This window comes from Aegilops tauschii, chromosome 3 (assembly GCF_002575655.3).
Source record: "Aegilops tauschii subsp. strangulata cultivar AL8/78 chromosome 3, Aet v6.0, whole genome shotgun sequence".
In the NCBI taxonomy this organism is placed as follows: domain Eukaryota; kingdom Viridiplantae; phylum Streptophyta; class Magnoliopsida; order Poales; family Poaceae; genus Aegilops; species Aegilops tauschii.
Genome location: NC_053037.3, coordinates 493,973,540 through 494,044,618, shown reverse-complemented (window position 1 = coordinate 494,044,618; position 71,079 = coordinate 493,973,540). Strand labels below are relative to the sequence as shown.

The 71,079-nt window shown below is 46.7% G+C and overlaps 6 protein-coding genes across 7 annotated transcripts; 3 read left to right on the top strand and 3 right to left on the bottom strand.

The window, feature by feature from the left end:
• Positions 1 to 16,732: 16,732 nt before the first annotated feature.
• Positions 16,733 to 18,555, bottom strand: LOC109750415 (uncharacterized). The gene has a single exon (XM_020309375.4). The coding sequence runs from the start codon at positions 17,390 to 17,392 to the stop codon at positions 16,979 to 16,981; it is 414 nt and encodes a 137-aa protein (XP_020164964.1). The 5' UTR covers positions 17,393 to 18,555; the 3' UTR covers positions 16,733 to 16,978.
• Positions 18,556 to 22,038: 3,483 nt separating this feature from the next.
• LOC109750394 (tubby-like F-box protein 3) lies at positions 22,039 to 25,514 on the bottom strand. Of its 2 annotated transcripts, none has more exons than XM_020309357.4 (6): positions 25,192 to 25,514; positions 24,228 to 24,293; positions 23,736 to 24,142; positions 23,523 to 23,610; positions 23,091 to 23,223; positions 22,039 to 23,002 (listed from the first exon to the last, which is right to left on the bottom strand). In XM_020309357.4, exons 3-6 carry the CDS (start codon positions 24,099 to 24,101, stop codon positions 22,240 to 22,242), a joined length of 1,350 nt encoding a protein of 449 aa, XP_020164946.1. In that variant the 5' UTR covers positions 24,102 to 24,142; positions 24,228 to 24,293; positions 25,192 to 25,514; the 3' UTR covers positions 22,039 to 22,239. The 2 variants fall into 2 exon arrangements, with proteins under 2 accessions (XP_020164946.1, XP_045090985.1); XM_045235050.2 differs by having other exon boundaries at positions 24,228 to 24,310; positions 25,192 to 25,427.
• An 8,222-nt stretch (positions 25,515 to 33,736) lies between these two features.
• Positions 33,737 to 35,727, top strand: LOC109750384 (sm-like protein LSM3A). The gene is made up of 3 exons (XM_020309351.4): positions 33,737 to 34,005; positions 34,816 to 34,911; positions 35,418 to 35,727. The coding sequence occupies exons 1-3, from the start codon at positions 33,886 to 33,888 to the stop codon at positions 35,496 to 35,498; spliced, it is 297 nt and encodes a 98-aa protein (XP_020164940.1). The 5' UTR covers positions 33,737 to 33,885; the 3' UTR covers positions 35,499 to 35,727.
• A 279-nt stretch (positions 35,728 to 36,006) lies between these two features.
• On the top strand, positions 36,007 to 36,917 carry LOC109750405 (protein BOLA2). The gene is made up of 3 exons (XM_020309364.4): positions 36,007 to 36,292; positions 36,401 to 36,423; positions 36,502 to 36,917. Exons 1-3 carry the CDS (start codon positions 36,230 to 36,232, stop codon positions 36,695 to 36,697), a joined length of 282 nt encoding a protein of 93 aa, XP_020164953.1. The 5' UTR covers positions 36,007 to 36,229; the 3' UTR covers positions 36,698 to 36,917.
• An 835-nt stretch (positions 36,918 to 37,752) lies between these two features.
• On the bottom strand, positions 37,753 to 40,226 carry LOC109750376 (uncharacterized). Its single transcript, XM_020309343.4, has 2 exons — positions 38,978 to 40,226; positions 37,753 to 37,981 (listed from the first exon to the last, which is right to left on the bottom strand). The coding sequence occupies exon 1, from the start codon at positions 40,131 to 40,133 to the stop codon at positions 39,270 to 39,272; it is 864 nt and encodes a 287-aa protein (XP_020164932.1). The 5' UTR covers positions 40,134 to 40,226; the 3' UTR covers positions 37,753 to 37,981; positions 38,978 to 39,269.
• A 1,573-nt stretch (positions 40,227 to 41,799) lies between these two features.
• Positions 41,800 to 44,351, top strand: LOC109750365 (protein FAR1-RELATED SEQUENCE 5-like). Its single transcript, XM_020309334.1, has 2 exons — positions 41,800 to 41,872; positions 42,769 to 44,351. Exons 1-2 carry the CDS (start codon positions 41,800 to 41,802, stop codon positions 44,349 to 44,351), a joined length of 1,656 nt encoding a protein of 551 aa, XP_020164923.1.
• The last annotated feature ends 26,728 nt before the right edge of the window (positions 44,352 to 71,079 follow it).

The following is a 71,079-nucleotide window of genomic DNA, read 5'->3' as shown; positions in this document are numbered from 1 at the left end:
TGTCAATGACACTATCATCTGGAAGATTAACTCCCAGTTGAATCAAGTGATTGTTATACCCAGACATTTTGAGTATATGTTCACTGACAGAACTATTCTCCTCCATCTTGCAGCTGTAGAACTTATTGGAGACTTCATATCTCTCAATCCGGGCATTTGCTTGGAATATTAACTTCAACTCCTGAAACATCCATATGCTCCATGACGTTCAAAACGTCGTTGAAGTCCCGGTTCTAAGCCGTAAAGCATGGCACACTGAACTATCGAGTATTCATCAGCTTTGCTCTACCAGACATTCTTAACACCGTCAGTTGCATCTGCAGCAGGCCTGGCACCCAGCGGTGCTTCCAGGACGTAATTCTTCTATGCAGCAATGAGGATAATCCTCAAGTTACGAACCCAGTCCGTGTATTTGCTACCATCATCTTTCAACTTTTCTTTCTCAAGGAACGCATTAAAATTCAACGGAACAACAGCACGGGCCATCTATCTACAACAACATAGACAAGCAAAATACTATCAAGTACTAAGTTCATGATAAATTTAAGTTCAATTTAATCATATTACTTAAGAACTCCCACTTAGATAGACATCCCTTTAACCATCTAAGTGATCACGTGATCCAAATCAACTAAGCCATGTCCGATCATCACGTGAGATGGAGTAGTTTTCAATGGTGAACATCACTATGTTGATCATATCTACTATATGATTCACGCTTGACCTTTCGGTCTCAGTGTTCCGAGGCCATATCTGCATATGCTAGGCTCGTCAAGTTTAACCCGAGTATTCTGCGTGTGCAAAACTGGCTTGCACCCGTTGTAGATGAACTTAGAGCTTATCACACCCGATCATCACGTGGTGTCTCGGCACGACGAACTTTGGTAACGGTGCATACTCAGGGAGAACACTTTTATCTTGAAATTTAATGAGAGATCATCTTATAATGCTACCGTCAAACAAAGCAAAATAAGATGCATAAAGGATAAACATCACATGCAATCAATATAAGTGATATGATATGGCCATCATCATCTTGTGCTTGTGATCTCCATCTCCGAAGCACCGTCATGATCACCATCGTCACCGGCGCGACACCTTGATCACCATCGTAGCATCGTTGTCGTCTCGCCAACTATTGCTTCTACGACTATCGCTACCGCTTAGTGATAAAGTAAAGCAATTACAGGGCGATTGCATTGCATACAATAAAGCGACAACCATATGGCTCCTGCCAGTTGCCGATAACTCGGTTACAAAACATGATCATCTCATACAATAAAATATAGCATCATGCCTTGACCATATCACATCACAACATGCCCTGCAAAAACAAGTTAGATGTCCTCTACTTTGTTGTTGCAAATTTTACGTGGCTGCTACGGGCTGAGCAAGAACCGTTCTTACCTACGCATCAAAACCACAACGATAGTTCGTCAAGTTAGTGCTATTTTAACCTTCTCAAGGACCGGGCGTAGCCACACTCGGTTCAACTAAAGGTGGAGAAATAGACACCCGCCAGCCACCTGTGTGCAAAGCACGTCGGTAGAACCAGTCTCGCGTAAGCGTACGTGTAATGTCGGTTCGGGCCGCTTCATCCAACAATAACGCCGAACCAAAGTATGACATACTGGTAAGCAGTATGACTTGTATCGCCCACAACTCACTTGTCTTCTACTCGTGCATATAACATCTACGCATAAACCTGGCTCGGATGCCACTGTTGGGGAACGTAGTAATTTCAAAAAAATTCCTACGCACACGCAAGATCATGGTGATGCATAGCAACGAGAGGGGAGAGTGTTGTCCATGTACCCTCGTAGACCGAAAGCGGAAGCGTTAACACAACGCGATTGATGTAGTCGTACGTCTTCATGATCCGACCGATCCAAGTACCGAACGTACGGCACCTCCGAGTTCAGCACACGTTCAGCTCGATGACGTCCCGCGAACTCCGATCCAGCAGAGCTTCACGGGAGAGTTCTATCAGCACGACGGCGTGATGACGGTGATGATGTTGCTACCGACGCAGGGCTTCGCCTAAGCACTGCTACGATATGACCGAGGTGGAATATGGTGGAGGGGGGCACCGCACAGGGCTAAGAGATCAAGAGATCAATTGTTGTGTCTAGAGGTGCCCCCTGCCCCCGTATATAAAGGAGCAAGGGGGGAGGCGGCCGGCCAGGAGGAGGGCGCGTCAAGGGGGGAGTCCTACTCCCACCGGGAGTAGGACTCCTCCTTTTCCTTGTTGGAGTAGGAGAGGGAAGGAAGGGAGAGAGGAGGAGAAGGAAAAAGGGGGGCGCCCCCCCTCCTTGTCCAATTCGGACTAGAGGGGGAGGGGGCGCGCGACTGCCCTGGCCGCCCCTCCTCTTGTCCCACTAAGTCCCATGAGGCCCAATTAACTCCCGGGGGGTTCCGGTAACCCCCCGGTACTCCGGTAAATGTCCGAAACCTCCCAGAACCTTTCCGGTGTCTGAACATAGTCGTCCAATATATCGATCTTTATGTCTCGACCATTTCGAGACTCCTCGTCATGTCTGTGATCATATCCGGGACTCTGAACTACCTTTGGTACATCAAAACACAAAAACCCATAATACCGATCGTCACCAAACTTTAAGCGTGCAGACCCTACGGGTTCGAGAACTATGTAGACATGACCGAGACACGTCTCCGATCAATAACCAATACGGAACCTGGATGCTCATATTGGCTCCCACATATTCTACGAATATCTTTATCGGTCAAACCGCATAACAACATACGTTGTTCCCTTTGTCATCGGTATGTTACTTGCCCGAGATTCGATCGTCGGTATCTCAATACCTAGTTCTATCTCGTTACCAGCAAGTCTCTTTACTCATTATGTAATGTATCATCCCGCAACTAACTCATTAGTCACATTGCTTGCAAGGCTTATAGTGATGTGCATTACCGAGAGGGCCCAGAGATACCTCTCTGACAATCGGAGTGACAAATCTTAATCTCGAAATACGCCAACTCAACAAGTACCTTCGGAGACACCTGTAGAGCACCTTTATAATCACCCAGTTACGTTGTGACGTTTGGTAGCACACAAAGTGTTCCTCCGGTAAACGGGGGTTGCATAATCTCATAGTCATAGGAACATGTATAAGTCATGAAGAAAGCAATAGCAACATACTAGACGATCAAGTGCTAAGCTAACGGGATGGGTCAAGTCAATCACATCATTCTCCTAATGATGTGATCCTATTAATCAAATGACAACTCATGTCTATGGCTAGGAAACTCAACCATCTTTGATCAATGAGCTAGTCAAGTAGAGGCATACTAGTGACACTATGTTTGTCTATGTATTCACACATGTATTATGTTTCCGGTTAATACAATTCTAGCATGAATAATAAACATTTATCATGATATAAGGAAATAAATAATAACTTTATTATTGCCTCTAGGGCATATTTCCTTCACTTGAAGGTTGTCAAACCTAGATTGAAGTCTCTGAAGATTTTCAGTCAAGGTTCTAGTGCGATCCATTTCTTCACCCAACATATCATCACTTTTGTCTAGCATGTTTTGAAGCTTTTCAAAAGCCTTTTGTTGTTTCACAGCAATCTTAGCAAGTTTAGAATAGCTGGGCTTTAGGTTTTCATCAGATTCATCCTCACTTGATTCAGAGGAGGTATATTTGAGTACCTTGGCACCCTTTGCCATGAAGCAATAGGTGGGAGCGTAGTCATCATTGCCTTCATCAGCCTTGTTGTGAAGCCATTTTCTTCAGAGTTGAAGATGGATTTGCTAACGAATGCAGTAGCGAGAGCTAGGCTCGCCATACCGGACTCGGACTCCTCAGATGCCTCCTCTTCCTCATGTTCCTCAGATTCAACCTTAGAGTCCATTTCTTTGCCAATGAATGCCCGAGCCTTCTTGGAGCTGCTCTTCTTGTGCGATGAAGACTTTGAGGATTTTGATGATGAAGACTTTGAAGATTTCTTCTTCTTCGCATCATCAGAACTGTAATCCTTGTATTTCTTCTTCTTTGATTCCTTTTCCCACTGAGGACAATCTTGAATGTAGTGACCTGGTTTCTTGCATTTGTGGCATAGCCTCTTCTTATAGTCACTGGATGAGGAATCATTGCTTCTTGAGGATTTTCCAAAACGACCACGTCTAGAGAACTTCTGGAATTTCTTCATGAGCAGTGCTAGCTCCCGGCTCAGTTCTTCAGGATCGCCAAGGCTACTACCAGAATCTTCACCTTCAGATTTTGAGACAGCCTTGGCCTTCAGGGCACGTGATCTGCCATAGCTCGAACCATAGAGATCTCTCTTCTCAGCAAGCTGGAACTCATGAGTGTTTAGCCTCTCGAGGATATCAGCGGGATCAAGTGACTTGTAATCTCCACATTTTTGTATCATCAGTGCCAGAGTATAAAATGAGGAATCAAGCGATCTCAGCAATTTCTTCACCACTTCATGGTCAGTGATGTCAGTGGCACCAAGTGCTTGAAGCTCATTTGAGATGTCAGTGAGGCGATCGAAGGTTTGTTGAACATTTTCATTGTCGAGTCTTTTGAACCGGTTGAAGAGATTGCGAAGAGCGTCAACTCAAGAGTCACGTTGAGTTGAGACTCCTTCATTCACTTTGGACAGCCTATCCCAGATAAGCTTAGCAGTTTCCAAAGCACTCACTCTTCCATACTGCCCTTTGCTCAGGTGGCCACATATGATGTTCTTCGCTTGAGAATCGAGTTGTTTGAATCTCTTCACATCAGCAGCATTCACAGAAGGTGTGACAGAGGGAACACCATTTTCCACAACATACCAGAGATCGTTATCAATTGCCTCAAGATGCATTCGCATCTTATTCTTCCAGTAGGGGTAGTCCGTCCCATCGAAGGTAGGACACCCAGCAGAGACCTTGATCATACCTGCGGTCGACATAACAAAAACTCCAGGCGGTTAAACCAAAATCACACAGAACAAGGGAGTACCTTGCTCTGATACCAATTGAAAGTGCGTTATATCGACTAGAGGGGGTGAATAGGCGATTTTTATGAATTCTTCACTGAGGAATTTCAGGGTGAGGAAATTTCTAAGCGAAGAACTACTTGCAGTGGAATAAGTACTCAGATGTAAACATAACGAAACATAAGCATGGTCATCATGATGAAATGAAGACAAGCACAGAGTACAGAAAGCGTAAACACAGGATAGCACAGGATAAAGACAAACAGACTGAAGAAATTGAGCTGGGGAAATTGAGAAAGTCTTCAGTCAAAGTCTTCACACAGATATGTACAAGCACACAACACAGTTATGAGAAAATGAAAGAGTTAAGGAAATAGAACCAGTAAGCTTGGTGAAGACAATGATTTGGTAGACCAGTTCCAACTGCTGTCTTAGTTGTACGTCTGGTTGGAGCGGCTAGGTATTTAAACCTGAGGACACACAGTCCTCACCGTATTCTCCTTGAGTTAAGGTCACACAGACCTCGCCCAATCACTCGTGGTAAGTCTTCAGGTGACTTCCAAACCTTCACAAACTCGGTCACTCGGTGATCCACAATTTCCTTTTGGATGCTCTAGACCATGACGCCTAACCGTCTGGAAGAAGCACAGTCTTCAAAGGTAACAAGCGTCGGATCCACGCAGGATCAATCTCTTCAGTGATGCTCAATCACTTTGGGTTTGTAGGTGTTTGGGTTTGGGTTTTCCTCACTTGATGATTTTCGCTCAAAGTCCTCGGAGGATGGGATGCTCTCAAATGACAAGTGTCAGTTTCTCTCGGAGCAGCCAACCAGCTAGTGGTTGTAGGGGGCGGCTATTTATAGTCTAGGGAGCAGCCAGACATGATAAGACATAAATGCCCTTCAATGATATGACCGTTAGGTGGGTAGATATTTTGGGACAGCTGGCGCGTAGCACAGCAACGGTCGGAATTTTAGGCTCAAATTCCTCAGGGCTATCATGTTCCTCACTGTGTAGGCAATCCACACTGACGAATTCCTAACTTCTCAGTCAGAACAAATTCCTCAGCGACCAGAAGAACTTCGTCTCTGTCACTGAAGAAATTGACTGAACTGTATGAGATTTCCAATGGCTTCACTCAAAGGGATTGGTAGGTGTAGGATTTTGAGTTGAGCATCACATGAAATTTTTTCCTTAGTATTTCCTTGACCCCCTTTAATAGTACGGTGTTTCCTATGACTCAAGAAAGAGAAAATGAAACTACAAAAACAAGTCTTCACGCTTCATATTCCTCGAATGAATACCAAGTCTTCAAGGTCACACCAATTTCTTCACTATCACAATCTTCAGAAAGTCTTCAGGTGAAGGACTTCACATTTAGGGGTCGACTTTCTCTGTAAATATCAAACTCCTCATAGACTTATAGACCTGTGTACACTCATAAACTCATTAGTTCCTTAACCTATAAGTCTTCAATACACCAAAATCACTAAGGGGCACTAGATGCACTTACAACCATTAGTGCATTGGTCTGTCGCTGTGTCCCGTGCTTACCGCACGCCTCGCCGCTATCATCGGGTCGAGCCTCTGCTGTCCTGGTCGAGTCTCCTGGGTAGCTAGCCCACACTGCCTCAACCCCCACTGCAGAGAACCACTAATCATCATCGACCGATACCGAGTATCACGTCTCCATCAGACCATTGGGCCCCAGTTTGATCCACGTGTCTCTCGCTATCCCGCTGAAATAGGCTTCGACTCTCTATCGACTTACTAGCCCCTCCATCAGCATAGAGTGAAATCTTCCATCTGACTCCAGCTCCACCTTCAACATGACTCCATGTAGCTAGCCACGCTACTCCGCGCCCTGCCGACTTCAAGCTCTTTTATGCAGCGTCTTGAATCAACCCCGTGCCATAGTCTTGTCGAAGCCGCACAAGCCCTCAGGCCTGCACCACGTGTTTCCACACCCCAGAAGTCGGCCACCATCAGCATCACGCTCCTATGTCGTCGTCGGTGAAATCACCGCCGTCTTCTGCTTTGACCAACATTCATGTCAGTCCATCAGACAATCCAGTCCGACCCAGCCGACCTTGTCCGACTGCAACCATGCTCCACCCTGTGTCGTGTCCGCTCGCATATCTGTGCATTGCCTTGACGCCCTGTGTATGCATGATCCCTGTCACGACATGCTCCAGACTTCTTCAAGCCTTGTACGCACATCGTCATCCCCGTCGCACACATCCATCTTCATCGACTTGCATCATGTCAATCATTAATGGACTTGCGACCGCGCCTTTGTTTTCCATAGTATGCACTGCAGCCATCCTGTACATACATGAACATGTACCGAGCGAACGAAGAGCCAATCGAAGAATTCCTTTAGTAGCCTTCTCGTGCACAAGATAGAAAAGGTTTCAGGCATCCTTGCTCACGCGCAGCACAGACTTCTCCATCCCTGCTCTTTCTCTCGCTCCAGATCGAAAGCTACACACACACGGGACCTGACGCCTTTTTCCTTTAACAAATCTCACGTCTTTGCATATGCGTACGAGCTTCCAATGCCAAAGCATCATTAGACCACAATACAATCGATCAGCGCCATGGTGCGCGTCTCCACCTGGGGCCTTCCTGCTCCATGGGCCGCCGCTGCAAGCCAACCCCGCCTGGGCCAGCCTCTGCCCTCGGCCTGCTGTTGTGCTCCGCCTGCAGGGCCTGTCCACCAGCGCCGCTGGGTCGTGGCCCACCTGGCGCTACACGCCCAGGCCACTGAGACACGTTACACCGCCGCATCGAACATCCTGTCTACTCGTCTAGTGATTCCTGCTGACGCACGCACCGATCCAATCTGCACAATGTCGCCGCCTCTTGATCGATCAACTTCCCGACGCCACTTTCCCTGCTACGGATCTGCTCGTAACGCAAGCCACCCGTCGTGCCTTCTGATCGCTTCTTAGGCCGCGTTCGGCAGTCTGCCAACTCCTTCAAATTTTAGAATCTGCGGAGCAGCTGTTTGCTGGCTCCAAGGATTTTAACGAGTGTCGCTCGTGTCGCCCTCCCCGCGGGTGACCCGAGCGAAACCCTAGCCAGCAAGCGCCATCGGGCAAAGCCCGCGCGGCGTCGGTGGTGGCGGGGCCTCCTTTTTTCCCCTCTCGTGAGGTCAGGGCAGCGCGGGGGCGCTCGGCCTTGGGGAGGCGTGAGGGCGCGGCGCGCATGGCGAGCAGGCGCAGGGAGCGTGGCTAGCAACCGCCGGTGGGCGCGCGGCGCGCGGCGGGCAACCGCCTGTGGGCGCGGGGAGTGCGGCGAGCAGGCGCCGTTGGGCGCGGGGAGTGCGGCGAGCAGGCGCCGTTGGGCGCGACGACTGCGGCGCGCGGTGGGCGGTGCGCGCAGAGGGCGTGTCGTGCTGGTGCGGGCGCGGGGGGCGCGGCGTGCCGGTTGCAGGGTGGCGCGGATCTGGCGCGGCCGCCGGCGTGCGAGGTGGAGGGGAGCGCAGCGGGGTGGCGCGGATCTGATGCGGCCGCCGGCGCGCGCGGTGGAGGAGGCGCGCTGCAGGGTGACGCGGATCTGACACGGGCGCGGGATGAACGCGGCCGGCGCCCCCAGCGAGGATCTGCTTGGTGGTGGCGCCGGTGCGTGAGGAGGGTTGGCGAGACGGCGGTGAGGGGCTCCAAGCCCGATCTGAGTTTGGGAGGTCCTGCGCCCAGATCTCGATGGCCGGTGGCGCCTGGTTTGGGGAGGCAGGAGCGGTGGCCCGGTGGATGCTGGTGGGTTCCCCCTTGCAAGCGTGTGCATGTCCAGCTCCTGGAGCAGGGACGCCTTCCAGCCTGTTGGTGCTAGAGGAAGCTCGGGCAGACCAGATCCAGCATGGAGGTCTGGTCCTTGCGCGCGGCGGCGCAAGCACGTTAAATTTTGGCTTGGTTTTTGCTCTGTTTCGGCGTGCGGCGGTGCGGGCCGGTCAACTATGGTTCTACATCGGTCTTTCCTATGCGTTGCGGTGCGAATTCTCGCCCAGATCTGCGCACGGAGCCGGAGGATGGCCGGAGTTGATTTGGTTCGCCCAGGTCCTGCGAGCGGCGGTGCGGACCGGTCAGGTTGGCGTGTGCTCGCCTAGGTTCTGCGTGCGGCGGCGACTATCCCGTGTCTGGTGGTGTGCTTGGCCTTGTTCTGCCCGGTGGTGCTGGGTTGGTCTCGGATTCTGGATGGTTGGCGGAAGGCTTGGCTCCGGATGAAAATCCTGCATCGACCTCGTCGGTGCCGACGGTAACGGCATTTATGGATGTCGTGTTCTTCCTTGGAAGTGCCGCCGTGGAGCTCATTGCTCTTCTCGCCTCATGGCTGAGGTCTCCGGGTGAAAACCTAAGAACTGGCGGAGCCAGATCGGATGACGGTGGTGTCCTCGATACCACTTCCTTCTTGGAGGCGTTATCTTGGAGGCCTCGACGATGGATTCCGATGGTGTGCGTGGTTGCTGGCGGATCTTCGGTTTGTGTTGGTGTCGGCGGGTGTCCATTTCTTTCTTTTCTTTCAGCACCAGCCCTTTTGCTGTGCTTTCCTCCTTTGGAGGTGTTCTTGTTACTCCCCTTCTGATCAATGAATTTGGCAAGCTTTGCCAACATTTAAAAAAAAACTACCGCTTCGGGAGCGGAGCCATGGAGCCGAGGGAAACCGAATGTGGCCTTAGATTGAAACAAACCGACAGCTCTGCATTCTCGATCTCCTTGTTGCAACTCGCCGACCCTACGGTCACGATCCTTTCTCGCAAAATTTCTTCGGTTGTCTCCTTCCTCTGGATCAACATCAACTGCCTCAATCTTGAACCTTGCTCATGATACCACTTGTTAAAATAAATCCGAGACCACCGTCGATCTACCGAGGACCAAGCAATCACACAAGCACGACACCGAGATTTGTTAACGAGGTTCACCGATATGGCTACATCCCCGTCGCCTGACTACGGGCGCTACTCCCCATGATACCGCTATAATACCGCACCCCGGCCGCCCGGGCGCCGGCACATGCCTCCGGCACCCCCGCGTGCCTGTGTTGTTATGTTGGCATAGGTTACATCGTATGTCTACCTCCGATATATATGAGAGGCTTAGGACACAACTCCTACCCTGTCTACAGACAGTCCAAAACCAAGTCCAACGGTAACCTACCTTGTACAATAATATTCGATACAACTCTAACAAGACTGAGCCGGGATATCATCTTGAGATTTTACGAAATCACCATAGGCACCTCGTAGTCGACGGGAACGTCTCCTCTCACTGAACGTGCATCGCCGGAAATTCTGAAAAAAATCCAGAATAAATGTGAGCACCAGGACTTGAGGAAGATCCATTCTCGGCTTCCTCTTGAGTAAGCTCGTTGGGTCACCAGAATTGGTGGTTGAATCGATCCCTTTTTCGCTCTCTTTGTGTTGTCGAGGTAGAGCGCATTTTATTAGAAATTTATTGTGCATCACGACCATCTTATTAGCATTATATTTATCTAATGTTAATATGAAAAATGATGATAATTGCAACCCTTGCCTTTTATTAGGGCAAAACCCCTAATACTTGATCAATGAACCCAAATGGTGGTCTCAACCCTAAGATTTTGGGCACGAAATTCCTATGTATGTATATGGACTCACCCCAGAAATTACATGGGTTTAGAATGGTTTAAATCTCAAACCCTAATGGAAAAATATTTAATAAATTGAATAGATTTCTTATCAATTTAAATTGAGGGATTTCACTTGGTGGGTTCTCTTAAAAACTCATATTTAGCCCACCAATATTGTTAGGGAGTTACAGCAATTATTCAACGATTTTTGGAATCAACCATAACACACTTATAGTTCACACTCATTTAATAATTTAAATCGATTTATTTCTATTATATATATATATATATATAATTCCAAAAATATTGAATATTTCCGTTGGGCTTTGTCATGGACCAGAGAGTCTACATAAATTTAATACTTTTTGAAGGATATTTGATAACCCCAATTATTCATTAACCATGAGTTGTCATTTTGTAACAAGAATAAAATAATAATAACCGGTTCACAATTATTGGGCCAGCCCACGGGCCGCTCCTCGTCGGTCATACCCAGCCGCTCGGTCGGCCTTGTCTCCACCATCCGCACTTCAGACCATCGTCTCCACCCCTGGCGATGTCGAGAGTAACTAGTTAACGAGAACTCCTTCGGGAGCCTCGCAACGATCAGCGCCACTTGGCGCGCAGCCATTCGCCACGTGTCGCGCTCTGGATGCTCCCTCCGGATTTTGTTTTTCTATTTTTCCGCACGCGTTTTCGGCTTTTTAACGGGTTTTTTCCGGGGGTTTTCGACGTTTTGGTTTTCCCCCGGTCTTCCTTAGCTTTACGATGAAAAAAATCGGGGAAAAAAATTTGCGCGAAAAAATGCATTTTCTTTTTTTTCCCTTTCGCGGAAGTCATGGTTTTTCTTCCGCGAGAGGCACAGTTGTGCTTTAGCGAGAGTCGCGGCCGTGCCTTTCGGAAACGATAAAAACGCGTTTTCTGTTTTTTTTTTCGCGAGAGTCATGGTTTTGCTTTCGCGAGAGGCACGGTTGTGCTTTCGCGAGAGTCACGGCCGTGCCTCTCGGAAAGGGAAAACAAAACGTGTGTTTTTTTTTCCTTTCGCGAGAGTCACGGTTTTGCTTCCGCGAGAGGCACGGTTGTGCTTTCGCGAGAGTCACGGCCGTGCCTCTCGGAAAAGGGAAAAAATACGCGTTTTCTGTTTTTTTTTCTTTCACGAGAGGAGCGGTTGTGCTTCCGCGAGAGTCGCGGCCGTGCCTCTCGGAAACGAAAAAACGTGTTTTCTGTTTTTTTTTCCTTCCACGAGAGTCACGGTTTTGCTTCCACGAGAGGCACAGTTGTGATTTCGCGAGAGGCACGGGCGTGCCTCTTTCGGAAAGGAAAAAAACCATGCTCTCGGTTTGGTTTTTCGTCCGGTTTTTTCATAAAAAAAGTTTGTCAAAACCTATCAACATGGGATTTAGTTTTGAAGATCTCGACGCGAAGAATTCAATGGTGAAAACGGTTCGAGATTTGGACGCACGGTTTAAGATATAAAACGTTTTGAATAAACGGATCTACGAAAAAAGGGAAAACTCTCAGGTTGCGACAAGTGGCACGTTGCATGTGCGCCACTTGTCGCGACCTGGGAAGGTGAAGTGTTCTTTACAACGAGTACTCCTTAATTAGTGATTTCGCCACCAACCACCTAGCCACCACCATCGACAGGTGAGCCGAATGGGCCATTTCCATGTGGGTGTCGACCCCTTAATTAATTAGGCCTAATAACCTCCTGTTAACTAACCCCTACCGACCCTTGGGCCCCATTGCTAACAACCCTACTAATTTAACCCAATCACCCTAGGATATAATGCCTATATGAAATCATATCATGTATAATCATAATCAAAAACTCTACAATTTAATCAATACACAACTGTAATTTGTTCGCAACATCTACGCTATGTTTGATGGAGAGATGCCATTAGTGAAGTTATGGGTCCCAGTCCATTCCTTTCAACCTCGATCAACCATTTTATTTCTTCTTCATAAACTGAACCATTTCTCTAAATTGTGGCAACCTGGGCTAGGATGCATGACATGGGCCCCACGGGTGGCCTATCGGCTAGGCTCTGGTCCCTCTGGCTCCATCTCGCTCCAAAACTTTCGAAGATGTGTTTCTGGAATTTTTTGTCCCTAAAAGCGGTGATTTTTTTAAAGAAAGTGTAAAAACATGAAAAGCGGTAACTAACACTGGCCACTAGATCTATACGTTAGTCCAATAAAATTGATAAAAAATTGGTGCCAACATTATGCAATAATGATATTAAAAGTAACATGAAAAAAGCAAAAATCATTGATTCGCCGTAGACTTATCAACACTGTAATGAACTCATGATCCTCTGCCCAAGCAGAATCTTCTCATCACGAGAGCAGCTAACTTAGCCTTCTTGTTGTGCATGTACATCTTCCCCTTGTTGATATGTTGAATCTGATGCCTCCTGATGGACTTGCACATCTTGAACAAGTTGTTGTAGTTAGTAGTTACACACAAACATGTTCTTTTCCTTCTTGTTCATTGCAGGAACATCCATGGATTGTGCATTGGGATTGATGTGATGTTAGAAGTCATCCTCAACATATGCGGCACTATCCCCTAGCCTCGGATTGCGCCCCAAGCACACAAGGTTTTCATGCTTGGTTACACTTAGGAAGGTTGGCATGGTATCTAGCAATAGTAGCAGCCGGTGCAACAAACTCGGTCAAGGCCTTGATAAAACGAGCATACATACATGACCTCTTCTCCATACACACTGCCAACTCTCCGCAAACATGAAGTCCATTTCATCCACCTTCTTCCTCTACTGAGCATAGACAAATAGATCAATGGTGGTGCTTCTACTAGTGGAGCTAAAGACCCCGTGTGCACGAGGCTCCGTGCACACAGTACAAACCTCGTGCACAAGGGATGTTTAGAGGCTCGAGAAGCCACTTTAGGGGAGGGCTCCCAAGTGACCAAAAAAATTCGAGCTTCTAAAGAGGTAATCAGAAGGACCTTGCGAGGAGGGAGCACATGCCGAAAATATATCCAATACCATATGGGAAGGCCAAAGAGGAAATCTTGAAAGGGTAAAAGCATGTCTTAGATAGAAACATGGGCTTGGGACAGATACATACTAAATCAGATTGTAGAAATCGTATACACTCGTATTTGTAGGAAGAAACCAAAAAAACAAATGATGAGTGCAACCTCCTCGCACGAGTAGGATGGTGGCCGAAGGCAGCATGTTGAGTAATTAGGTTTGGCATTGCATAGAAAAGAACCTTGGGCTCAAGACCAATACTAATCTTTAAGCACATGTGTCACGATAAGTGACTTACGTGAAAGATATAATTCAATTATGCACTACTAGGTATATAATAGATCGAATTGAGCTACCCCCCCCCCCCACACACACACACACATGATGGCTCGAGAATTTGTGATTATTTCCAAGTGATTCTTATTTGGTTTCCACCGGATTCATGCCACTTCCCGGTTATTTCTAACGCTAATCCTTCAAAAGAGAAGAAACCCCGTTTTTCTATTGTTTGGCAAGAAATATCATTTATGGAAGGAAAGCAAGGGGATTGCTACAAATCAAGTCAAACAGAGCAACTTCCACGTGGAAAGCCAAGCCACCAGGTGCAGCAGAGCAAAATATGGCCTTCCATGCGAGCACACCCGCGTATGAGGTGCCCGCAGCTCCACCACGTCTATACAAGACACTTTTGTGAAGGGACGGGAGGGAGGAGAGGACCCTAGCCACCGCCACCACAGCCATAACAGAGAAGGGAGAGATCCGGAGAATCATCGGAGACCTTCTTAGTTTTGGTCCTTTCATCTCCCTAACCATATCATCCTTCACTATTGTAAGAGGAACTCCAAGTTGTAAACTCTATTCCTACTCATCTGGAGATCAAGACTACTTGGATCATTCATTTCATTGTGGATCTTTTGTGTGTTATTGATATGATCTTCGTTGGTTTATTCTCCGAGATGATTGGTTATTCCCTTATGATGTGTGAATATTCCCCCCTAGGCATGGGAGATGTAGATGAGTGGTAAGATTCATTTGTACCTAATCTATATGTTGTCATTTGTATTTTTAGTATTATGATCTGTCTAGTAAGTTGTTATACTCTGGTGAACTCTATGCATGTTGTCTAATTTAAGGGCCTAGGCAACATGATCTCAAAGAACCACATAGGTAACACATATTGTTTAAGAAATATTCGACCTATGACGTGACAGGTGGAGACATATATGAGAACCAAAGACAATATGAGATAATGGTGATCCATCAAAATTAATGCTTAGTTCTGGTCCAAAGATCTTAGTTGTGGAGACAACCACTCTGTGGCAACGACAAAGCAGAACCAATAGAATGTAATGTAACCCCGCGAGGAGGAGTTCCATGATCTTAGGGTGATCCACCTACAGAACAAACAAATCAAATACTATGAACACAATACAAGGTAACTTGTATTCACTGGCACACTTGATGTATACCATGAACTGAATTCTCTCCGCGCCTAACTTTTCCATTGCAAAAAAACACAACTCTATTTTCAGGTCTATTTATGTTATTTACTTCCAAATGTTCTTATTATTCTCACTACAAGCTTATAACTCTTGTCACTGGTTTATTTGTCCAAAAGGACAGTAACAATATTTGCAGAATCACAAGCAGTTGCTTCACATAAGAATTATGACACCTTGTGATAGAAGCGCAAATATAAATACTCTTCTCTGCTCTTCGTTGGGACGATAACTAATTGGAATACTTCCATGAAAGTGCTAACCACCCTATGTGTCTTGCAGGCCATCAACACACACGCGCGCGCGCACACGCTACTTATGTGCCTACGTCAGAACAAGATACTAGTTGAGTTCATGTGTGTATAGAAGATTAACAACCCATGTTAACCGATTCGATGATATTTAGCTCATGCCTTAACTCACTGAGCCTTGCTCATCAAACAGCTTGGTGAAAACATTGGCAAATCGCTTCTTCACGCCAACATGAAATATCACAATGTCTTCACGTGAAACATGACCCCGTAGAAAATGATAACGAATATTAATATGTTTGATTCAACTATGTTGCACAAGGTTGGCGGAGATCTTGATTGCACTTCAGCGAGGATGCTGCTTCGATGGTGGAGGCCATGAGTCGTGGGTGTTGACCGAGAGGATGGAGGAGAGTGACGCTGCCACCACTCTGTTCGGTGAACCGACGCTCGGCCATGGTTGTCGTTCAACTGCACCTCAGCCAGATGCATCGATCCTTTCATGTGGGAAGATAGGTCGTGGCCTTCCTAAGCCGATACTGGATGGGACGGAGCTAGGAGAAGCTAGGAGTGTCTCGATATGATCCAAAGGAAGAAGTGTCATGAGCTTAGAGCATTGGTTAATAGTAGAGCCAAGTAATGGCTATACCTTGTTGACATATCATCTATATTCAACCTAATAGCCAATATGTATGGTAGTTGGATACAAAGAAGTACTACTTTATTAGTAAATGACCCATCTTACACTCTCACAATGTTTCCTGGAGTCCGTGTTAGAGCCGGCTCTTATTCTACAACTTGCTTTCATTCCCTATCATCCTCACTCTCATTCAACTCAGTGAAAATATAGTATTTTGGTCCTTATAGCTTGCTTACATCACTTTATCATACTTGCTCTAAGGAAAGCAGTAGGATGATTCGGTTGGCCACGTGGCGGCTGACGACATCGGGTATGCACGGATGTGGGTTTGGAGATGGTATGCGTGATTAAAGTTATGAGCAAAGTAAAGATGAATGGATAGAGCATCAACGAGAGTATCATAAGCATTGGCATCTAAGTGAAAAATATGACGTGACACTGCAATTAATAATGTGAAAGATGATTGTGATATCGTATCATAATACAACAGACAAGAAAAATATATTAAAAACTAAATCGTAAGTACAACTTTATATTATAATTCTACAAATGATAAAATAATAATAATATGATAATAGTGTATATACTACGACATTGGGGAGTTCTTATCATAGATTAGTATTATGCACATAATTAAATAGTACCAGACACATAATACTAGTTCATGATACTTCTCACGGTGAAAGGTGGTAGAATATCACCACACCATCAATGGTAGACAAATAATTAAGTTTACAAAGCGATTGAGACTGCTCCGTATGTATATAGTTACGCTGCAATTGAAGCATCCATAGTAGGAGTAAATCATTATTATTGAACATGTACATATCTGGTGTCTATGCACGAACAATTGAATCAAAGAATCTTACTCAACCGAAAGAGATAATCAAGCCAAGCATGGGAAAACAAATCAAATAAATTTTTAATATTATAAGATGGGAGGAAGAAAGGAAGAAGCTGAATAACTCTACGTGGTCACACGCAACCGACCGGTCAAGGAGTACTCTTGTAAGTTACCAAAGCTTTCACGGTGGCAGCTCGGCCGAGGGAGGGTCGCTCCTGGCGCCGCCGAGGCCAGACTTGGACCGGACGGCGGCCGACTTCGGCGTGGCGCCGTCGCCGGACTTGCGAGGGGAGGACCTCGGCGAGCCGAAGCTGAGCTGGCGCGCGTAGCCCACGACGGCCCTGGCCCACTTCCTGATCTGCCCTTTGAGCTTCCCGGCGTCGACGTCCTTGAGCGGGCCCGGACCGATGCTGATCTCCAGCCCCGAGAAGCACCGGCTGTACCGCCGCTGATCGGCCGCCTTCTTCCCACCGCTCTCCTTCCGCTGCATCACGGCGACGTCGCCGCCGCTGTTGTCTCCTCCCTCTACTTCTTCGGCGGCCTTCTCCGCGTCGTGCCGCGACGTCGACGGCGACGGCTTCTTGCCTACCGACATCGACGCTGCTGAATTATCAACAGGTAGGGCTGCGATGGAAACTGCAGCTTGGTCTCTCGCTTGGCGTCCATCTGAGGTAGGTGGTATATATGTATGTGGTAGCGCGTCATGCGTGCGGGCCGAGGAGAAGTGCCAGGTCGTCGTTGCTCGCTGCCGGTGACGTGCGAGGTTGCTTCTAGCGCCGCTCCGCCGCGTTCTGATTTGTACACGTACCGACGTACGTACGCTTAATATTCCCTGGGGTTGAACGATCAACGGCGGCACAAGGAATGGGGATGGACACCATCCTGTCCCTTTTTTCTCTAGAACTACTCGAATGAGTACAAGAGATGGGTGCTGGTAGGAGGGGATTTTAACCTGCTGCGAGGAGCTAGGGATAAATCCGATCTGGTGCCAGATTCACGTGGACGAACAATGAACTCGCCCTAAGGCGCGGAAGAAGCCACAGAGCAGCGGTCCCTTTTGTAATCTGCGGCTAGGGTTTTTGCCTCCCGGCGGCGGCGCTGCCGATCTGCCACGTCTCCTGTGGCCTTAGTGTCATGGGTGAGCGTGAATCCCGGTCCTTGTCATGGGAGGGATCTATTTTTATGTGCTTATCAAGTTTTGTTGGAGTCTGTGTCCTGCTCGGGAAGACGAGGCGGTGGCGGTTTCTTGAAGATGGAATAAGGTTGCGTCTAGGGCGTGTGGAGGTGTGTCTTCGCCGGATCTCATAGGATTTGGTCGGTGGTTGTCTTTTGTGGATCCGCTCGGATCCGGGCTTTGTTCATGTGTCTTCAAGTTGGATCCTTCTGATCTAAACTTCTCTTCATCGGCAGCGGTTGCTATTCTGGTGTGTTGGTCCTATGGGGTCTTAGCACGACGACTTCCCGACTGTCTACTATAAAAAGTTGTGCCCGGCTCTGGCGAGGGAGGGCGATGACGGCGGCGCGCCTTCGGCTTGCTTCGGTGCTTATGGTCGTCGCTAGGTGGTCTATGAATCTGAATATAATTTTTATTATTTCTTGTGTTCGTTGTACTGCCATGATTGAAAATGAATAGATCGAAAGTTTCCCACAAAAAAACTTGCCCTAAGCGGCGATTTCAATAACAAAAAAAAACTCGCCCTGACCGAGCACAACTATGTCTCGCTAACAGCCAGACATGTGAGCCCTGTAGGAACCACAGGCCTTCAGCTTTTATTTTCACATCTATATTCTGAAATATTTTAAATATATCTATTATAAAATTCACTTTGCATACTCAAATTGAAAAATGTTAATCGTGCATTTAGAAAAATATTAAATGTGTATAGAAAAATGTTTCTAATGTATATGAAAATTGTACAATATGTATGATGAAAATTAAACATCAAAACATTTATATGAAAAAATGTTAATCATGTATTTAAAAATCTAAAAGGTGTATAAAAATGTTATTGATATATACAAATAATGTACAATGTGTGTGGAAAAATAGAAATAAAAACATATATATGAAAAAGGTAAATTATGTATTTAGAAAATATTAAACATGTATAAAAATATTCCTGATGTATACACACAAATTACAATGCGTATGGAAAAAATTAGACACAAAAATTATATGCTTTAAAAAATACTAATCATGTATTTTAAAATGTTAAACATGTATATCAAAAGTGTTCCTGATGTATACAAAAAATGTAGAATGTGTATGCGAAAAATAGATATTAAAAAGTATATGTTTGAAAAATGTAATTATACTTGAAACATGTTAAAACTGTACACAAAAAATGTTCCTAGGGTATACAAAAAGGTAGAATGTTTATGCGAAAGAATAGAAATAAAAGAATGTTAAAATTTTATTTGAGAAATTTTAAACATCTACACAAAAAATGTTTCAGATGTATGCGGAAAATTTAGAATGTGTATGAAAAAAATTGACATCAAAAATATATTTTTCGAAAAGAAATGTTAATCGTGTATTTCAAAAAATGTTCAACGGGTACACAAAGTTTTTTCAGATGTATGCCAAAAATGTTTCATGTATTTGAATAAATATTAAACATTTATAAAAAATCTTGTTCTATACGGAAAGAGAAAGAAAATAAACAATAAAACCGAAAATGAAATAATGAGAAACAAAGAAAACCAAAAAAGAACCAAAGAAAACGGAAAACCAAAGATAATGAGTGCAAAAAATGGAAAATAGTGAAGCGGAGAAAGAAATAAAGAGAAACAATCAAACCCAAGAAAGGAATCTGAAGAAAAAAAGAAAGAAAAGAAAAGAAACCTGTGAAAACCAAGAAAAAACCAATGAAAATTGATAAATAGAGAAAATTGGAGAAAGCAAAAAAAATAGAGGAAACTAATAAATCGAATAAAACAAATATGAAAGTAAAAAAAGAAGAGACTGAAGACAATGAATTGAGCGAGCGAAGGAACGATACAAAATGGGTTGCCCCTGTACTATTCCGCGCAGGCAAAGCTTTAGGCGAGGGGAGCATATAGCTCGCCATAAGCAAGATATAGCCCCCGCAGCCCCAAGACCCCAACTAGAAGTGTGCTCGATTGCGTGTTTGTATTCTGCGACTTGGAGGCCAAGTTTCCAACCTCGCGATCAACGGTCATTGGCTTGGTTCTAATCAATACCCCGATCTGGTAGTCATGGTGGACTCCGGCGAGCTTTCCCAAAGGCAAAATCCTTGGTTCTTCTTCGAGAACCAATGGTTTCCGGGCCATGGTTGCAGCCCGGTGGCTTGAGGCGTATGGTCGCCCCTCACGCCGGTCCAGCCCGTTGTGCGATGCTTTGGATCAGTGGCAGCACTGCATAGGGCGCCTCTGGGACAGGACTCCCTATATGATGCTTTGTGCGTCAAGATGTTGGGCATTTGCACAGAGGCGATGATTACAACCTAATTTCAGAATTTTTTGTTTTGTTTTGGACGTTTTTAAAAGGAGAATGTTTTTCTTTAATTTTATTTTTTTTACTAAGTAATTACCAATCATTATTCAAAATCCTGATTATTTTCTACTTTCCAGCATTTTTCGTAATTGCAAACAATTTTTGAAATTTTCAAACATTTTACAAAAAACTACAAATGAATTATAAATATCTGAAACATTTTAACAATTTTCTGAACATTTTTTGAGCAATTCAAAGAAATTTTGGAATTTACAAACATTATAAGAAAAGGAAAAACAAAAACGCTATATAAAAACTATAAAAAAGAAAAGCTATAGACAGAAATCGACCAGGAAGCTTCCAAAAAGTTCCCAAAACCGGAATTCCTCTTGTAGTGTAGCTACCTAACTACAAATGAATGTTTTGAATGAATAAAGAACCATGTTCTGCTAAAAAAGTCTTTAATTCTTTAAAAAATCATTTATATGCTAAAAAGCAAGTCCTTTAGAACCTCTTGAAATTATTTATAGACCACTCTCCCTGGATTGAAACACAAATAGGAAACCAAAACAGAGTACAGTTCAGTAAAGCTAAGCAAACCAGCACCGGGCACCGGCCCTTCCGGTCCTACCAGTAGATCTCGCTGCCATCCTTATCCGTTCGAGCACGAAACAGTTATCTGAAAACTACATCCCCATCACAACACCACATCTCCACCGCAGTATCAAAGCACAAGCGACACGGAACACGCGGATGCCCAAGTCAAAGGCCTTGCTTCACCCATCGTGCAACACTGCAACCGATCGATCGATTACTGAACGCATAACTGGTGCCAAGTACCCACATCAGCCATTCTCGAAAGCAATGTCGCTGTTGCGCATGCCGCCGTGCGTGCCTCCCCGTCCTCGCACACGCCGTCACCGTCGCCGTCGCTTCTCCTGTCGTCCTCCTGGTCCAGGATTCCAAACGTACGCGAAACCACGCCACGGCACCGGCACCAGCACATCCCTCTTGCGCGCGCTCGTGGAGCACTACTCGCGGGCGAGCCAGAAAGGCGACGCGTCGAGGTGCTACGCGCCGCGGCGTCTGTGTGCGTTCCAGTTCGAAGAAACAGCGACACACCTCTCGCCGGAGTAGGTCCCTGTCTGCTCGCCCTTCCACCCTTTCGATCTTTTCCCCTTTATCCTGCCTCCTCAACGAGCTCCCCCACTGATTGATGAAAGAAACCCGAACCCAATTAAAAGATGTTGGCATGGCATGCACACTCACTCAAGGAGACGGGAAAAGGCAGGCAGCCCCCCATGTGAGACGATGCCGTTGCCCCCGTCGGGCGCGCAGCGCGGCAGGCACTGTTTTGTCCTGTGTGACCAGCGCGCCATCGGAAGGGGCGTCGACATCCCGCAGGCAATGATTAACCCGCACTTGCATAGCATAGCACAGCTCAGGCGTGGTCACCGGCCCTCCGTCTCCGTGACTGACCATGGCCACTAATAAAAGCGGCACGCCATGCCGAGCCTTCCTCTCCTTCCGCCTCGGGGCCGGCGAGAGCGACAGGACTCGCACAATTCGGGCGACGCCGGGGGCGCAGAACGGGAGCCCCACGCCAGCTTTTGTTTCCTGCATTGTTTCGGAAAGCGCACAGGACAGTTGGTCAATGGTACGTAACTTTCTTCTTATTATTGTGTGGCACTGCCAGGGCATGTTACATTGCACCATGGATGATGGATCGGTGGATGCCTGCGTGGACGGGTGCACGTCGTATCATGGAAGAGAGAGGGCAGGCAGGCCAAGAATCACATGCTTTTCATGTATGATACGTCCGGTTCAAATTACTACAGCAGCAAGCACAATTACAAGCAGGAAAAACACGACGGCGAAACGCGAACACGATCTACAACAACCTAAGGAACCAGGGCGCCGTCGTCGGATCATCTGCGCCGGCGCCCCCTTCTTCTTCGCTTTCGCTTCGGTCTTGGTGTCACGAATTATTCACAGGCCAGTTTCGTGTCGAAGCTACTGAGGCAGATGGCGAACGCCTGGAACGCCGACAGAGGGTAGCGGTAGTCCATGGTGAACATGTCCCTCGCGACCTTCCCAAACTGCAGGATGACCTTCTCCGGGTCGACCGGGCCGGGCTGCGAGGGCGTCGGGGCGCCCGCCGGCGGCGGGTTCGACGCGGCGGTGAGCTGGAAGTTCTTCACCGAGGCGATGGTCACGCGGCCGCGGAAGTTGAGGCACCAGCACTGCAGCTGCTCGTGCCACCTCGGGGGCTTGTTGCGGAGCACCAGCGGCCGCTCCTTGACCTCGCCCTCGCCGTCGCCGTCCGTCATCCCGCCGCCGCTGATCTCGGAGAAGCGCGCGCTGTTGAAGTCCATGGACTGGTCCATGATGGACCTGGAGAAGGTGGCGCTGCTGCGGAACGACTGGGAGAAGGACGTGATGCTGCGGAACGAGTCCCCCAGGGCTCGAGGCACGATCTGCTCCGGCTGGCCGGGGACGACGCCGCCGGGCTCGACCGAGGAGGCCGGTATGGAGTGCATGATGCAGCGCATCCGCCTAGGCCCTCTCGTGCCAAGAACATTCAGCTCGTATGTCACCTGGGCTATGTTGTAACTGACGGCAGGCACCTTCGGAGAGACCCTTGTTGAGTTGAACCTTCTGCTGCTCCTTCCAACAGGTGGGACTACGGCCCCGTTGTACGGGGGCTGCGTGTCGTAGATTAAAAACTTTGTGCCGAGGAAGTTTGACCTGGAAAAATGGTAAGCTTGGTGTCACACTCCCAAACAAGCAGAATGTCAAAAGTTTTTCTTCCATAAACCTAGTAAGTATTAATTACCTCAGCTTTCCAATGTAGGTTCTGTTCGATCTTGAGGTGTTGGCAGAGTCCATTGAGATGGCATACTCTGTGCAAGATGTCTTGCGGTTCCGTTTAGCAGATAAGAGGAACTTGCCAGTTTCTGCAGTAACAACTGCTCAAAAGAAAAAGATTCAGCACATTTGATTAAGTGGGAGGAGATAATTCAGGCATTTGATCACTTCATACAGAAAAACATTTCCCATGTTCAGAAGTCAGAACCAGAAAGGTTTGCATGAAACGAGGCAGATCAGTCGATTAAAGCACTCAAACATTATGAAATATTTGAGACTGGTTATGTTTTCATCCTCCAGACCTCGACTATATCTCAGTGAGATAATAAACCACCATACACAGAAAAAAAATGTACAACTGATGAGCATTGCTAGTACAAATGAGGGAAGCATGACATACCATTGGTAAGGCACAGGTAGAGCTGATAGGTGGATTTTGATTTGTTCCTCTTTATAAAACATTGAATCATTCCATCTCGAGGACCAGGCTGTCAAAACAACAAAAGTTGTAGCGTATGAAGCACAAGGAAAGATGTCCACTGCTCACGGTTTTAGTATAATAGTAGTAGGTACTTTCAGCAAAGGATGTCGGTATCTCTTTTTTTCCCTTTACCTGCTTTAGAGAGACTCGGAACGTAAGCTTCCCAGAGAACTCAGGGCTCAGCACAATCTCTTTGCACATTTCCCTCCATGTCTTACAAACAGCCGCGAAGCAGACGACATGCTTCCTGGATGGCCAGGTACTCTCATCAGCCTCCAGTCTCCTTATGATATCTTGGAGGAGCTCAGGAGGAAGACTTGCCCACCGGCTCTCTTGAATTACAGGAGCTGGATCGAGGAAGTCATCCAGTGAGCTCTGAGCCTTCCCCTTGTGGTGCCCAGTAAGACCGTAAAGGCTTGCGATTGTCACATCAAAGCTCCGTCTCGACAAGCTACCGAAACCATCCCTAACATCACGAGCTATGCTACGAAACGACATCTAAGCCAGCCAATGCCAGATAGTAAGGCATACGATACTGCCTGCAATTGGAAATAAACAAGGTTACCAACAATCTTTTAGCTGCTCCAGTTGATAGAATCATAGAACAATGAACAAGTAGATTACCGCGCCTCCTCGGAAAGATTAGACCGCCAGAAAGCGCATGACTGAAGCAGCCGCTACGAGCTGTCCCTGTGAGAACAAAAAATCTCCATAAGCAAACAAGGCAGGATTAGTAACACTGACGGATTTGATTGAGATAGGCTCACAGTGACTGTGTAACAACTAGGTAGGCCTAACTAGCAATCAAAGAGGAACCCCTGAACCCACAAATTGCTCATGGCGCAAGAACACACTTTTTGGCTACATACATATAAACCAGACGTCACTGTAAGCGCAAGACAGCTGGAAGTTTCGGAAAACTGCCTAAAAATGCATGCACAGTGCTGAGAAATGACAGTTTGGCTACCGGAGGGCACGTCACATGTTTTTTGTGTGAGAGTTAACTTCCCGTGGAAGCTGTGGGGGAACGTAGCACCAAGAAATGAAGATGAAATGAAACCATCCCAATTAGTTGCCGCCAATTTCTATTGCATTTTGAAGATGAAATGAAATATTGTGCCTTGCAGAACCAAACCATAGCCCTCTCTTCGTTTTCTCTTCACGCTAATACTAATACATAAACTAGCATACTAGCAAGTTTAATACTAGGATGTACGTATCGTATAGCATATTATACTGTAGAAAGATAACATAATAAACAAGCCCAGTTTTGAAAAATATAGAAGTACAACTGGTTCCTCTGCTCAACCCCTGCAATGTAAGAAAAACAAATAAATTCTGAGGGAGACGGCCCAAAAGTCCACGCTCTTCCGCGAGAATTCGCCCCGGAGAACGCGCGCATCTACGGAACCAGAGAGGGTACGATCTACCGATCCGGCGACCCCGAGGGCCACGCCATCGCCGCGCCGCCACTCACGGAACACACTCAGAACACAACCCGCACAAAAACAGAACCCCACAAAACCCACGGAAACCAGGCAAAATCGACCCAGAGCCGCCCGGGGGGGAAGGGAGGACCGGAGCTCACATCGCATTCAGCCGAGCCGGCGCCGCCACAGCTCCCGGACGCACAGGACGGGCACGCGCCAGGGCCAGGCCAGGCCACTCCCGCTGGACGGTTCCGGGTTAGCCTCTGCGAGCTCCGAGCGCCGGCTACCTCTCCTCCTCGCGTGCTCTCTCGGCTGCGCCGCGTGCGCGCTGTGTGAAGAAGGCGAGGGGAGATGGGAGAGGGAGAGAGATGAATGAATGAGGAAAGGAGCGGGGCGGGGCGGGGCGCTGGGCTCCGGTTTGTTTATCCGGTGTGGCGGTGGTGGGGTGGGTCGAGCGAGTTGACCGCGCCTTTTCCGTTCCGTCGGGGGGCCGTCCCCGTCCCTGCTATGCTATTCTAACGGCGTCGGGTCGGGCCCGGTGAGCTAGGTGGCTAGCTGCCTTGCCTTGCCCCGGCGTCCACGGCACCAAAAGCGGAGGGGAGGGCATGCGGCGTGCAGGTGAGGGTGGTGTCTGGTGCGGTGTGTGCGTGCAGCGTGCACCGCCGAGCCGGCGCCACCAGAAACGGGACGGTATCCACTGCGTGACCAACTTTTTCTTTACAGACACCGAGCACCGTACAGGCACGCGCCGAGCTCGTGGGCTTGAAACGTGCAGCGTTCACTGGATCAACGGGTTTAGCTTACGTGTTAAATCATTTCATGATACAACTTTATCTTATATATCGAGAAAAGGCCATGCCCCTAAGTGTTCAGACGGTAGATCTGCGAGCCCGGTAGCGTCCACCTGCACCCACAACCTAGCCCCCACCTCGACCGTGTCGAGGAGGCTGGCAATGTTTGGGCGTGCGCCTTTGAAGATGTCCGCATTGTGATGCTTCCAGATTCATCGATCACGGCGTCAACATGGTCATCGTGTACGCGCCTTTGCGCGTAGCGGTAGGGGCAGAGTGGGTGGCCTTGCGCCACCAATCCCCGCGAACCCAACTCCACGGACATGGGGCCTCGTATCAAACGCGCGCGCTTTTTTTTGGGGGGGGGGGGGGGGGGCATCAACTGAATAGGTGGTCCACCGACTCATCCTCCTAGTCACACATTGCACACCGCGGAGGGGTGAGGGAGACAACGCATGGCAAGTCTCTTCGTCATCCAACATGTGTCATGGCAAGCGAGCCAAACGAATTTCAAGCGTGGGTGCCAAGTCTTCCATGAAGCCCAAACCCCAAAGAGGGTATGGTGTCGTAGCATGACTTGGAGGAGTGCATGCCACTTCAATTTCAAGACAGAACATCCCACAAGTCGGAGTGTTGCACAAGACGAATGATCCACTAGACCTAGATGCACTACCACGACGGGGTTTAAGTGTGACCACGGGTGTACATGATCCACCGCCTATCAGTGATAGCCTCGCGAATGGTACGGCGCTTCTGAATATGCCTCGAGACTAGGAGAAGTAGCTCAGGCGTGGTCTCAGAGATCGACCTACCCTCGATCCATCGGTCCTCCCAGAAGAGGGTAGAGGTTCCGTCACCTACCATCATCTTGGTGGAAGCAGTGAACTCCTCACACTCATCTCCAGAGAACTGCTTAGTGAGGTCCTGCCAAGGGCACAATGGGTCACTCTACATCCTCTCAAGCCACCAAACCTCGAGACGCATCGCAGTTTTCACGAGGTTGGGGTGGCACGCCAAGCTTGAGAGGGTGCTAAACCCTCGACCAGTCGACATGGCAATGGTCGCCCCAAGTATGCGCTCTACCCGTCTAGAGTTGTGGCGATGGTCGCCCAAAGTAGGTGCTCCGACCATCTGGAGGAACCCTCAAAGGATATTATCAATTTGCTTCATGGCCCATTTCTTGACACACATGACCACCAACGTGGGACGAACAACTTGACCACAGGCAACCTTGATCACCATGGACGCCTTCCAAGTAGGAAGTCGGTCTAGGATCCGATTGACGAGGAACTAGAGGGCCTCGCGGGACGACTTCCATGCGGTGAGGAGGATTCCAAGGTATTTGATTGGGAAGAAAACGAGGTGGCAGCCCATAAGCATTGTCATCTCAAGAGCAACCAATGGGAGTCACCAATCACTTAGCAATACCTGGCGAATAATGCAATGAGGTCATGGATTGCATGTATCCATCCTATCTGGATGGCAAAATAGGACAACATCATCCGTGTAAAGCGAGACACTGTCCTTGCAAGTCCATGGGGTCAGGCGCTACAACACCTTGAGCTTGCTTGCCTAAGCCAAAAAAATGTTTTACATGTCGATTACCAACACAAAAGAACATGGGGATTGGCGGGTCGCCTTGCCTGAGGCCCTTGATACCACGCCATCGAGGCCCGGTCCCCATTCAACAACACTCATGTGCTGCTCGTCGAAAGTAGGATGGCGACCCAATGTGGAAACGCAAGCTGAACCCTACCAAACCGGAGCACCTTGAAAAGGTGCGCCAGCCACGACCTGCATGATGTCCAGCTTAAGCATCAAGTGGGATTCATTGGATATGTGAAGGTACCTAGCCGTCTGCGGCATCATCATGAAGTTATCATGGATGCGGCGCTTCTTTGTGAACACGTGTTGGTTCAACCCCACAAGGATCCCGACCTCGACGCCACTCTTGGGCTTTGGCCGCTAGTTTATCGAAGATGTGGATCATGCAACTTTCATACAGATCTATTTATATAGGTTTACAAAAATACATCCATATGTACATGTGTTTTTTTTCATTCTTGACTTTAGAAATTGATTTTTGTTTTTTCAGGTTCCAAAGCATCGTTCCCGGAATGACGGACCAATGTAATTCATGGGTACCATAAAAGAGCTCCCGACTATAAATGAATTTTTGATTTACATTTGTTGTGTCCTTAAAAGAACTTTGCCTATAGATAAGTGCATGCAACACATTCATTATGATGTAGCAAATTTTCCTAAATAACGCACCACCGTCATTCTGGAAAAAACATGCCCATGGAGGTAGACTTTACAAAACATTACATGAAGGTGAAACTTCTGGATGGGTAGAGTGGCGAACCAAGAGGACATTATCACAGGTCAGATCATGGAAGTATGGGACCGTATGGTACGTACTTGTTTTCTTTTCCCTTTTTGGGCCAACCATACCATAGGGTACCCTGACACTAAAAACCGGCGCTCACACTAACCAAGTGCGGTCTTGGGTCAATCGATTGCCCCGTACCCTACCATTATCCTATCCCAGCAGGAGTACCACGACACTCAATGGCAGTGCTTTGACCGAAGCAGTACTACCAGTCGTGGAATGCAGAATGAACGGTGGATAGCAGATTCTGATTTGTAATTATTTCGAAACCATGCCTATGAGATTCTACCCGTAATTATTTCCAAACTACGTCTCGCTGATTCTATCTGTAATCATTTCGAAACCATGCCTACCAGATTCTTGCTTTCTAGGTTCACTCTTTTATAAAATATAAAAAAAGGGCAGCTCGGAGCCGCGTGTGGAACTCAAACGTGAAGCTATTTTTTTTTCTTAAACGTGGTATAGACGCAAGCGCTCATATACACGGGCATACATTCATCCATATGAATACACACAGTTTCCTGTGAGCATCTTCGAAAGACTGATGCAGAGATCACGGCGTTGCGAGCGTTTCACCAACCAACCAAGATCGCGTTGTACACACACGCCTCGTTAGCCAAGATCGCATCGGGAGCGAAGAGGAGACGGTGAAAACGTCTGAGGCTCTCAGCTGACCCTGCCGTCTGGATCACGTGCGCTCACGCTCCGTTCTCCAGCCGGCGAGGTCATCATCAGTTAAAATGCCTGGCGTGCAGAGGCGAAGCACGGACAAAGCGCTGCAAAAGCGTAAAAGAGGCCGCTTCAATCAAGCAGGGTAGAAAAAAAAGGCTTTCAAAAGAAGAAGTGATCGGTAAATTTAAACAGAAAAGAAGAGAAAAACTTTTGGCTTTCCAGCCAGTGACAGAACGAGCGAGAGAGACGCACTGTAACAAATATTCTGAACCTCGTAACGGCGACAGACAGGAAGCAGGTGCCTAGCCGCCTGACGGAGCATTGCCTGGGAGCGGCTAGGTAGCTAGACCGGTAGCTACTAGGGTGGTCGCGCGCGCCGGTCGGTGCGGCCAGGCGCTCCCGTGCCGTCAGTTAATCCGGCGGGAGCACGGGCTCCGTCGCCGTCGCCGTCGAGGTCGCCGTCACGGCCACCGGGAAGGTTCCGGCGACGTCACCGCGGGCCAGGTCGACCGGCCAGCCCGGCCATGCTTGTCCCTACGCGGGCACGCGCGGGATTCGTTTCATTTCAATTTTGTTCCCCAAATCCGTTCATTCCGTTTGGTAGCCTGGCTGCGTGAACGATCACGGATTACACTACTCCGGAAGCAGTACCGAACGCATTTATTCCATCAGCCAACCCCCAATCAGCTTTCCTTAATTAATCTCACATTCTCGCTCGTGGTTTCTCTCATTATTAGCGGCAGCACCACTATACTTTATCAGGCTCGGCTGCCGCAACGGAGCACGGGCAGGCTATAATGGAAGCCAAAGAACTGGTGATGAGTTCCTGTCAGTGACCCGAAATGATTACATAAACAAGGCCGGATCACGGCTGAGCGCTCGAGCTCCTCCTGATATAAACGTACTAGTACTACGTGTCTGTGTTTTGATATGAATTGGGAGGAATAATGGCGTGGGGCGTGGCCTAGGCTCTGCTTGCGCAGCAGCTAGCATTTGGCGGCAAACGGATTAAGCACCAGCAAGGACACACGTGATATCATTAGCGTTATCATCCCCAACCACTACACCATCTAAAACATTTTCTCTGCCGTCTGCCTACGTACTACTACTACGTGACTAGCTAGCTATTATGCACGAATCATGCGTGATCTAACCGCTGGCGCAGGCGATGAAACTGTGGCGCTACTACTCCCGCATAATAGTCCACGCCCTCGCCCGTCAGCGACTAGAGATCGACGAGAAAATGTCAGAAACCACTCGACGTCTACTTGCTTTAATCGTCATAGACCCCTCTAGCGAAAACGGCCGCTTGGTTTTGAACGGGCATATGGTTTGCTCGATCTCGACCGGCTCCGCCGTCATAGTTAACTTTACCTCGTCGCGTCAAATCTCGCCGTTCGTCAGTCAGAGCGAAAGAAAGACGCGTTGGTCTCATCCTGCCTGCTCTGCTAGCCGTTTCTTTGCGCCACTCCTCTGCCTCTGCAGCGATACGTTCGTCCGTTCGTGTCGAGACGCGACAGGCAGATTTGACGCAACGGGCGCTACTGGCCACCATCTTTCCGCCCCGTTCAACGGCGGCATCGAGTGCTAACCAAAACGTCGGCATGCACCACCAAGGCGAGAGAGCCGAGAAAAAGCTAGAAACTTTCGGGTGAGAAGACGAGAGGAACGGGTCGTCTTCTGGAGGAAACGCAGGGAAATTTAATGGAGTGGATTGTCAACGGGCAGGGGCAAATTACATCATGTAGGAGTATATCTGTATATATCTGTCGCTTGTCGATGAGGTGCTGCGGCCAACTGCTCCGGCTGAGGACGTCTGTGGCTTCTGGCCGTCCAGTGATCGTCTGATTGCTTATAAAAAGGCCGTGTGGATGTGATCGCGGTGGATGGATCGTCAACATGGCTTTGGCTATTCCGTCTATTCGAGACGTTACATGCGCGCATAAAACAACTCCGGTGGACAGCGGCAGTTCGATTTCATTTCACTTTTGAAGGGTCTGGAAGCAAGGGCTACGAGACACGAGGGAAGCGACACGGAGAGGGGGACAAAGAGGGTGGCAAAATGGAGCAAAGATCAGCCTGACAGGTTGTTTTCTTCTGTGCGAGATAGAGAACTAGGACACCTCAAGAACAGATCGATTATCATATTTATTAGCAATTTGAATGGCCGACGGTGAAGAGAAGGACGTGTGTAATCGGTGATATGGTTTTCTTTGTTTTGTTGTTGGAGCGGGTGGTGATATGAACTTGAAAAGACTTTAGACAAATATTCTTGGTGCAACATGTGTTTGATTGTAATTTTCCACCAAATTGCCCATGTCTACATGATAAATCATGATCGAGAACTTATATAAAATACTTCCTCCAGCCTGAATTACTAGTCGCTCAAACGTCTAGATATATCCGCTTGAGTGGCAAGAAATTCTAGACAATGGAGAGGTAGATGATAAGCTTTAAATAATAGATTTCGCAAAAGATTGTCCACATGAGAAAATATAAAATTTACATATAGTGCATTGCACTTTAAAATTAAAAACCACCCGATGTCACTAGCTCACCGCTAAGTGTGCAAATGCCCCGGACAAGGCGAGTATGGATGACACGATAAGACCTTGTACAATACAAGGTCCTTAGGGAGGTGCTAAGTAAACTAACCAAGTTTTTCTTAAACATCAGTGCTTACCCATACAGGAGGGGTGCCTGATTAAGCGTCAATCCTCTACAAGTAAGCACCAATGCTTCAAGAAAAACTAGTTTATTCTTCAAGCATCTTCATTAGCACATTGCCTTGTATAAGGCCCAATTGTTTGGGTTACTAAACAACTTGAGTTTATTGATTAATGAAATAAATATATATGAAATTAGAAAAGAAAAACATGACCATGACGAGAACAAAATAGCCACGTATGCATACCCCTTCGCTCGCCTCCTGCGAACGATTATCATATTTGGCAATTTGAATGGTCGACGGCGAAGAAAAAGACGTGTGTAATTGGTAATATGATTTTGTTGTTGTTGGAGTGGGTGGTGATATGAACTTGGAAATAATTGAAACAAATATTCTTGGTACAAGACGTATTCGATCGTCATTTTTCACCAAATTGCCCAAGTCAAAGTATACATGATGTGTCATGATCATGATCTTATAGAAAAACTAAATAAATCATAAGCCTTATATAATAGATTTTGCGCCAAATTGTCCAAGGAAGAAAATATAAAATTCACATGTTATGCATTGCACTTTAAAATTACCCGATGTCGAGTGTATGCCTGTGTATGTGAGCATCTGCGATTGTATTGTGTTTAATTTTTTTTACCCAATGTCACTAGCTCAACGCTAAGTGTGCATGTGGCTTGGACAAGGGCACAAGACGAGTATGGATGGCACCATTTTTTCCATGTTACACAATTTGACTTTGTTTATTAATACAATAAATATATGTGAATTTAGAAGAAAAATAAAATCACCACTAAAAGAACAAAATAGCCTAGAGGCCTTCACTGGGATATATAATCCTAGATTGGGCTAGTCTAAAGCCATAGCCAAGGATTGGTGAGCAGAGTAGAAAATTTTTCTTGCTCGACTGCCCATTGTACCTCGTTGAGAGGCACATGAGTCACTCTAGCTCGGCCCACTCTCGTTGTTGATGGCGTTGCCAGCTAATGTAGAGCAGGTGGGATGAGCGCGGGACCCCCTACACATGGTAGGTCTATGTTAAGGGTGGCCTTAGAGGCAACTGGAGAGATGTCGACCCGGAGTAGGTCGTTAACACACGTGTGTTACATTAAGTGGTTTTGCTAGTTCGATAAGGTCTTGTGCCGCCCTGATCTGGAGATGGTTCTTTTGGTCAGTCGAGACTCTTCATGCCATTAGGGCGGTGGAGAAATAAGAGGGAGTTGGAGTTTATAGGTGGATTGAAGCTCGCCATCAAGTGTGCTTGTGGTGGAGTTACAACACATGTGGCAACGGTTGATTGTGGGCCTCAACTGCTCGGCCTTTGATTCTTTTGACCAAAGGGCGACCGTTCTTCCACCTCCGGAGAGGTGATGCACTATGTTCGATGTCGATGAATTCTTCTTAGTGCTTGGTGCGCTATGGATGGAGCTGTGGCGGTCCTTGTGTGTGTGTGTGGGGGGGGGGGCTGATTTGGATATGCGTTTTCATTTATCTGTTTGGGGTCTTCCTTGTAAAGTTAGGGGCTAGTTTTTCTCGTTTCTTTTGGGCCATGTTGTAAACTGCTCTATAACACCACTCTATTTTAAATGCAGTTTATGGGTCCTTGGGGACCCTTTTCTCGTTTAAAAAATTTGTGGAGCTCAATTTTTACGACAAAAAGTGTGGAGCTCCTATTATACGCCTCGTGCCAATGTTTCCCCTATAACACCCACATGGTTGCAACACCGTTGGCCCAATAAACTTGATAAAGTTTCTTATTTAATACTTCATAGATTCTAAAAAGCAAAAAAAAAATTTAAAACCACTTAAAAATAAAACTCATGGAAAAGGTGTTCCTGTGTCTCGATAAAAATGTTTATGTATGCAAAAAAATCCATCTCATGTTTTAAAAAGTTCAATAATAAATCAATGTTCACATGTTTTAAAATAAATATTTTTAATAAAAACATGGGTTGGGGGGGGTCTATGTTCATTTTTTTCATGTGAAACAAAGAAGACAGAAAACAAAAAAGTGAAGCGGAAGAAAAAAGAAAACAAAACGGCCCAGACCCAGAATGGGCCCATGCTGGAGCTGGAGACGTCCAATCTGGGCTTCAAAAATCCCACTGGGCTCGTAAACACGTCCCCGGGTGATGATATTTGCGTCGTGGCCCTGGAAGGCCCGGCAAACCAGAGATCCAGCAGGCCAGCACGGCATCCAATCCACCACCCAAAACCGCGAGCATTCATCTCCGGTGCCGACGCTTACCGCGGCTTGGCGAGTTCGATTGGGTAGGCGGAAGCTAGGGTTTAGTTCCGCGGAGCGACAGGGGCGGAGGCGATGGCGTCGGCCGACGAGGAGATCGCGGTGAAGGAGCCGCTGGATCTGATTAGGCTCAGCCTCGACGAGCGCATCTACGTCAAGCTCCGGTCCGACCGCGAGCTCCGCGGCAAGCTCCATGTAAGCGCTCGGGATCCCCTTTCGATTGTCTGCTGTAGTCTGTGCCCTGTCCGTGGTTGGATGGATGTGTAACAAATTCTTGGTTAATATTGGCCTGCGACGATTTTGTATGCCCGGTGAGATGGGAGGAGCTTTTTGGCTTCCAATTTCGTCGATTATTTTGGTTGGCTAGGTTGTATCCCACCTTTTCCACTTAAATGTGCTCGCTGTGCTTCGTACCGAAGCGACCAGGACTATATGTGTTCATCTTCAATGCGGTCTAGGAGGTTAATGTGTGAATGTGCAGTAATAGAAAAACACCTTGCTTGCGATTCGACAAAGATAAGGAAGCATCTCAATAACATTAAACTTTGAGGCTACTTAACAGGTTCGTTGGTAGTATTGGATGAATTTCTGGTGTATGTGCTTATAAGCATGAGTTGGCAACTTGATATGTTCTTTAATCTACTAGTTTACATGGAGAAAATTACCGATAAATCTCAATGTTATGATGCGCTTTTTCAATTGCGTGCCGTGCTGTAATGACTTGTTTTCAGTCTGCACTACAATTATTATCACGCTTGCATCCACATTCTAATCATGTGAATTGTGGAGGTCCATATTATTGATAAACCACAATGGCATGATGTGCTTTTTTATCAATTGTGTGCTGCGCTGCAATGGCTTGTTTTTAGTCTGCACTGCAATTAATGTCACACTTTTATTCACTGTCTACTCATGTGGATTGCGGAGGTCCATATATATATCATAACATGTTAATCATGCTGGGATGGTAGTCGCTGAGGCCTGAGATGTTTTCCTTGTACACAGGCATATGATCAGCACTTGAACATGATCCTTGGAGATGTTGAGGAGATTGTAACAACTGTTGAGATCGACGATGAAACATATGAGGAAATTGTGCGAGTAAGTTCTTTGACTTATGCTTTTATTAATGTCGATGTATACTTTGTCAACCAACAATTTTGGAGGTAATGCTGTGATTGTTTCCAACACAGTTGCCCATTGATGAATCATGGTAATTGTCGCATGCTAATGGAATTTTTTTATTACCTTGTTCAGCGTGTGTGCGTGTTTTGATAATGTGTGGAGTCCGTTGGGCAGTGAGGGGTGGGTGCCTAACGCACGCTAAAACATCCTTTCACACATTTTTCTCATGGATTGCCAGTATGTCATGGATGTCTGGCATTCTTATCCATTGATCATCATAAGAGGACAGACCTATTTGAATCATTTATAATTGTGGGAGCTTTATGATTCTGATCTAGTGTGATGTATTTTTAACATTAGGTTCTGCAAGAACATAATGACTTGTTTCTGGAGAAATCTAATTCTACAAGAAAAGCTTATCTGCGAAATGCATCATGATGATGTTGATATACTAACCCTTGCAAACATTGAACCTTTTGCAGACAACCAGGCGTACCATCCCCTTCCTATTTGTCCGAGGTGATGGTGTCATATTGGTCTCTCCGCCTCTGCGAACGGCGTGAGCCATGAAGTTTGATGGGGGGATCCTGCTGATTGTGGACTATGAGTAGTGTGCGTTTGCCCAGCAGATGACATGGATTGTCTGTCATCTGCTGCAGTATCACTGTTGGACTGTAGGGTTTTAGCCAGTCATGGTACAATTGTGTAACAACAACTCCATGTGTTTGAATTCACATGACTGTGGTGCCAGTTTCTTCTACTCCATGTCAAACTAATATCGTTCTGGGTTAATGTGTGGTCTTGTGCAATCAGGAGTGCTCTGAATCCTATTCCCGGCAACCGAAAGTGCGCTTGTGTGATGGTGTATGAGTACATTATGTTTGGAACAAAATATGTAATTGGTGCAGAGGTTTGTAAAATCCACTGCACTGCGCCTGGCATGGTGTTGCCAGAAGCCTGAATGCTCGAGCGTAGTTATCCATCTCTACAGCATTTTTGAAATAATATATCTGTTGTTCCGTGAAATTCCCCTCCCATAGAAAAGCACCAAATATTCGATTCCTAGACCACTACGACTTGAGGAAGAACATCGTGACGGGCAAATTCGTGACTCCGAGACCACAGCATCGGAAATATTCTCCTGGGCAAGTGCCAAGTGGGATAAATTGATAGGAGGAAGCCGCACAGGCAAGTTGAAAGTCGCCGTCCTGTTTGCCTTGGCAGAACAGACAGAGAGACCGAGAAGAGAGGGCGAAGAGGGGAGCAGGAGGAGGCAATCGCGAACAGACCAACCATGGGCGTGACCAAGGAGGACGTGGAGGCCGCCGTCGCCGCCGCGCTCAGCCCTACCCACCTCGTAAGCCTCCCTCCCCTCTCTCTCCAAACCCCCTCCGCAAGTCCGTCCATGGCCGGTCTCCACCTTAAACCCTAACCTAACCTAACCTGTGTGTTCCTGCGATTTCAGGTGGTCACCGATACATCCGGCGGGTAAGCAGCCTGAAATCTGTGTAACTTTTTTGCCCTGTAAGCTTGTTTGATTGATTGATGGGATTGGTTGGTGCAAAGGTGCGGCGCGAGCTACGAGATCGAGGTGGTGTCGGACAAGTTCGAGGGGAAGCGGCTGCTGGAGCGCCACCGGATGGTCAACACCGCGCTGGCGCCGCTCATGGCCGAGATCCACGCCGTCTCCATCAAGGCGCTCACCCCCGCGCAGGCCCAGCCCAAGTCGGAGCCGGCCGCCGCCGACAAGGCGCAGGCCTGACTCGCTCTTTAGGATTCACTAGTACTGAATTCACACATGCGCCGCTGGATGTCGGGAGCTCGCATCATACAGTACTCTCTGCTTGAATGAATAATGTAGCAACTAGCAAGATGCGTCTGCGGAATCGAGACTTTGCAGTGGCGCTATGCCTGGCTGATAAGACTTTGCTGCATTTTGTCTATGTGATTGTGATTGTGATGATTCAGTGCTTCTGCTCTAACTGTGTTGGCCTGAGATTGTGTGGCGACATGTTCCCGAGTTTCTGTCATATGTGCGGTTTGCAGTTTAGTTTCTTCTTTGGTCGATTTGCTTCTGTTGAATGCGATGGCTTTCATTGCTGCAAATTGGTTTGTTTCTCTTTGCTGTCTGACATACTAGCTGTTATTTAGGTTTTTTTTACAGTTGATACACACTGTTTTCTCAGCCTATAAGTGTCTGAGATTTGTGCTATCGGTTAGATTGACATAATTCCAAGGCATCTGAAATCAAGTTAGTCTGTTTCAGCCATGGAACTTTGAATAGCATGACATGCGTGGTTTACTGGTACGGCGGCCGGGACCAGCGTGGTCGCACTGGAAGGGTTATAGGGAGAACATTCCTTCTCTAGAATTTCAGCAATTTCAATATAGGAATTGCCATCCAAAAACATAGGAATTGCCCTCTAAAATCCCTACTTATACGAAGGAATTGCCTATAAAAAACAAGCCCTTACAGGGCTTTCGATTGGATTTTGCAAAACAAAGCTCATGACACAATTTAACTGGTGCACAAAACACCGCAAGCCCCGTTGCAGAACTCGAATTCATGGTGGTAGAAGCCCAGGATCTCAGCTGACTGCTGCCATCGCTCACCGCCACGCTGCACAGGGCGCATATGGCCAGACCAAACGAGCCAACTGGTGTTCAGCAAAGGGCATATCGTCAGCTATGCCCATGGCAGCAGCCAGATGCAACAATACAAAATTTTCTTGCTCTATGCCACCGCAAGAGGATATTTCAACATGAATATGGCTCAAACCGAAATTTGGCATCGAACTGGAAGGGGTTCCAACCCAATGAAAACAGAAAAATCATTACTCAATACTGCTGAATGGATCCAGGCATTTCAGAGTGTTCAGTTGACGATTACATGTAGGATTGCTGAAAATAGTACCAGAGCATTACATAGTTTCTACAAGTCAAGCAAGTTGACAACTATGATCGACGGTCATAGTCACTCCTGCAAGAGTCAGCATTCCATGTTGCAGTATACCAGTAAGCTACTTCTGCTTCAAACTACTGATACCTGTGCACAAAGGACGGAGCAGCTCACGCGTTAAATCAACAGTATTAACTTCAGATTTATGAAACTTGTAAAATTTTAAACCACATCATTTCAGCATCGGTAGGTAAACTATTATTAGAAAATGTGAAATGAGCACGAAAGAGCAAGGTAAATATTAACAGATTTTTTTTATCCAACAGCCCCACTACAGTCTGCAGGTAAATATGAACACATGATCTACCTGAAATACAAAACAATAATTTAAGCTTTAATGTACTAGTCAAGTTATAAATTGGCCATATTATGCTTCAGCCTAAGTTTTCAGTGTATCTGTTGTAAATTTCAAACCTGGCCCATGCTATAAGATCAGCAATGTGGCAATATACACATTGACACTACCAATCTACCGTCTAATAATCTTTTCTTGTATTATCGCTGACTGAAACTCCCCAGTACAGGCATCACCATTTTATACTATACATTAGGCATTAATTAGTTTACTAAATCTGATGGCAGCCACGAAATTAAAGGCCACACAAAAAATAACATTTCTAGTGTCAAAGTGTATCGATCTGTCAAACAAGGAATTATAGAGTTTAAATGTAAATGCTAGCTTAGCAAGTAAGAAAGGCCTCAAGCCGGTATATTATCTTACTAGCCTCTCCCTTAAAAAGTCCGATATGACCTGATGGTAAGTATTGTACACAAGTACAGGACAAGAAAACTAAAACATCAAAGAAAATCAAGCATATGAAATTGCAGCGTCCAGCTAACAACAAAAATACTATCCCATCTCCTACAAAATGCCTTGTTTCCTGACTCGGCAATTCACATGTAGCATTATAAAAGAACAACAGTACACTACCATCGTAGTTTCGCAGAGAGCTAATGCTCAAGTCACTAACATAGAAAAGAACATGACTAATAAGTTCATTGAGAGATTTTGAACACTTCAGAAGTACAGTAAAGTTATTCCATCAACCATATATGGAAAATAAATTGAATTCCAACAGTTACCTTCATCATAGAAACTTGTGAAAGGATAATAGGTGTACACATGATTCCTTTTAAAAAGCTCCTTGGGCTGCATTGACTCAAGCTGAACGATGAAGAGAGATGAGTGCACCCATAAAAATAATGCATGAACATCCTCGGCATAACGCACTATATGTGACCTGTTCGTCTCAATCTTAAACCCCAACCCGTAGCTTCTGCAGTTCAATGGATTTCCTCAACACCCATACGGCAACACCATAACAATTGGCCTTCCTATCCCACATTCGGAAACAGGGTTGGTGGTAGCAGCAGATTACTGGCAGTGGGGGCACGACAAAGCAGAGAAGCCAACACCGCCATCGTCTGCCTGGATGATCCAAGCACTGTCATCCGAACGAACACCAGGTGGCCTTTTGATCACAGCTAGCGTCTGTCTATCCATATCAAACTCAAGTATGTTGTTACTCATCAGAAGCAACCAGCGAAGGGTCTTACCAACAAGTGTGCTGCGATTACCAACAGCAATACCCATAGATGCAAGCGTTGTTGAGAGGAGATCACTCCATACGCCAGTCTCCGATGCGTAAACACTCACGAAGACGACGGTTTCATCGCCGTGCTCGCAGCTGTCCACCACGACCACTTTAAAAGGGCTCGAGTGGCAGGCACCATGCGCGTGGCCCTGCTCGCCGGCAGCGCAGAGCACCGCCGCAGTGTGCATGTCGTCAAACGCCGGCGGAGGTGACAAGAGGGAGCGGTCGCCAGTCAAGGGGTCCCACACAATGACCTGACGCATCTCGCTGTTGATGAGGAGCACGCGTCCGTGGCGGCAGTCGACCAACGTCCATGGCTCGCGACCGTGGTGCTGTAGTTGTAGGGGGAAGTGGTCGGGAGGGATGCGGTAGGGCAGGTCCAGGGTGGATCTGAACGAGAGTCTCCCGTCTTCATACGAGAAGTCCCCGAGGAGGGGAGGCTTCCGGTGGTGGACGCGGAAGCGGCGGAGGAACTTGGGGTCGGTGGCGATGTGTCGCCAGCGCTTGGCGACGAGGGAGGCGCGCAGGAGGTAGGGCGGCTGTGGGGGTAGGCGGAGGAGGATCTCGCGCAGTAGGTCGTCGTCTTCCAGCGGATGCTCCGCCGCCGGCGACGGCGAAGAGGGTTGGCGGCGGCGGCGGCCCATGTTCACCGTCTACGGATTGGGTTGGGGTCTCGGAGAGTGGAGACGGGCTGTGGGGGGAGTGTGGAATGTGTGATTTAGAAAAAAGGACGACGATAACTGCCACGCGTGTGGCATTTAGGGGTTGTGCCGCATGTCTTGTGTGACATGGAGACAACCGGCGTTCGGGCGCACGCAGCCACAGCCCGCATGTCCGGTGTGTGGCACAATCGTCCACACATCCGGGCGATCGACCGCGATGCCTGCACAACCTAACCCGCCCGTCGTCCCGGCCTTCCTTCGAACCCCAGTGCGACCTGCCGCCGTCGTCTCCTGCCTCTCGATCCCTTACCTCCATCGTCTTCCTTCTCTAGTTGCCATGGCAACCAGGCCAGATCTCTAGCGCCACCCCACCCCCACCCCCCCCCCCCCACCGCCCCCTCACTCTCTAGTTGCGACGACGAGCTAACAGGTCGATCTTCGATCTCCTCCTCTTTCTCATCCTTCTTCTGTCCCAAAATAATTGCAATTCTAGATTGCCTATGAAGATGGCGACTAGATCCACACTGGCATGGCAAACACACCACGGATTTGTGTTTATTCCCCTTTGCCCACCAACATACGCAAGATCTGCCATGTTCTATCCTAGATTTGAACTAAGCTTCTGGGTTGGGTTGTTGCGAGTAGTTGCTCTAGAAGGTTGTGTAGGATTCACTAAATCAGGGGGAGTAAGGAGTAATTTGGGTGGTGCGTAGGGGATCCGGCTTGCCTGCTCCCTCCCCATGCTCCCATCTGTGCTCCCACTTCATCCTACGAATGTCTTTTTCCCTTCTTCCTTTCTAATCTAATCATCTCCCCCCTGATTTTAAGGGGGTGGGGCCGGGCCTTATTTTGTTCCAATCAAATCAAGCCACGTACGCGGGAGCACGGATGGGCGCACGCGCGGGGAGCAGGCAAGTCTCGTCCGTGCGTAGGGAGGGAGAAAATTAATTGCCACCCATATCTGACGTTAGTTGCCACATATCTGTGCCGTTAGCTGCCACCATGTTATGTTGTTACTTGCCATCATATTATGTTGGCTGTTGCCATCGGTAAAAAATGATAGTTGGCATCCAGATTTTAGAAAAAGAGAATGAATGTGCATGTCCTACTTGCCATGATGTATTGGTTGTCTATGCAAGAAATGTGGTAAGATTGCCGTGTTTTCTTGTATGTGCAAACAGCAAGAATGCATTTTCGAATATTCATGCGTTCTTGTTCATGCAGTGACTGAAAACACAGTGGGAGAAAAAGCAGAAAAATGAATCATGAAGACGACACTGGTCCTTGGTTTTCTCAAAGGCCGGAAGTGCCCCCTTGGGATGCAGCAGAGTACAATCAACTCATTTCCGCAGGGCCGTTGCTGCCACTCCTAGAGCAGTACGCGAACATCGGTACGATGCATGATAAAAAAGGGACAGTTGCCATGTTTGTGACGAGGAAAATGGCATTCTACTTATGTCCTACAATGTTATTTTTCGCACGTTCTTATGACACAACCACACACATAGGGATACCATGGCAAGTTCAAACACAGGGCGCTAACGCTGATAGATGTACGGGAGACCAACTTCAAGTAGCCAATGTGGCAAATCAGGTAACGCATACGAAAGAAGCATACTGATGTGGCCATGAAATTAAACTTGCAAGGATGGCAAAGACTTACGAGTTTTATGGAAAAGCGCAGGACCATCATGCAACACGTGGCAACAAGCGGCAACCAGGTACCTGCCATCAACGTCATACACATGTGAGTCGTATGAAGTGATTTTGTGGACAACGAATCAGAAAAAGGAACATAGGTGACATTGGTGTTTACGTGGTGTCATGACAAAACGCAGTTGCCGTGTCTGGTCAACTGCAGTTGCCATGTCTAATCAACTGCAGTTGCCATGTCTAATCAACTGTGATTGCAATGTCTAAACAACTGTGGATGCCAAGTGTGAACAAATCTGTTTGCCATGGTTGAACCACTACATGTGCCATATTGTACAAACTACAATTGCCATGCATTGACCAACTACTAATGATCGCAGGTTGTTATGGTGGAACCACATCGGCAAACGTATCGTGGCAAGCTTCACCATTGCAGGCCATCGCTATTGCAGATAGAGCACAACAAATTTGAATGACAGACCAACTTCGGTTAGCACATGCGGCACAACAAGGTAAAAATATGTGAACCAACAAACAATAGTGCATTTGCTCTTGTGGGAAAGCATGGGGGGAAAGTGGATTTGTCACGGTGGTGGCGGCAAACAACAAAAATGCTACCAAGTGGACACATGCAAATAGTCATCTATTGTCTTCAGGATTTGTCAATTACCGTCTGCGTGCGTACAACATTCGTGATTGACTCCATTTGCCTCGTGGGCTCGTACCTAGAATGCAAGTTTTGATGCTAAAGATGCTGGTTGCCATGTCTTGGCAACAGTAGCTGCCATGTTTGTTGAACTGTAGCTGCCATGGCTGAAAAACTGCGTTGCCATGCATGGCCAGATGCAGATGCCATGGCTTGCTGTATGAATGATATCATGCCAAATCAGATGCAGTTGCTATATTCCATTACGATAAACCTTCCATTAAAGCAATGCTTACACACGTACCTGTTTTTTTGCAGGACCTTCAACTACAATCAACAGCGGCGCGGGGACATCTACTGCGGGAACCTCTGAGCACACGGAAGGAGCGTTCCACCAGCAAGTCAACAATACTGCCACAAACAATGCAGAATCAGTGTCGGAACTGGCAATCGTTCCAGCAATGATGACAAGCACACCTTTGCACACCAGCACAAGCAACACTCAAGCAGATGAAACAACCGCTGATACTGAAGTGAATGATGAAACTGATGACGAAGCACAAGGGGATGAAGAAGATGGGCAATCAGAAATCATGATACCTCAACCACCATATGTTGGGCAGAGATTTGGTTCGTTTGAAGATGCCAAGGAATTCTACCAGAGATATGCAATATTCCATGGGTTTGCGGTGAACACCGAATACCATAGGAAAAAAACTAACGAGTACAGCAGAGGTGAGATAAGGTGCTACAAGGCACGAAAGAACAAGAAGAGTAAAGGTGTTGCGCCTGTCGTGCCGGAACGAAAGAGAGGTATCATTGTCAAGACGGAATGCCCTGTCCGGTGTAAGCTAAACACAGATGGAGCACGGTGGGTGGTCACCGAATATTTCGACGAACACAACCACGAACTCATAAAGAAGTTTGACCTGGTAAAATTTCTGAGCGCCCACAAAGGATTCAGCCCCCTCGAGAAGAAATTCGTAAAATTGCTACATGATTGTAATGTCGGTCCATCAAGAATGGTCCAAATACTGTCCCTGATCCACAGCGGAGATGGTAGACTGAGTAGCATGCCTTACATACCAGCAGACGTCACAAACCTAAAGGCAAAGTACCGTAGAGAGAGCAGGTTGGCTGATATAGAAGACACGATAGCCTGCTTCGAAGAGAAAGCAAAAACAGATACTGATTTCTTCTACTGGATAAGATTGGACGATGAGGACCGTGTCAGAAACATGTATTGGGTGGATGGTGCTGCAAGAAGAGCCTACACACATTTCCGTGACTGCATTTCGTTCGACGCGACATATCTCACTAATATGTACAAGATGCCCCGCGCTCCATTCATAGGAATAAATAACCACAATCAGTCATTGCAGTTCGGTTGCCGACTCGTTCGGAACGAAGATACGGATGGTTACACTTGGCTGTTCAAAACCCTCTTAGAGTGCATGGGTGGACTTGCTCCAATGAACATAATAACAGACCAGGGTTTTAGCATGCGTGCAAGCATAGAGGAGGTCTTTCCGTTGGCAGCGCACAGGCACTGCAGGTGGCATATTATTAAGAAGGCTGAAGAGACACTAGGACCATTCTTTGCAGACCGTCCAGAGCTACACAAGGCATTCGAGTTGTGCGTGGACCACAGCTTGACGGTGGAGGAGTTTGAACGGAGCTGGACGGCTATGATTGAAACATACCAAGTCCAAGACAACGAGACACTTACTAGCCTGTGGGAGAAGCGAATGTACTGGGTGCCGGCCTACTTCGTGCAGTGCTTCTTCCCATTTCTGCAGACTACTCAGCGCAGCGAGGGGTTCAATGCTGTTTTGAAGCGGTACGTGAGCCCTGGCAACTCATTGCTGCAGTTTGCCAAGCAATACACAGCTTTGCAATAGAAAAATACTGGGATCTGAGCTACATCAAGAAGCAAACACCATGCTCAAGCAGCCTAAATTGCTAACATATTTACCGATGGAGAGGCAGATGAGCAAGATATATACCAATAAGATTTTTAACAAGTGGATTATCTTACCGTCTTATTTGCACAAGCATAAAGATAGTAGGTGCCATATAGAATGCAATGCAGTTGCCAACTTTATGACATGCTGATCTATTGAAAATAGCCACTGAGTACATTGTAAGCATGATATGTAGTTGCCATGTGAAATCAATTATAGTTGCCATGTGTGTTAAACTGTAGTTGCCATGTGTAATGAACTGTAGCAACCATGTGAAATGATATGTAATTGTCGTGTGAGACAAATATGCATTTGCCATGTTTTATGAACTGCATTTGCCATGTTAAATAAACTGCATTTGCCATGTTAAATGTTATGCAGTTGCCATGTCAAATATTATGCAGTTGCCCTGTGGAAACAAACAACCCAAGAAAAATGTGGGAAAAATAAGGATTTTCATGCCATCATTGATTTTAGATACGTTTGCTATGTTACGACCTACCTCAACATAAGGTGCTACAAACATCATATAAGAGTTTAACAAAGCACAAAAACATGCAGATTCCAGGAAGAAATAAAGCGTGCCAGCATGTACACAACTTACCAGGTGGACGGACATACGGTCAAGGTGTGTTCTCTCTTGGGCATGTCCAATTCAGAACCTGAAGACCCGGACAAGGGAAGGAACTACTTTGTGAAGGCCTCGATAAACGAAGGCGAATACTACTGCCAATGCTGCAAATTCGAACGAGACGGGATTGTGTGCTGTCACTGTTGGGGAACGTAGTAATTTCAAAAAAATTCCTACGCACACGCAAGATCATGGTGATGCATAGCAATGAGAGGGGAGAGTGTTGTATACGTACCCTCATAGACCATAAGCGGAAGCGTTATGACAACGCGGTTGATGTAGTCGTACGTCTTCACGATCGACCGATCCTAGTACCGAAAGTATGGCACCTCCGCGATCTGCACACGTTCAGCTCGGTGACGTCCCACGAACTCACGATCCAACAGAGTGTTGAGGGAGAGTTTCGTCAGCACGACGGCTTGATGACGGTGATGATGAAGCTACCGGCGCAGGGCTTCGCCTAAGCACTACAATGATATGACCGAGGTGGATTATGGTGGAGGGGGGCACCGCACACGGCTAAGAGATCAATGATCAACTTGTGTATCCATGGGGTGCCCCCTTCCCCCGTATATAAAGGAGTGGAGGAGAGGGAGGGCCGGCCCTCTACTATGGCGTGCCCTGGGGAGTCCTACTCCCACTGGGAGTAGGATTCCCCCCTTCCAAGTAGTAGGAGTAGGAGAGAAGGAAGGGGAGGAGAGAGGGAAGGAAGGGGGGGCACCCAATTCGGATTGGGCTAGGGGGGCACGCCATCCACCTTTTCCCTTCCTCTCCTCTATTCCACTAAGGCCCAATAACGCCCATATACTCCCCGGGGGGTTCCGGTAACCTCCCGGTACTCCGGTAAATGCCCGAACTCATCCGAAACCATTACGATGTCCAAACATAGGCTTCCAATATATCGATCTTTACGTCTCCACCATTTCGAGACTCCTCGTCATGTCCGTGATCATATCCGGAACTCCGAACTACCTTCGATACATCAAAACACATATACTCATAATACCGATAGTCACCGAACGTTAAGCGTGCGGACCCTACGGGTTCGAGAACTATGTAGACATGACCGAGACATGTCTCCGGTCAATAACCAATAGCGGAACCTGGATGTTCATATTGGCCCCCACATATTCTACAAAGATCTTTATCGGTCAAACCGCATAACAACATACGTTGTTCCCTTTATCATCGGCATGTTACTTGCCCGAGATTCGATCGTCGGTATCTCAATACCTAGTTCAATCTCGTTACCGGCAAGTCTCTTTACTCGTTCCGTAATGCATCATCCCGCAACTAACTCATTAGTCACATTGCTTGCAAGGCTTATAGTGATGTGCATTACCGAGAGGGCCCAGAGATACCTCTCCGACAATCAGAGTGACAAATCCTAATCTCGATCTATGCCAACTCAACAAACACCATCGGAGACACCTGTAGAGCACCTTTATAATCACCCAGTTACATTGTGACGTTTGGTAGCACACAAAGTGTTCCTCCGGTATTCGGGGGTTGCATAATCTCATAGTCATAGGAGCATGCATGTCATGAAGAAAGCAATAGCAACATACTAAACGATCAAGTGCTAAGCTAACGGAATGGGTCAAGTCAATCACATCATTCTCTAATGATGTGATTGAAGGAAATATGCCCTAGAGGAAATAATAAAGTTATTATTTATTTCCTCATATCATGATAAATGTTTATTATTCATGCTAGAATTGTATTAACCGGAAACATAATACACGTGTGAATACATAGACAAACATAGTGTCACTAGTATGCCTCTACTTGACTAGCTCGTTGATCAAAGATGGTTGAGTTTCCTAGCCATAGACATGAGTTGTCATTTGATTAACGGGATCACATCATTAGGAGAATGATGTGATTGACTTGACCCATTCCGTTAGCTTAGCACTTGATTGTTTAGTTTACTGCTATTGCTTTCTTCATGACTTATACATGTTCCTATGACTATGAGATTATGCAACTCCCGATTACCGGTGGAACACTTTGTGTGCTACCAAACGTCACAATGTAATTGGGTGATTATAAAGGTGCTCTACAGGTGTCTCCGATGGTACTTGTTGAGTTGGTATAGATCGAGATTAGGATTTGTCACTCCGATTATCGGAGAGGTATCTCTGGGCCCTCTCGGTAATGCACATCACTATAAGCCTTGCAAGCAATGTGACTAATGAGTTAGTTGCAGGATGATGCATTACGGAACGAGTAAAGAGACTTGCCGGTAACGAGATTGAGCTAGGTATTGAGATACCGACGATCGAATCTCGGGCAAGTAACATACCCATGACAAAGGGAACAACGTATGTTGTTATGCGGTTTGACCGATAAAGATCTTCGTAGAATATGTAGGAACCAATATGAGCATCCAGGTTCCGCTAGTTATTGACCGGAGATGTGTCTCGGTCATGTCTACATAGTTCTCGAACCCGTAGGGTCCGCACGCTTAAAGTTTGTGACGATCAATATTATGAGTTTTTGTGTTTTGATGTACCGAAGGTAGTTCGGAGTCCCGGATGTGATCACGGACATGACGAGGAGTCTCGAAATGGTCGAGACGTAAAGATCGATATATTGGACGACTATGTTCGGACACCGGAAGTGTTTCGGGAGGTTTCGAACATTTACCGGAGTACCGGGTGTTACCGGAACCCCCGGGGAGTATATTGGGCCTAATGGGCCTTAGTGGAGAAGAGGAGGGGCGGCCAGGGCAGGCCGCGCGCCCCCTCTCCCTCTAGTCCGAATTGGACAAGGAGGGGGGGCGGTGCCCCCCTTTCCTTCCCCTCTCTCTCCTCCTCCCCCCTTCTCCTACTCCTAGTAGGAAAGGAGGAGTCCTACTCCCGGTGGGAGTAGGACTCCCCCCTTGGCGCGCCCTCCTCCTGGCCGGCCGCCTCCCCCCTAGCTCCTTTATATACGGGGACAGGGGGCACCCCATAGACACAACAATTGATCTGTTGATCTCTTAGCCGTGTGCGGTGCCCCCCTCCACCATAATCCACCTCGGTCATATCGTAGCGGTGCTTAGGCGAAGCCCTGCGTCGGTAGCTTCATCAACATCGTCACCACGCTGTCGTGCTGACGAAACTCTCCTTCGAGCTCTACTGGATCATGAGTTCGCAGGACGTCACCGAGCTGAACGTGTGCTGAACGCGGAGGTGCCGTACGTTCGGGGCTGAGGTCGGTCGATCGTGAAGACATACGACTACATCAACCGCGTTGTTATAACGCTTCCGCTTAACGGTCTACGAGGGTACGTGGACTACACTCTCCCATCTCGTTGCTATGCATCACCATGATCTTGCGTGTGCGTAGGAATTTTTTTGAAATTACTACGTTCCCCAACAGTGGCATCAGAGCCAGGTTATTGCGTAGATGTTATATGCATGAGTAGAACACAAGTGAGTTGTGGGCGATACAAGTCATACTGCTTACAAGCATGTCATACTTTGGTTCGGCGGTATTGTGGGATGAAGCGGCCCAGACCGACATTACGCGTACGCTTACGCGAGACTGGTTCTACCGACGTGCTTTGCACACAGGTGGCTGGCGGGTGTCGGTTTCTCCAACTTTAGTTGAACCGAGTGTGACTACGCCCGGTCCTTGAGAAGGTTAAAACAACACTAACTTGATGAACTATCGTTGTGGTTTTGATGCGTAGGTAAGAACGGTTCTTGCTCAGCCCGTAGCAGCCACGTAAAACTTGCAACAACAAAGTAGAGGACGTCTAACTTGTTTTTGGAGGGCATGTTGTGATGTGATATGGTCAAGACATGATGCTATATTTTATTGTATGAGATGATCATGTTTTGTAACGGAGTTATCGGCAACTGGCAGGAGCCATATGGTTGTCGCTTTAGTGTATGCAATGCAATCGCCCTGTAATTGCTTTACTTTATCACTAAGCGGTAGCGATAGTCGTAGAAGTAATAGTTGGCAAGACGACAACGATGCTACGATGGAGATCAAGGTGTCGCGCCGGTGACGATGGTGATCATGACGGTGCTTTGGAGATGGAGATCAAAGGCACAAGATGATGATGGCCATATCATATCACTTATATTGATTGCATGTGATGTTTATCCTTTATGCATCTTATTCTGCTTTGTTTGACGGTACCATTATAAGATGATCTCTCACTAAATTTCAAGGTAAAAGTGTTCTCCCTGAGTATGCACCGTTGCCAAAGTTCGTCGTGCCGAGACACCACGTGATGATCGGGTGTGATAAGCTCAACGTTCATCTACAACGGGTGTAAGACAGTTTTGCACACGCAGAATACTCGGGGTTAAACTTGGCGAGCCTAGCATATGCAGATATGGCCTCGGAACACTGAGACCGAAAGGTCGAGCGTGAATCATATAGTAGATATGATCAACATAGTGATGTTCACCATTGAAAACTACTCCATTTCACGTGATGATCGGTTATGGTTTAGTTGATATGGATCACGTGATCACTTAGATGATTAGAGGGATGTCTATCTAAGTGGGAGTTCTTAAGTAATATGATTAATTGAACTTAAATTTATCATGAACTTAGTACCTGATAGTATTTTGCTTGTCTATGTTGTTGTAGATAGATGGCCCGTGCTGTTGTTCCGTTGAATTTTAATGCGTTTCTTGAGAAAGCAAAGTTGAAAGATGATGGTAGAAATTACATGGACTAGGTCCGTAACTTGAGTATTATCCTCATTGCTGCACAGAAGAATTACGTCCTGGAAGCACCGCTGGGTGCCAGGCCTGCTGCAGATGCAACTGACGACGTTAAGAACGTCTGGCAGAGCAAAGCTGATGACTACTCGATAGTTAAGTGTGCCATGCTTTACGGCTTAGAATCGGGACTTCAACGGCGTTTTGAACGTCATGTAGCATATGAGATGTTCCAGGAGTTGAATTTAATATTTCAATCAAATGCCCGGATTGAGAGATATGAAGTCTCCAATAAGTTCTACAACTGCAAGATGAAGGAGAATAGTTCTGTTAGTGAACATATACTCAAAATGTCTGGGTATAACAATCACTTGATTCAACTGGGAGTTAATCTTCCGGATGATAGTGTCATTGATAGAATTCTTCAATCACTGCCACCAAGCTACAAGAGCTTCGTGATGAACTATAATATGCAAGGGATGGATAATACAATTCCCGAGCTCTTCGCAATGCTAAAGGCTGCAGAGGTAGAAATCAAGAAAGAGAATCAAGTGTTGATGGTCAACAAGACCACCAGTTTCAAGAAAAAGGGTAAAGGGAATAAGAAGGGGAACTTAAAAAAGAACGGCAAACAAGTTGCTGCTCAGGAGAAGAAGCCCAAGTTTGGACCTAAGCCTGAGACTGAGTGCTTCTACTGCAAACAGACTGGTCACTGGAAGCGGAACTGCCCCAAGTATTTGGCGGATAAGAAGGATATCAAGGTGAACAAAGGTATATGTGATATACATGGTATTGATGTGTACCTTACTAGAGCTCGCAGTAGCACCTGGTATTTGATACTGGTTCTATTGCTAATATTTGCAACTCGAAACACGGACTACGGATTAAGCGAAGACTGGCTAAGGACGAGGTGACGATGCGCGTGGGAAATGGTTCCAAAGTCGATGTGATCGCCGTCAGCACACTACCTCTACATCTACCTTCGGGATTAGTTTTAGACCTGAATAATTGTTATTTGGTGCCAGCGTTAAGCATGAACATTATATCTGGATCTTGTTTGATGCGAGACGGTTATTCATTTAAATCTGTGAATAATGGTTGTTCTATTTATATGAGTAATATCTTTTACGGTCACGCACCCTTGAAGAGTGGTCTATTTGTAATGAATCTCGATAGTAGTGATACACATATTCATAATGTTGAAGCCAAAAGATGCAGAGTTGATAATGATAGTGCAACTTATTTGTGGCACTGCCGTTTGGGTCATATTGGTGTAAAGCGCATGAAGAAACTCCATACTGATGGACTTGTGGAATCACTTGATTATGAATCACTTGGTACTTGCGAACCATGCCTCATGGGCAAGATGACTAAAACGCCGTTCTCCGGAACAATGGAGCGAGCAACGGATTTGTTGGAAATCATACATACTGATGTATGTGGTCCAATGAATATTGACGCTCGCGGCGGGTATCGTTATTTTCTCACCTTCACAGATGATTTGAGCAGATATGGGTATATCTACTTAATGAAACATAAGTCTGAAACATTTGAAAAGTTCAAAGAATTTCAGAGTGAAGTGGAAAATCATCGTAACAAGAAAATAAAGTTTCTACGATCTGATCATGGAGGAGAATATTTGAGTTACGAGTTTGGTCTACATTTGAAACAATGCGGAATAGTTTCCCAACTCACGCCACCCGGAACACCACAGCGTAATGGTGTGTCCGAATGTCGTAATCGTACTTTACTAGATATGGTGCGATCTATGATGTCTCTTACTAATGTACCGCTATCGTTTTGGGGTTATGCTTTAGAGACGGCTACATTCACGTTAAATAGGGCACCATCGAAATCCGTTGAGACGACGCCTTATGAACTGTGGTTTGGCAAGAAACCAAAGTTGTCGTTTCTTAAAGTTTGGGGCTGCGATGCTTATGTGAAAAAACTTCAACCTGATAAGCTCGAACCCAAATCGGAGAAATGTGTCTTCATAGGATACCCAAAGGAAACTGTTGGGTACACCTTCTATCATAGATCCGAAGGCAAGACATTCGTTGCTAAGAATGGATCCTTTCTAGAGAAGGAGTTTCTCTCGAAAGAAGTGAGTGGGAGGAAAGTAGAACTTGATGAGGTAACTGTACCTGCTCCCTTATTGGAAAGTAGTTCATCACAGAAACCGGTTCCTGTGACACCTACACCAATTAGTGAGGAAGCTAATGACGTTGATCATGAAACTTCAGATCAAGTTACTACCGAACCTCGTAGGTCAACCAGAGTAAGATCCGCACCAGAGTGGTACGGTAATCCTATTCTGGAGGTCATGTTACTTGACCAAGGCGAACCTACGAACTATGAAGAAGCGATGGTGAGCCCAGATTCCGCAAAATGGCTTGAGGCCATGAAATCTGAGATGGGATCCATGTATGAGAACAAAGTGTGGACTTTGGTTGACTTGCCCGATGATCGGCAAGCCATAGAGAATAAATGGATCTTCAAGAAGAAGACTGACGCTGACGGTAATGTTACTGTCTACAAAGCTCGACTTGTTGCGAAAGGTTTTCGACAAGTTCAAGGAGTTGACTACGATGAGACTTTCTCACCTGTAGCGATGCTTAAGTCTGTCCGACTCATGTTAGCAATTGTCACATTTTATGATTATGAAATTTGGCAAATGGATGTCAAAACTGCATTCCTGAATGGATTTCTGGAAGAAGAGTTGTATATGATGCAACCGGAAGGTTTTGTCGATCCAAAGGGAGCTAACAAAGTGTGCAAGCTCCAGCGATCCATTTATGGACTGGTGCAAGCCTCTCAGAGTTGGAATAAACGTTTTGATAGTGTGATCAAAGCATATGGTTTTATACAGACTTTTGGAGAAGCCTGTATTTACAAGAAAGTGAGTGGGAGCTCTGTAGCATTTATAATATTATATGTGGATCACATATTACTGATTGGAAATGATATAGAATTTCTGGATAGCATAAAAGGATACTTGAATAAGAGCTTTTCAATGAAAGACCTCGGTGAAGCTGCTTATATATTGGGCATCAAGATCTATAGAGATAGATCAAGACGCTTAATTGGACTTTCACCAAGCACATACCTTGATAAAGTTTTGAAGAAGTTCAAAATGGATCAAGCAAAGAAAGGGTTCTTGCCTGTGTTACAAGGTGTGAAGTTGAGTCAGACTCAATGCCCGACCACTGCAGAAGATAGAGAGAAAATGAAAAGTGTTCCCTATGCTTCAGCCATAGGCTCTATCATGTATGCAATGCTGTGTACCAGACCTGATGTGTGCCTTGCTATTAGCTTAGCAGGGAGGTACCAAAGTAATCTAGGAGTGGATCACTGGACAGCGGTCAAGAACATCCTGAAATACCTGAAAAGGACTAAGGATATGTTTCTCGTTTATGGAGGTGACAAAGAGCTCGTCGTAAATGGTTACGTCGATGCAAGCTTTGACACTGATCCAGACGATTCTAAATCGCAAACCGGATACGTGTTTATATTGAGCGGTGGAGCTGTCAGTTGGTGCAGTTCTAAACAAAGAGTCGTGGCGGGATATATGTGTGAAGCGGAGTACATAGCTGCTTCAGAAGCAGCAAATGAAGGAAGTCTGGATGAAGGAGTTCATATCCGATCTAGGTGTAATACCTAGTGCATCGGGTCCAATGAAAATCTTTTGTGACAATACTGGTGCAATTGCCTTGGCAAAGGAATCCAGATTTCGTAAGAGAACCAAACACATCAAGAGACGCTTCAATTCCATCCGGGATCAAGTCCAGGTGGGAGACATAGAGATTTGCAAGATACATACAAATCTGAATGTTGCAGACCCGTTGACCAAGCCTCTTCCACGAGCAAAACATGATCAGCACCAAGACTCCATGGGTGTTAGAATCATTACTGTGTAATTTAGATTATTGACTCTAGTGCAAATGGGAGACTGAAGGAAATATGCCCTAGATGCAATAATAAAGTTATTATTTATTTCCTCATATCATGATAAATGTTTATTATTCATGCTAGAATTGTATTAACCAGAAACATAATACATGTGTGAATACATAGACAAACATAGTGTCACCAGTATGCCTCTACTTGACTAGCTCGTTGATCAAAGATGGTTGAGTTTCCTAGCCATAGACATGAGTTGTCATTTGATTAACGGGATCACATCATTAGGAGAATGATGTGATTGACTTGACCCATTCCATTAGCTTAGCACTTGATTGTTTAGTTTACTGCTATTGCTTTCTTCATGACTTATACATGTTCCTATGACTATAAGATTATGCAACTCCCAATTACAGGAGGAACACTTTGTGTGCTACCAAACGTCACAATGGAACAGGGTGATTATAAAGGTGCTCTACAGGTGTCTCCGATGGTACTTGTTGAGTTGGCATAGATCGAGATTAGGATTTGTCACTCCGATTATCGGAGAGGTATCTCTGGGCCCTCTCGATAATGCACATCACTATAAGCCTTGCAAGCAATGTGACTAATGAGTTAGTTGCGGGATGATGCATTATGCAACGAGTAAAGAGACTTGCCGGTAACGAGATTGAGCTAGGTATTGAGATACCGACGGTCGAGTCTCGGGCAAGTAACGTACCGATGACAAAGGGAACAACGTATGTTGTTATGCGGTTTGACCGATAAAGATCTTCGGAGAATATGTAGGAACCAATATGAGCATCCGGGTTCTGCTATTGGTTATTGACCGGAGACGTGTCTCGGTCATGTCTACATAGTTCTCGAACCCATAGGGTCCGCACGCTTAAAGTTCTGTGACGATCGGTATTATGCGTTTTTGTGTTTTGATGTACCGAAGGTAGTTCGGAGTTCCGGATGTGATCATAGACATGACGAGGAGTCTCGAAATGGTCGAGACGTAAAGATCGATATATTGGACGACTATGTTCGAACACCGGAAGTGTTTCGGGAGGTTTCAGACATTTACCGGTGTACCGGGGGGTTACCGGAACCCCCCAGGGAGTATATTGGGCCTAATGGGCCTTAGTGGAGAAGAGGAGGGGCGGCCAGGGCAGGCCGCACGCCCCTCCCCCTCTATTCCGAATTGGACAAGGAGGGGGGGGGGTGCGGCGCCCGCTTTCCTTCCTCTCTCTCTCCTCCTTCCCCCTTCTCCTACTCCTACTAGGAAAGGAGGAGTCCTACTCCCGGTGGGAGTAGGACTCCCCCCTTGGCGCGCCCTCCTCCTGGCCGGCCGCCTTCCCCTAGCTCCTTTATATACGGGGGCAGGGGGGCACCCCATAGACACAACAATTGATCTGTTGATCTCTTAGCCGTGTGCGGTGCCCCCCTCCACCATAATCCACCTCGGTCATATCGTAGCGGTGCTTAGGCGAAGCCCTGCGTCGGTAGCTTCATCAACATCGTCACCACGCCGTCGTGCTGACGAAACTCTCCTTCGAGCTCTACTGGATCGTGAGTTCACGGGACGTCACCGAGCTGAACGTGTGCTGAACGCAGAGGTGCCGTACGTTCGGTGCTGAGGATCGGTCGATCATGAAGACGTACGACTACATCAACCGCATTGTTATAACGCTTCCGCTTAACGGTCTACAAGGGTACGCGGACTACACTCTCCCCTCTCGTTGCTATGCATCACCATGATCTTGCGTGTGCATAGATTTTTTTGAAATTACTACGTTCCCCAACAGTGATCCCGTTAATCAAATGACAACTTATGTCTATGGCTAGGAAACTTAACCATCTTTGATTCAACGAGCTAGTTAAGTAGAGGCATACTAGTGACACTCTGTTTGTCTATGTATTCACACATGTACTAAGTTTCCGGTTAATACAATTCTAGCATGAATAATAAACATTTATCATGATATAGGGAAATATAAATAACAACTTTATTATTGCCTCTAGGGCATATTTCCTTCAGTCACATACTGAAAGTAATGGACATGCATGCGGTAACGTGATTGCCCCGCCATTTCATACGGCGGCGATGGACTTGGGACGCTGACGGTGCGTTGGGGCCACAAACATCAAATGCAGTTTTGGCTGTGCATGATGAGAGACCAGAGGCAACCATGGACGCCATGAGGCACGTTGTGTTGACCAAGAACTATGCTGAACTAATAGATGAAGCATGCAAGAGTGATGAGACAGCGAGGGTGGCGGAAAAACACAGGAAGGCCCTGAAAGGAGAGCTTGATGAGATCAAAAAGAGGAAGGCCGAAGAAGCCTTACACAGGTTCCCCTGCACCTCAAGTGTGCCTTCGTCCACGGGTCCATCATCTGAAAACTCGGAGGTAGGGTCTGGAACAGCAAGCACGCAAACCCAGGTCAGGAACCCGCCTCGTTCCATCACAAAAGGGCGTCCAAAAGAGGTCAGATACAAATCGGGGTTGGAAATTCAAGCAAAGCACAAGAAAACAAAGAAAGGGACGGGCAATCCGTAAGCAGCTGTGGAGGATTGTAACTTGGGTGTTGGTGACATTTTTGTAAGGTAGATGGTCTAGATTTTAAAATATGGGAGAATGACTCTTGGTGGGCATCAGAATTTGAAGAAAATGCCATGAATGAATGACTAAAATTGCCACGTGTGTGCTACTATATCTGCCATGCAGCTTCCATCGAATCTGCCATGTTATTTCTACTGAATCTGCCATCGCGTAGATTTCTGTTTTCAGACTATGCATTTTTTCCACACATATTGTATTGTATGCATACTATGAACAAACTAGTTGAAACGATCACGTGCAAAAAAACACGAGATAACGGTTGCTTATGAACTAACATGCTAACCGATACAGTTAGCAATGCAAAAAACCCAAAAAACAAAAAATGGAACGACTACTTTCACTAACCGTGCCTGATCAACTATATTTGCCATGTTTCAGGCATCATAGACGCATTCAAACACCCAACTGGTATTACCAACCACAAACACATAATAGTAGTGAACATAAACGTAGCTGTTGTCACACCTAAGCAGGTTCACATCCACACATATATTACAAATATTCAATGGCACTCACACGCCACCACTATATACTAGACTACGGGGGATGCAGTCATAACATAGCACACGGACATAGTTTTAAAAGAACAAGTTGATACCTTACATTCCTCAGCCACAGAATGTAAGGTAGGCATGCGGTATGGAGCATCACGTGATCACTTGTACTTCTTGTTGGCTTTTTTGACAGCTTCCTCTATGAACTCTCATGCGTTGGCACGCGTGTTGAAATCTTCGTTCATCAACCAGTTCCATGTGTATATTTTTCGGAGCTCGACGACCATTGCAGCTGTGACGACAGGGACCCGTTGACCTTCCCACTTTGCAAGGTATTCCAACATGCGAAAGCCACAGTCATGCCTATAAAGAAAAGAATCAGGTGAACTCAAGAGAACAGAAAAAATCATAAACTTCACTGCAGAGGTGACAAAAGGTTTAGGATTGGTGTGGAGGACACATGAAAAAGATAGTAATTACCGGTTTCCTTGCTTCGTAGTCGCGACATACTCGATTGGAAAATGATTGATCTAGACCTTTGAGTTTTCATAGTGACGGTTCCATGTCTCTTTCAGGTTGTTGATAAAGATTTCAACATGTGTAGTAAGGTCTTCATCAGCTTCTGAACGCATTGAATCAAGCACCTCAAATCGTTGGTTCTTCAGGTTAAGGCAAATCGTGTAGTAGTGACCACACTTGTCATCTGGGTTGTCTGGTGCAAGCTCCTGGAACATGGGGAACATGACCTGCAAGTAAAATAAAGGAAAGAAAAACCAGAGTTCACATCAAAAACAGAAATGATGTAATTGGAAAAATGATATGTAAAGATACTGCCGGATGCAGTAAGAGGTACATGAATGACAAAGCAGCAAGGGTCCAAAAATGCGCCCATGGAGAATTTTTATTTTCCATGTGTAATTAAAAGAAGTTGCCATCCATGTATAAACAAAGTTGCCTAATATTTTAAGTGAAGTTGCCACATAAGTTGCATTAAACAGTCAAACTTATTTTACATGGCAGCTGTTGCCACATGAAACATCTATCACAAAACAATATGTAACCCACATATGAAGCATAGCTACTGGCAAAACATACCATGGAAGAAATATGTACAACAAGAAGGAATACTCACACATTTCTTCAGTGTGAGCTTGAATTCACCATGCTTCCTCAGGATTTTATGGTGGAAGTCACCATCCCATATTTTGCAGGTCACGCTGTACTGCATGACCGTCTTGTCGGGACAAATATCCATATGCCTGTTGATGAAGTCAATCCCACACGCAACTACATTCTTCGACATTTTACCAAGTGGCCTCAGAGACTCGGCAAGATCACCCAGGTCGACGTACGTCGCATCACATTGTATGATTTTGGTTCTGTCCAAACATGATGTAACTGTTGGAGAACGTAGCAGAAATTCAAAATTTTCCTACGTGTCACCAAGATCAATCTAGGAGATGCTAGCAACGAGAGGGGAGGAGTGCATCTACATACCCTTGTAGATCGCGAGCGGAAGCGTTCAAGAGAACGGGGTTGATGGAGTCGTACTCGTCGTGATCCAAATCACTGATGATCCTAGCGCCGAACGGACGGCACCTCCGCGTTCAACACACGTACGGAGCGGGGACGTCTCCTCCTTCTTGATCCAGCAAGGGGGAGGAGAAGTTGATGGAGATCCAGCAGCACGACGGCGTGGTGGTGGAAGTAGCGGGATCCCGGCAGGGCTTCGCCAAGCGCAAGAGGGGAGGAAGAGGTGTCACGGGAGGGAGGGAGGCGCCAGGGCTTGGGGTGCTGCTCCCATGCGCCTCCCCACTATATATAGGGGTGGAGGGGGCTGGTTTCTTGCCCTCCAAGTCCATTGGGGCGTTGGCAAAGGTGGGGGAAAGAAATCCCATCATTTCCCTTCCCCACCGATTGTTATCCCCCTTTTTTAGGGATCTTGATCTTATCCCTTCGGGATATGATCTTATTCCTTCTAAGGTGGGATTTTGGTGCGCCTTGACTAGGGGTGTGGGGCCTTGCCCCCACTACCCACGTTCATGTGGGTCCCCCCATGCAGGTGGGCCCCACTTCAAAACCTTCTAGAACCTTCCCGGTACAATACCGAAAAATCCCGAACATTTTCCGGTGGCCAAAATAGGACTTCCCATATATAAATCTTTACCTCCGGACCATTCCGGAACTCCTCGTGACGTCCGGGATATCATCCGGGACTCCGAACGACTTTCGGATTTCCGCATACTAATATCTCTACAACCCTAGCGTCACCGAACCTTAAGTGTGTAGACCCTACGGGTTCAGGAGACATGCAGACATGACCGAGACGACTCTTCGGTCAATAACCAACAGCGGGATCTGGATACCCATGTTGGCTCCCACATGTTCCACGATGATCTCATCGGATGAACCACGATGTCGAGGATTCAATCAATCCCGTATACAATTCCCTTTGTCAATCGGTACGTTACTTGCCCGAGATTCGATCGTTGGTATCCCAATACCTTGTTCAATCTCGTTACCGGCAAGTCACTTTACTCGTACCGTAACACATGATCCCGTGGCTAACTCCTTAGTCACATAGAGCTCATTATGATGATGCATTACCGAGTGGGCCCAGAGATACCTCTCCGTCATACGGAGTGACAAATCCCAGTCTCGATTCGTGCCAACCCAACAGACACTTTCGGAGATACCTGTAGTGCACCTTTATAGCCACCCAGTTATGTTGTGACGTTTGGTACACCCAAAGCATTCCTACGGTATCCGGGAGTTGCACAATCTCATGGTCTAAGGAAATGATACTTGACATTAGAAAAGCTCTAGCAAACGAACTACACGATCTTGTGCTATGCTTAGGATTGGGTCTTGTCCATCACATCATTCTCCTAATGATGTGATCCCGTTATCAATGACATCCAATGTCCATGGTCAGGAAACCATAACCATCTATTGATCAACGAGCTAGTCAACTAGAGGCTTACTAGGGACATGTTGTGGTCTATGTATTCACACATGTATTACGGTTTCTAGTTAATACAATTATAGCATGAACAACAGACAATTATCATGAACAAGGAAATACAATAATAACCATTTTATTATTGCCTCTAGGGCATATTTCCAACAGTAACGCCCCGGATCCGACGCGCCAGGTGTCACCCAGTTATTCGTCGTCGTTGCCATGTCTTTTGCTTGCATGTTGCATTTTGCCATGTCATCATCTGCATTTCATCTACATGTTTTTCAAAACTTGCATCCGGTCCTTTTCCCCGTTGCCCGTTTCGCGATCCGACACACTCGCACGCGCCCCGACACCTCCAAAATATTATTTTATAAGTGGCATAAAAATGTTCTCGGAATGGGGTGAAAGTTGGCGTGCGGTCTTATTATAGTGTAGGTAGACCGCGTGTCAAATTTCATCGCATTCGGAGTCCGTTTGATAGCCCAACTGTCATCCGTAGCGGCACCGTTGCCAGTTTATTCGTCGGACGTTTTCGTTCTCCAGAAACCGTGCCGGGCTGCCCTCTCTTCTCTTCCCACAGCCCAAACCATTCTACACAGCCCACCTAGGCCCAGCCTACCCCTCCTCGCTTCCGGAACCGCCTGATCGTGATCGGAGGGTCCGAAGACCCCCCTAGACAAAACCCTAGCAAAAAATTGCTATATATAGTCCCCCTCCTTTCCATTTCGGGCTAAAACCTACCCCCTAATCTCTCCCCTCCTCATTTTCAGCGCCTCCTCCACCTCGGGGCTGTGCCGTCGCCTCCCCCCTCCAGATCCGCCACCGGCCACCTCATAGGCGCCACTTGGCGCTCAGCCATTGGCCTCCAGCCGCCGCGCCGCCGTTTTCCTCCACTCAGGAGGCGCCACGCGTCCCCAGCGCGCCCCTGCCCACTCCCCGCCGCCGCCGGCCCGCCCAGGCCCGAGCCAGGCCCGCGAAGCCCATCGGGGCCCGCGCGCCTCCCAGCCGCGCCCGACCGCGCGCGCCGCCGCCCAGTGCCCGACCCCGCTCCTCCGCCCCGCCGCCAGGGTCGCCGGAGCCCCTCTGCCTCGCCGCCTCGGCTCTGCAACATTCAGATCCGTGTGTGCTTTACAAATCTCTATGTCATCTTGTAGATGCAGCTACCACGCGCTACTTGGAGCTATTCCAAATAACTGCTCTACTATACGAATCCGGTTCAGTACTCAGAGTCATCCGGATTAGTGTCAAAGTTTGCATCGACGTAACCCTTTACGACGAACCCCCTTTCCACCTCCATAATCGAGAAAATTCCTTAGTCCACTAGATACTAAGGATAAGTTCGACCGCTGTCATGTGATCCCTTCCTGGATCACTATTGTACCCCTTGACTAACTCATGGCAAGGCACACTTCAGGTGCGGTACACAGCATAGCATATTGTAGAGCCTACGTCTAAAGCATAGGGGATGACCTTCGTCCTTTCTCTTTCTTCTGCCGTGGTCAGGTCTTGAGTCTTACTCAATACTCACACCTTGTAACACAACCAAGAACTCCTTCTTTGCTGATCTATTTTGAACTCCTTCAAAATCTTGTCACGGTATGTATTCATTTGAAAGTACTATTAAGCGTTTTTGATCTATCCTTATAGATCTTGATGCTCAATGTTCAAGTAGCTTAATCCAGGTTTTCCATTAAAAAACACTTTTCAAATAACCCTGGATGCTTTCCAGAAATTCTACATCATTTCTGATCAACAATATGTTAACAACATATACTCATCAAAAATTCTATAGTGCTCCCACTCACTTCTTTGGAAATACAAGTTTCTCATGAACTTTGTATAAACCCAAAATCTTTGATCATCTCATCAAAGCGTTCATTCCAACTCCGAGATGCTTACTCCAATCCTTAGAAGGATTGCTGGAGCTTTGCATACTTGTTAGCATCTTTCAGGATTGAAAAAACCTTCTGGTTGTATCACATACAACCTTTCCTCAAGAAAATCGTTGAGGAAACAATGTTTTGACATCCTATCTGCAAGATTTCATAAATAATGCAGTAACTGCTAATATAATTCTAACAGACTCTTAGCATCGCTACGAGTGAGAAAGTCTCATTGCAGTCAACTCCTTGAACTTGCCGGAAAACATCTTAACGACAAGTCGAGCTTTCTTAATGGTGAGACTTACCATCATTGTCTGTCTTCCCTTTAAAATCCATCTATACCCAACAGCCTTACGACCATCAAGTAGTTCTTTCAAAGTCTATTCTTTGTTTTCATACATGGATCCTCTCGGATTTTATGGCCTCGAGCCATTCATCGGAATCCGGGCCCACCATCGCTTCTCCATAGCTCGTAGGTTCATTGTTGTCTAGCAACATGACTTTCAAGACAGGATTACGTACCACTTTGAAGTAGTACGCATCCTTGTCGTCCTATGAGGTTTGGTAGTGACTTGATCTGAAGTTTCATGATCACTATCATAAGCTTCCACTTCAATTGGTGTAGGTGCCACAGGAACAACTTCCTGTGCCCTGCTACACATTAGTTGAAGTGACGGTTCAATGACCTCATCAAGTCTCCACCATCCTCCCACTCAATTCTTTCGAGAGAAACTTTTCCTCGAGAAAGGACCCGTTTCTAGAAACAATCACTTTTGCTTCCAGATCTGAAATAGGAGGTATACCCAACTGTTTTGGGTATTCTATGAAGATGCATTTATCCGCTTTGGGTTCGAGCTTATCAGCCTGAAACTTTTTCACATAAGTGTCGCAGCCCCAAACTTTTAAGAAACGACAGCTTAGGTTTCTCTAAACCATAGTTCATACGGTGTCGTCTCAACGGAATTGCGTGGTGCCCTATTTAAAGTGAATGCGGTTGTCTCTAATGCCTAACCCATAAACGATAGTTGTAATTCGATAAGAGACATCATGGTATGCACCATATCCAATAGGGTGTAGTTATGATGTTCGGACACACCATCACAATATGGTGTTCCAGGCGGTATTAGTCGTGAAACAATTTCCACAATTTCTTAATTGTGTGCCAAACTCGTAACTCAGATATTCATCTCTATGATCATATCACAGACATTTTATCCTCTTGTCACGACGATCTTCAACTTCACTCTGAAATTACTTGAACCTTTCAATAATTCAGACTTGTGTTTCATCAAGTAAATATTCTCAGCATCTACTCAAATCATCTGTGAAGTAAGAATATAACGATATCCACTGCATGCCTCAGCACTCATTGGACTGCACACATCAAATGTATTACTTCCAACAAGTTGCTCTCTTGTTCCATCTTACTGAAAACGAGGCCTTTCAGTCATCTTGCCCATGTGGTATGATTTGCATGTCTCAAGTGATTCAAAATCAAGTGAGTCCAAAGGATCCATCTGTATGGACTTTCTTCATGCATATATACTAATAGACATGGTTCGCATGTCTCAATCTTTTCAAAAATGAGTGAGTCCAAAGATCCATCAACATGGAGCTTCTTCATGCGTTTTATACCAATATGACTCAAGTGGCAGTGCCACAAGTATGTGGTACTATCATTACTATCTTATATCTTTTGGCATGAACATGTGTATCACTACGATCGAGATTCAATAAACCATTCATTTTAGGTGCAAGACCATTGAAGGTATTATTCAAATAGACAGAGTAACCATTATTCTCCTTTAATGAATAACCGTATTGCGATAAATGTTGGGGATCGTAGCAGAATTTTAAAATTTTCCAACGCTCACCAAGATCCATCTATGGAGTATACTAGCAACGAGAGGAAAGGAGTGCATCTACATACCCTTGTAGATCACGAGCGGAAGCGTTCCAATGAACGAGGTTGATGGAGTCGTACTCGCCGTGATCCAAATCACCGATGACCGAGTGCCGAACGGACGGCACCTCCGCGTTCAACACACGTACGGACCAGCGACGTCTCCTCCTTCTTGATCCAGCAAGGGGGAAGGAGAGGTTGATGGAGATCCAGCAGCACGACGGCGTGGTGGTGGATGTAGCGGGATCTCGGCAGGGCTTCGCCGAGCGTCTGCGAGAGGGAGAGGTGTAGCAGGGGAGGAGGGAGGCGCCCAAGGCTGTAATCTTGCTGCCCTCCCTCCCCCCTTTATATAGGCCCCCTGGGGGGGGGTGCCGGCCAAGATCCATCTAGGGGGGGGGGGGCGGCGGCCAAGGGGGGTAACTTACCCCCCAAGTCAAGTGGGGCGCCCCCCACCCTAGGGTTTCCAACCCTAGGCGCAGGGGGGAGGCCCATGGGGGGCGCCCCAGCCCACTAAGGGCTGTTTTCCTTCCCACTTCAGCCCATGGGGCCCTCCGAGATAGGTGGCCCCACCCGGTGGACCCCCGGGACCCTTCCGGTGGTCCCGGTACAATACCGATAACCCCCGAAACTTTCCCGGTGGCCGAAACTGGACTTCCTATATATAATTCTTCACCTCCGGACCATTCCGGAACTCCTCGTGACGTCCGGGATCTCATCCGGGACTCCGAACAACTTTCGGGTTTCCGCATACTCATATCTCTACAACCCTAGCGTCACTGAACCTTAAGTGTGTAGACCCTACGGGTTCGGGAGACATGCAGACATGACCGAGACGCCTCTCCGGTCAATAACCAACAGCGGGATCTGGATACCCATGTTGGCTCCCACATGTTCCACGATGATCTCATCGGATGAACCACGATGTCGAGGATTCAATCAATCCCGTATACAATTCCCTTTGCCAATCGGTATGTTACTTGCCCGAGATTCGATCGTCGGTATCCCAATACCTTGTTCAATCTCGTTACCGGCAAGTCTCTTTATTCGTACCGCAATGCATGATCCCGTGACTAACGCCTTAGTCACATTGAGCTCATTATGATGATGCATTACCGAGTGGGCCCAGAGATACCTCTCCGTCATACGGAGTGACAAATCCCAGTCTCGATCCGTGCCAACCGAACAAACACTTTCGGAGATACCCGTAGTATACCTTTATAGTCACCCAGTTACGTTGTGACGTTTGGCACACCCAAAGTACTCCTACGGTATCCGGGAGTTGCACGATCTCATGGTCTAAGGAAAAGATACTCGACATTGGAAAAGCTCTAGCAAACGAACTACACGATCTTTGAGCTATGCTTAGGATTGGGTCTTGTCCATCACATCATTCTCCTAATGATGTGATCCCGTTATCAATGACATCCAATGTCCATAGTCAGGAAACCATGACTATCTGTTGATCAACGAGCTAGTCAACTAGAGGCTTACTAGGGACACGTTGTGGTCTATGTATTCACACATGTATTACGATTTCCGGATAATACAATTATAGCATGAATAATAGACAATTACCATGAACAAAGAAATATAATAATAACCATTTATTATTGCCTCTAGGGCATATTTCCAACAGTCTCCCATTTGCACTAGAGTCAATAATCTATTTACATAGTGATGAATCGAACACCCATTGCGTCCTGGTGTTGATCATGTTTTGCCCTAGGGAGAGGTTTAGTCAACGGATCTGCTACATTCAGGTCCGTATGTACTTTACAAATCTCTATGTCTCCATCTTGAACATTTTCACGAATGGAGTTGAAGCGACGCTTGATATGCCTGGTCTTCTTGTGAAACCTGAGCTCCTTGGCAAGGGCAATAGCTCCAGTGTTGTCACAGAAGAGAGTCATCGGGCCCGATGCATTGGGAATAATTCCTAGGTCGGTAATGAACTCCTTCATCCAGATTGCTTCATGTGCTGCCTCCGAGGCTGCCATGTACTCCGCTTCACATCTAGATCCCGCCACGACGCTTTGCTTGCAACTGCACCAGCTTACTGCTCCTCCATTCAAAATATACACGTATCCGGTTTGTGACTTCGAGTCATCCAGATCTGTGTCGAAGCTAGCGTCGACGTAACCCTTTACGACGAGCTCTTCGTCACCTCCATAAACGAGAAACATATCCTTAGTCCTCTTCAGGTACTTCAGGATATTCTTGACCGCTGTCCAGTGTTCCATGCCGGGATTACTTTGGTACCTTCCTACCAAACTTACGGCAAGGTTTACATCAGGTCTGGTACACAGCATGGCATACATAATAGACCCTATGGCCGAGGCATAGGGGATGACACTCATCTTTTCTCTATCTTCTGCCGTGGTCGGGCATTGAGCCGTGCTCAATTGCACACCTTGCAATACAGGTAAGAACCCCTTCTTCGACTGATCCATATTGAACTTCTTTAATATCCTGTCAAGGTATGTACTCTGTGAAAGACCAATGAGGCGTCTTGATCTATCTCTATAGATCTTGATGCCTAATATATAAGCAGCTTCTCCAAGGTCCTTCATTGAAAAACACTTATTCAAATAGGCCTTTATGCTTTCCAAGAATTCTATATCATTTCCCATCAATAGTATGTCATCCACATACAATATGAGAAATGCTACAGAGCTCCCACTCACTTTCTTGTAAACATAGGCTTCTCCATAAGTCTGTGTAAACCCAAACGCTTTGATCATCTCATCAAAGCGAATGTTCCAACTCCGAGATGCTTGCACCAGCCCATAGATTGAGCGCTGGAGCTTGCATACTTTGTTAGCATTCTTAGGATTGACAAAACCTTCCGGCTGCATCATATACAACTCTTCCTTAAGGAAGCCGTTAAGGAATGCCGATTTGACGTCCATCTGCCATATCTCATAATCATAGTATGCGGCAATTGCTAACATGATTCAGACGGACTTCAGCTTCGCTACGGGTGAGAAATTCTCATCGTAGTCAACCCCTTGAACTTGTCGATAACCCTTAGCGACAAGTCGAGCTTTGTAGATGGTCACATTACCATCCGCGTCTGTCTTCTTCTTAAAGATCCATTTATTTTCTATGGCTCACCGATCATCGGGCAAGTCAGTCAAAGTCCATACTTCGTTTTCATACATGGATCCTATCTTGGATTTCATGGCTTCTAGCCATTTGTCGGAATCCGGGCCCGCCATCGCTTCTTCATAGTTCGAAGGTTCACCGTTGTCTAACAACATGATTTCCAGGACAGGGTTGCCGTACCACTCTGGTGCGGAACGTGTCCTTGTGGACCTACGAAGTTCAGTAGTAACTTGATCCGAAGCTTCATGATCATCATCATTAACTTCCTCCCCAGTCGGTGTAGGCACCACAGGAACATCTTCCCGCGCTGCGCTACTTTCCGGCACGGAAGGGGTGACTATCACCTCATCAAGTTCCACTTTCCTCCCACTCAATTCTTTCGAGAGAAACTCCTTCTCCAGAAAGGACCCGTTCTTGGCAACGAAGATCTTGCCTTCGGATCTGAGGTAGAAGGTATACCCAATAGTTTCCTTAGGGTATCCTATGAAGACGCATTTCTCCGACTTGGGTTCGAGCTTTTCAGGTTGAAGTTTCTTGACATAAGCATCCCATCCCCAAACTTTTAGAAACGACAGCTTAGGTTTCTTCCCAAACCATAATTCATACGGTGTCGTCTCAACGGATTTCGACGGAGCCCTATTTAAAGTGAATGCGGCAGTCTCTAAAGCATAGCCCCAAAATGAGAGCGGTAAATCGGTAAGAGACATCATAGATCGCACCATATCCAATAGAGTGCGATTACGACGTTCGGACACACCGTTTCGCTGAGGTGTTCCAGGCGGCGTGAGTTGTGAAACGATTCCACATTTCCTTAAGTGTGCACCAAATTCGTGACTCAAATATTCTCCACCACGATCTGATCGTAAGAACTTTATTTTCCTGTCACGTTGATTCTCAACCTCACTCTGAAATTCCTTGAACTTTTCAAAGGTTCCAGACTTGTGTTTCATTAAGTAGACATACCCATATCTACTTAAGTCATCAGTGAGAGTGAGAACATAACGATATCCTCCGCGAGCCTCAACACTCATTGGACCGCACACATCGGTATGTATGATTTCCAATAAGTTGGTTGCTCGCTCCATTGTTCCGGAGAATGGAGTCTTGGTCATCTTACCCATGAGGCATGGTTCGCACGTGTCAAATGATTCGTAATCAAGAGACTCCAAAAGTCCATCTGCATGGAGCTTCTTCATGCGCTTGACACCAATGTGACCAAGGCGGCAGTGCCACAAGTATGTGGGACTATCGTTATCAACTTTACATCTTTTGGTATTCACACTATGAATATGTGTAACATCACGTTCGAGATTCATCAAAAATAAACCATTGACCAGCGGGGCATGACCATAAAACATATCTCTCATATAAATAGAACAACCATTATTCTCAGATTTAAATGAGTAGCCATCTCGAATTAAACGAGATCCAGATACAATGTTCATGCTCAAAGCTGGCACTAAATAACAATTATTGAGGTTTAAAACTAATCCCGTAGGTAGATGCAGAGGTAGCGTGCCGACAGCGATCACATCGACCTTGGAACCATTCCCGACGTGCATCGTCACCTCGTCCTTTGCCAGTCTCCGTTTATTCCGCAGTTCCTGTTTTGAGTTACAAATATGAGCAACCGCACCGGTATCAAATACCCAGGAGCTACTACGAGTACTGGTAAGGTACACATCAATTACATGTATATCACATATACCTTTGGTGTTGCCGGCCTTCTTGTCTGCTAAGTATTTGGGGTAGTTCCGCTTCCAGTGACCACTTCCCTTGCAATAAAAGCACTCAGTCTCAGGCTTGGGTCCATTCTTTGACTTCTTCCCGGTAACTGGCTTACCTGGCGCGGCAACTCCCTTGCCGTCCTTCTTGAAGTTCTTCTTACCCTTGCCCTTCTTGAACTTAGTGGTTTTATTCACCATCAACACTTGATGTTCTTTTCTGATCTCCACCTCCGCTGATTTTAGCATTGAATATACCTCGGGAATGGTCTTTTCCATCCCCTGCATATTGAAGTTCATCACAAAGCTCTTGTAGCTTGGTGGAAGCGACTGAAGGATTCTGTCAATGACCGCGTCATCCGGGAGATTAACTCCCAGCTGAGACAAGCGGTTGTGCAACCCAGACATTCTGAGTATGTGCTCACTAACAGAACTATTCTCCTCCATTTTACAGCTGAAGAACTTGTCGGAGACTTCATATCTCTCGACCCGGGCATGAGCTTGGAAAACCATTTTCAGCTCCTCGAACATCTCATATGCTCCATGTTTCTCAAAACGCTTTTGGAGACCCGGTTCTAAGCTGTAAAGCATGCCGCACTGAACGAGGGAGTAATCATCAACACGTGATTGCCAAGCGTTCATAACGTCTTGGTTCTGAGGGATTGGTGCTTCACCTAGCGGTGCTTCTAGGACATAATCTTTCTTGGCAGCTATGAGGATGATCCTCAGGTTCCGGACCCAGTCCGTATAGTTACTGCCATCATCTTTCAGCTTGGTTTTCTCTAGGAACGCGTTGAAGTTGAGGACAACGTGGGCCATTTGATCTACAAGACATAGTGTAAAGATTTTAGACTAAGTTCATGATAATTAAGTTCATATAATCAAATTATTCAATGAACTCCCACTCAGATAGACATCCCTCTAGTCATCTAAGTGAAACATGATCCGAGTTTAACTAGGCCGTGTCCGATCATCACGTGAGACGGACTAGTCAAGATCGGTGAACATCTCCATGTTGATCGTATCTTCTATACGACTCATGCTCGACCTTTCGGTCCTCCGTGTTCCGAGGCCATGTCTGTACATGCTAGGCTCGTCAAGTTAACCTAAGTGTATTGCGTGTGTTCCGAGGCCATGTCTGTACATGCTAGGCTCGTCAACACCCGTTGTATGCGAACGTTAGAATCTATCACACCCGATCATCACGTGGTGCTTCGAAACAACGAACCTTCGCAACGGTGCACAATTAGGGGGAACACTTTCTTGAAATTATCATAAGGGACCATCTTACTTACTACCGTCGTTCTAAGCAAATAAGATGCAAAAACATGATAAACATCACATGCAATCAAATAGTGACATGATATGGCCAATATCATTTTGCTCCTTTGATCTCCATCTTCGGGGCACCATGATCATCTTCGTCACCGGCATGACACCATGATCTCCATCATCATGATCTCCATCATTGTGTCTTCATGAAGTTGTCACGCCAACGGTTACTTCTACTTCTATGGCTAACGCGTTTAGCAATAAAGTAAAGTAATTTACATGGCGTTATTCAATGACACGCAGGTCATACAAAATAATAAAGACAACTCCTATGGCTCCTGCCGGTTGTCATACTCATCGACATGCAAGTCATGATTCCTATTACAAGAATATGATCAATCTCATACATCACATATATCATTCATCACATCTTCTGGCCATATCACATCACATAGCACATGCTGCAAAAACAAGTTAGACGTCCTCTAATTGTTGTTGCAAGTTTTTACATGGTTTGTAGGTTTCTTGCAAGAACGTTTCTTACCTACGTAAAACCACAACGTGATTTGCCAATTTCTATTTACCCTTCCTAAGGACCCTTTTCATCGAATCCGTTCCGAATAAGTAGGAGAGACAGACACCCGCTAGCCACCTTATGCAACTAGTGCATGTCAGTCGGTGGAACCTGTCTCACGTAAGCGTACGTGTAAGGTCGGTCCGGGCCGCTTCATCCCACAATACCGCCGAAACAAGATAAGACTAGTAGCGGCAAGAAGAATTGGCAACATCAACGCCCACAACTGCTTTGTGTTCTACTCGTGCATAGTAACTACGCATAGGCCTGGCTCATGATGCCACTGTTGGGGATCGTAGCAGAATTTTAAAATTTTCCTACGCTCACCAAGATCCATCTATGGAGTATACTAGCAACGAGAGGAAAGGAGTGCATCTACATACCCTTGTAGATCGCGAGCGGAAGCGTTCCAATGAACGAGGTTGATGGAGTCGTACTCGCCGTGATCCAAATCACCGATGACCGAGTGCCGAACGGACGGCATCTCCGCGTTCAACACACGTACGGAGCAGCGACGTCTCCTCCTTCTTGATCCAGCAAGGGGGAAGGAGAGGTTGATGGAGATCCAGCAGCACGACGGCGTGGTGGTGGATGTAGCGGGATCTCGGCAGGGCTTCGTCGAGCGTCTGCGAGAGGGAGAGGTGTAGCAGGGGAGGAGGGAGGCGCCCAAGGCTGTAATCTTGCTGCCCTCCCTCCCCCTTTATATAGGCCCCCTGGGAGGGGGGGCGCCGGCCAAGATCCATCTAGGGGGGGGGGCGGCCAAGGGGGGTAACTTACCCCCCAAGTCAAGTGGGGCGCCCCCCACCCTAGGGTTTCCAACCCTAGGCGCAGGGGGGAGGCCCATGGGGGGCGCCCCAGCCCACTAAGGGATGGTTCCCTTCCCACTTCAGCCCATGGGGCCCTCCGGGATAGGTGGCCCCACCCGGTGGACCCCC

Coding starts and splice junctions, on each gene's coding strand:
- LOC109750384 (XM_020309351.4), top strand. CDS start 33,886: ATGGCGTCGGCCGACGAGGAGATCGCGGTGAAGGAGCCGCTGGATCTG. Junction 34,006..34,815: donor AGCTCCGCGGCAAGCTCCAT/GTAAGCGCTCGG, acceptor CCTTGTACACAG/GCATATGATCAGCACTTGAA. Junction 34,912..35,417: donor CATATGAGGAAATTGTGCGA/GTAAGTTCTTTG, acceptor AACCTTTTGCAG/ACAACCAGGCGTACCATCCC.
- LOC109750365 (XM_020309334.1), top strand. CDS start 41,800: ATGGCAAAGACTTACGAGTTTTATGGAAAAGCGCAGGACCATCATGCA. Junction 41,873..42,768: donor TGGCAACAAGCGGCAACCAG/GTACCTGCCATC, acceptor GTTTTTTTGCAG/GACCTTCAACTACAATCAAC.
- LOC109750405 (XM_020309364.4), top strand. CDS start 36,230: ATGGGCGTGACCAAGGAGGACGTGGAGGCCGCCGTCGCCGCCGCGCTC. Junction 36,293..36,400: donor CGCTCAGCCCTACCCACCTC/GTAAGCCTCCCT, acceptor CTGCGATTTCAG/GTGGTCACCGATACATCCGG. Junction 36,424..36,501: donor GTCACCGATACATCCGGCGG/GTAAGCAGCCTG, acceptor GTTGGTGCAAAG/GTGCGGCGCGAGCTACGAGA.
- LOC109750376 (XM_020309343.4), bottom strand. CDS start 40,133: ATGGGCCGCCGCCGCCGCCAACCCTCTTCGCCGTCGCCGGCGGCGGAG.
- LOC109750394 (XM_020309357.4), bottom strand. CDS start 24,101: ATGTCGTTTCGTAGCATAGCTCGTGATGTTAGGGATGGTTTCGGTAGC. Junction 23,611..23,735: donor TCCGAGTCTCTCTAAAGCAG/GTAAAGGGAAAA, acceptor TTGTTTTGACAG/CCTGGTCCTCGAGATGGAAT. Junction 23,224..23,522: donor CTACCTGTGCCTTACCAATG/GTATGTCATGCT, acceptor TCTTTTGAGCAG/TTGTTACTGCAGAAACTGGC.
- LOC109750415 (XM_020309375.4), bottom strand. CDS start 17,392: ATGTCGGTAGGCAAGAAGCCGTCGCCGTCGACGTCGCGGCACGACGCG.